Raw genomic sequence first — 72,089 nt, 5'->3', positions numbered from 1 at the left:
GTTATAAACCAATTGAGCATCCTTTTTGTCAATTCCACAATCCTTTAGCTTTGCTCTTAGCTCAGTTGCTTTTGTGACATAATCTTGGATTATATCAAAATCCTTGGGATCCAAAGTTGTGAGTTCACTATCAAGCTTATAGCCTTTAATCTCATCAACTTGACCATACAATTTCTTAAAAATATCCCAAGCCTCTTTAATTGTTGTACACTTATCAATGTGAAAAATGAGGTCATCTGATACATACTTTCTAAGAGTTCCAAGTTCCATAGCATTCTCAGTAAGCCATTCAATTTAAGCATTAGGATCAGCCTTAGGATCGGGTGGTGCTTTAATAGTTTCATTTACATAATGAATGAGTCCTTTTTCCATTAGTTTACTCCATGCCTTAATTTTCCATGATGCATAATTATGAGGAGTTAAAAGTGGAAATTTAGAAAAACCCATAGCACCAAAATGAAAAAACACAAGATAGAGAGAGACACAATCACACAAGACACCCCCCCAAAATACTCAATCAAGAAACCCCCCAAAATGGTGATTTTGGCACTTTATACTTAGTGCGTATACAATGCGACACTTACAAAACAAGGCAAAGTGGACTTCTAATTTCAATTTACAACTTCTCAAAATGAGATCTAAGAGACTTCAACAAATAATGCTATTGATCTAAACTGAGATCCAAGCAAAATGCAAGTACCAAATATGCCAAAAAAGGCCAAATACTGAAAGTACAATTTCTACTTAAAATCACTACAAACAGATGGTAGATTATGAAAGTAGATGAAAAAATATGCACTTTCAAAAAAAATGGCACCTGAAAATGAGTCCATATGAGCCCAAACAAAGCCTCCAAAGTTGTAAAAATTGGGATTTCACATTTTCCAAAAAACCTGATTCCAAAAATTAGAAAACTCCTAGACCATTGTATAGATCATGAAATTATACCCCAAAACAAAAAAAATTTCTCAAAAAAATGAGTCTAGATGAGTGAGATATCGCTATTTGAAAAATGTCTGCAAAATTATAATTTCTGGAAAATTTCCGCTGCATCATCAAACTTCAAATGCCTCTAGATTTGGCCTCCGAAGTCCGATTTGGATGAAACAAAAGGCAAAACTGACTTTCTTGGTCCTCCTCAATCCAACGGTAACCTTAGATTGTACCTAACAAGCTCCAATAAAAACCTACAATAGAAAGCTCCAAAATGCAAACCCCAAATAGCATCAAATTTCTCTTAATTAGCAAACCAATGACACTCCAATGGCTCTGATACCATGTGAGATTTTGCCAAGATCAAGAGGCAATGGAAAGCACAAATAAGAGAGAACAAAATAGATGATAGAAATAAACTGTATTATATGAAGATGAAAATACTGATCAACTGGATCATTAATCGATCCATACAATGAATATGAGCCTGCTTATATAGGCAAGGCTATATGGATATGTGAGCACACAAACATGACATGTGGCTCAATAAGAAACAAGGGTAGGTAGGAAATAGGTGTGGGTAGGTAAGAGAAACAATATAATAGTCCACATGAGGTGGATCACCCACTGAATGTGGAGTGTAACAACAAGATCACACCATAAAAGGTGGAAATTCTCCTACACACACTATCCCAATGTGGCATAAACACCCAAGTGTCTCATACCCAAAATACTATGAAATGCATTTCCTAAGTAAACTTAAGTAAGGTGTAATAATATCCAAGATGAATAATTATTTACACCAACAATTGGAAAAGTCAGTCTAAAGATTCACTAGAGTAGATTTGATGGATCATGGATTCGGTATGATATGTCGGCGAGTATTAATGTCAATGAGGAATTAGGGTTTTGTAGGTTAAAAGGAAAAAGTGATTCATTTTTCACCACCAAGTATTCAAAGCGATACATAGTGAGTTGAAGGCAATTCAGAGTGATCCTGAGCATTTATAGGTGAATTCCAATACATTCAAAGCGAATTTTCAAAGGCTTTTTACTGGCAAAGATTCTAAGGTATTTCTCAGTTTTCAAGTTATCTTTTTTGAAATTGCAATGGCTTCTGGATCTGCTCCTACTTTGATAGATGTTGTTGTTCCTATTGTGGTTGATTTCAAGGATCATCTATGCCCGATATTTAAGAAACACCCTCATATTGCGATGGTTGATGATTCAGGCCATGCATTTTCTAGGGTTCCACACGACGTTCTTTAAATTTATGAGCATTAGGTTGCCTTATCAGAAGCTTTCTTGAGTTATTCTTTTGTTGTGCTGATTTGGAGCTTTCACCTTTCTTAAATCCAAGACCTCGTGTCATTGGGATTCTTTTGGCTTGCAAGCATTTCATCAAGCTTGGCTGAAATGACCCAAAACTTTTCCTTATACTCATTTGCAACAAAAAGATCATATCTAATAAGAATGATTCATCTTTTAATATCTTCCTCATGCTATCTAGAATCTTGCAAGTTAAGCATCAGTTTTCCATTCTCACTCTCAAGTCAGCAACATTCTTCAGATTTGTCTTTCGGGGACTGAGAAAGCTTCTCCTCATTCTTCTTTCTTTCCTCAATCTATTTTGTTAATCTCATCATAATGGCTTACATCTCATTCTTCTAGATTGTATTAGCTCTAGAAAGTCTTCCACACTCTTCAGTCTTTTCCTTCAAGGCCTCTTCATCAATGCTTTGAATTTCTTTCTACTTAAACTAATCAACAAGCTCCTTTCTCTTCACTCTTGACTTGTTCAACTGATCCTTTAATGATTCAATGAAGTTCTTGACATCCTTAAGGTTTAATTTCACATATCGGACCTTAGCTTGGGCTTGATCAAGATCCTCAAGTGCTACAACAAGTTGATGCTTTAGACTACCGAAATCCATTGATTCACTTTCTTGGATCCTCCTCATGTTGTTAGGATTCTTCAAAGGAACTAGGCTTTGATACCAATTGTTGGAATCAAGGAACATTGAGAGGGGGGGTGATCAATGTTCTACACTTTTTAAATTTATTAGCCAATTCTTTAAACCACTAAATGCAAATGAAGAAAAGTAAAGTGTTGAAACACAAAGCAAAGATCAACAACACCATAACACCAAGATTTTTTTTACATGGAAACCTAGTTAAGGGAAAAAATATAGTGGGATTGAGACGCACAATATTAATATACCTTGTTAGAAGTATACTAATAATACATGAGAAGAATCCACATGCATTTAGGCACACTACCTAGAGCTCACTGCTCAAATTACAAAAAGGGCTCCAACTCCTAAAGGCTCATTGCCTTACAAAAGATTACATATAATAATTGGAATGTCTTAACTGATAAGAAATATCTACAAATACCAAAAAGAGTTATAGTTAAGCACAATATACTCTGTTCTATAATAATACTCTTTTTTGATATTCCATTGTATTCTGAAGCATAAATCCTTCAATCACGCATGTGAAACTGTGCACAATCACTCATACACACATCACATATAACCATGAATACCAAAGTTGATGAAATCAATCAGCCTAGTATATCCACAACCTCAACTTAGGTTTATTTCATGTCAACCCAAAATCGCATAACTTGCAAATGAAATATGTTACCCAAGTTGGCTCAATCCAATCCAAAACTGTTGGAATCCAAGATCACTGAGAGGGGGAGGCATGAATCAGTGCTCTACCAGTAATTAAGAATTTAATTCCTTGAGATACTTTTCCAATTAACAACTAGTAAGCATATAAACAAGATATAATAAAGAACAAAGAAATCACAAAGATCAACATCATAACACCACATCTTTATACGTGGAAAACCTCAAAGAGGAAAAACCACAGTGGGATTTGTCACCCACAATATCTATCCACTGGCTAGCTGAATAAATATTACATAAAAAGGGGGCATGCACATACAAAAAGGCACACTCCCTAGAGTGCACTTCTCATCACAAAGGAGCCTTATTGACTATAGATAAAATATTGAATTACAAACAAAATTCTAAACTCTGAGTGTGCATCTGATATGCTGGATGAGTTCTTCTTTAAGTACTAATTGTATCGGTTAACACTGTCTCCTTCCTTATCGGTAACCTGATTCGCTTTCCAATCCTTTTCACAAATAACCAAGACCGACTATAGATCATTACATTTGCATTCTGTTGATGACTATCTCGCTCACATAATTCCATAAATCATATCGCATCTATATCCCAAAATGACTTAACTGAGCTGACTTATATACCCTTACATACATGAACATAAATACTTTATGTCATCTTAAAGTCATATTACAAAAGACAAATACATGTCGGCCTAGACAAAAATATAAACATTAATCTTTATGACCGTTGCCACTTTAACCTTTTCCGGATCAATCTCCTATGTCAGCCTCCAAATATTGGTTCCTAGTTTGTCATTTTTCTTTGCTTTTCATATTATCAATTTCCTTAAATGTTAGATGTCAGTCCTAGAATATCGGTGAGTACCAGATAAGTATCCAACCCAAAACGATGCGTGTTGCCATCAATGACAACACAATGAGCTCGGATGAGTGTCAATTGCCAACAATCTCCCCCTTTGGCATTGATGGCAACACTCATGTGAAGAATAGATTATTGAAGTTTTGTTCTGGTCCCTATCCAAAAACTTCCCTAAAACTGATCTTAGAAAGCTAGTCCCCCCGAGCTATACATTACTTCTTATGTCCCTTAGCATTTTTCACATCCAACCTATCCCCCTTTGACAGTAATGCCAAAGTAGGGGAAAATGATAAGAAATGAAATCAAAATTGTGTTTACCAGATCTAGATGTACTTGAATATGTCAGGGAAAGCACTCTTCAAAAATCCCAAGTAAGTATCCCAGTCGGTTTTCAATGTACTCAAAATTGATACAAACGCATTAAGAATGTAGGCATTCAATTCTTCTTCTGTTAATGAGTCTAGTGTGGGTTTACTCATTTGTTCTATACATTCCCTTTTGTGAATCAATAAAGTGTTTAGCTGGGGACTGACCAAACCTCTCAATTCTTTGGCCCGCCGGATTAACTTGTCCATATCCTTCTCCAAAGAAGAAATATGTGATTCAAAAATAAAAATTTAACCATCAACAGAGCTAGTCAATGAATGAGTACCATCAAAATTATGTGCAATATTCTCTAACAAGACCTTAGCCACCTTTATTTTAACATCTAGGTATGCTATTAATTTAGTTGTGTTAGTGCAAGACTAGTAAATACTGCTACATTGATGAAGGTCTTCATCAATCCTTGTCAATTCTTCTGTCACCTTTTCCTTATTAGATGTGATCATGTTATCCCAAGTGACCTTTCTAGTTGCATTATACCTCTCCACCACTTGGCAGTTTGACACTTGTTGTAGAGTTTTGTACACCTTGGCAATGTGTTCTGTTAAACCCTTAAGCTTGCCAAAAGGGCTAGCTACCTGACTAATCTTATATTTTGGGGCAAGCTGTTGTAGGATTAGAATGGCTTGTTCTATAACTTGCTTGTCCTCTGATCCTTCCTTCATAAGCTTCTGTGTTGCAACAAACATTAACTCAGAACTGCTCAGTTGCTCAATGTTCTTGTCAAAATGACTAAAATCTACTTGAATAGATGAGTCAAGTGCCAACAATGAGGGAGCAACAACTGGTGATAGTGCTGGTACCCTGACTTCAATTTGTTCTTTTTATTTCTCCTCTACCTTCTATCCTTTTGGTTCCTATTCCTTCTCCTGGGCACTGGTGGCTTCACCACTTGGTGTAGTTATTTCTTCTCCCACTACATCATGAATCTTAATTGTATCTACATCAATAACTGGAGGTAAATTCTCCTCAATGTTATCTGCCAATTTATTTTCCTCTATATCCTTAGTTAATTTCTTATCCAAAACCGATGGGTCTTCACCTAATGTAGCTTCCCCCCTAGCATCAATTGGGATGTCTGGAATGTCAGACATAGGAGGAACTTTCGGTGATGTGAAAAATCCTAGATTATCAACAAAGAATTTTGCCCATGTCTCAATAACTATTTCATTCACTCTTCCCACCATTAAGCTAATATTCCTGTGCTTACTTCGGAAAATTGTTTTATTTTCAAATTCAATGCACTCCTACATCTCCTCTTCAGTTATTGCACCACAAATAGTTAACAGTTTCCTGAATCTTTATATGCTTATCTTCCTCAAGTGCAGATAGTCTTCTACAATCTAATTTATTATACAACTTTGCTAGTATTTGCTTTTCTATCTCAAGTAAGGCTTTCTTATGTATATCTAAGTATTAAAAAACTTCTTACTCAGTTTCCTTTTCCTCAACATCATCCATATGCATATAATAATATTGTATATTACTCAAAATTCTATCCTTAGTGATTTGATCAATCAATTCGTCTACAGATAAAGGAGGGATAACTTTTATACTTTTACCGAATTCAAGAGCCTTATCCAATTTATATTTCTTCTCTTTCCTAGATGAGGGAGTTGTATCTCGGACTGGTTTCCTCTTCTCTGTAGTCTTCGTTTCCTTCAAAGGTTGCTTATAGACTGCTAGAGGGGTGACCTTGGTTTTTTGTTGCTTTCCTTCCTTAGGCTTCTTCCTCTGAATTCTCATGTAAATTTTTGGAATCTTAGAGGGTTCTTCTTCAGTTTCAGATCAAGAAGCAACTAGGGAAATAAAGGTTTTTGGTTTCTTCCTTTTCATCACACCTTTGCAGGCTGCTGCTACCGGTGAGGCCTAAACTGCTGTCGGAGAAGATGACTTTGGTAGTCCACTAATCTACTTGATTTCAGTGGCATTTTCTCGACAAGCTGTCCTACCTTCTTTATTTTACCTTCCCTCTTCTTCTTATTGAAGCCTATTTGAACTTATCATTCCTTTTTCTTAGTAGTGTCAAAAGTCTTTTCTTTTTCATCTACATGGGCATCTATAAGCATCTTAGCATATAAGTGTTGGTACATTTGGCATAACTGATGAGGATGAGATGATGATGGATGATTGTACAGGAAGAAGAAGGATGACATGATTAGTTATTTGTGTTGTCATTGATGGAAACCAGGGTCAACTAATGTTTAATGATGTTTACAGTTGGTTTTCGGTGATTCACATGTTGGCTAAGTGATTTTCTCTATCAGAGTAAGAGTTTGACAATTTGACAGAATTTACTGACAAGACTGTGAATTAGGACCTTAACCAGTAAAGTAGATAAGTTTTGATGGAATCAAGTGATTGGCGATGTTTGGTGACTCGTGGTTTGATATATAAGATTTTATGATGGATTTAAGTATGTAACCGGAACTTCATCCTATGATGGCTACTAGAAGGCATGTTTTGAATTTGTGATAAAGTTTTTCCAGGGTTTAAGAAGGGTTTAAGGATCAGTAAAGAATTCTCTTAATCAATAATGATTTTTTGTTTGGCAGTGATGTACATCAAGTTCACGTGCTGATGATAATGTGACACAAACCACATGATGTATTTGAAAGATGTTTTGGCACGTTTGGAGAGTGAATTTCTTGGGAATGTGCAAAGTGCTTAGCGAAATGTGCTAAGGGTTTGACTTTGTACCAGATTGACGTGTTGTGACAATTTATGATCATTCAATGATTTATAGTGATTTGAAATTTATTGTAATGATCCCTATAATGATTTGTAATGAGTTCTAAAGATTTGTGATGATCTACATAGTAAGTATTAGGGTTTTGATACCCACCTAGTTGTAAAAGTTATTTATGTTACTAAGGTTGATGTTTTGAAGTGTCAGTGATTTTGAGAAGTGTGAGAAGTTGAACCAGTGTGTGTGTGTGTGTGAAGATCTTCCAATGAGATGTAGACTTAGAACTTAATTGGATTTGATCAAGCAAGCAATTGAGTGCTATACACAGATCATTCATTGTTGTTCTCTAACAATTACAGTAGCTAAAATCCCTTAACTAGGTATGTCCTAATAGGCCTCATATTGTGAAATCCCCTAACAGGGTTCCTCAATATCTGAGTTCTAAATCCTCTTGCGAGGTTCATCCTAATAGATCAAAGCTTCTAACATGGCTGAGTTAAATCCCTTAACTGCGTGACTCCTAAAAGGGTTTGCTCCTAACAAGGCATCATTATAAGTTTCTAACTGGGGTTGGTTCCTGATAGGGTGCATTCCAAAAGAGTGCAAAATATTACGGGTACCAATTCCTACTGTGGTTTTCCCTATTTGGGTTTCCACATGAAAATCATGGTGTTCATGTGTGGAATGCTTTTCTTGTGATGTTCATGTTTTATTTCTAATAACCGGTTAAGACAGTTTATGTTTGTTTATCAAAGATCTTAATTTGGTTATTGGTATTGATGATTATATGATTGATGAAGCATTCTAATTAGTTAATAAGATGGTAGTAGTGTGTGTTGATCTGATATTGAATTGATGGCTAATCTGATTCATAAGTTTGCATGATTTGAAAAAGAAATCTATTATGAAGAATTGGTTTAAGTGTTGAATGTTTTTAGATTTGAGATAAGTTTGTTTTGGTGTTTAAAGTTTTAGTTTTTGTTAATACTGATTCACGCCCCTTTGAGTATTAACCAGATCCTCTAGTATTAACAATTGGTATTAGAGCGTTGGTCCTCTATGTGCATAAATCCTAATAGCTTGAGGGAAAGATTCTATGAAAGATGATGAAGGAGGGTCCCAAGTTTACCAAGGACAACTACCAGATATGGATTGATCGGATGAAGATATACATTAAAGGAATGGGTTCACAATACTAGAATCATGTGATAACCAAGTATGTTGCTCCTACTATTAGTCCCTTGATATCGGATGAGCTCAAAGAATAGCAGGAAAACATTTAGGTGCTTGAAGCAATTGTAAGTACTTTGTCTAACTCTAAGTATATTGATGTTCATGGATTAGAAACTGGTAATGAGGTATAGGAGAAATTAAATTTAATCTATGGAGGAGATGAACATGTACAAAGGGCAAAAGAAGAGAGTTTGAGAGGAAAATTTGATGATATGAAAAATGGTTGATGGTGAGAATATAGCTCAATATGGACAAAGGATTAAGGAAGTTGTAGGTGGAATAAAGAGCACCTGAGGTAAGATTGAAGATGATACAGTTGTTAGCAAAATCCTTAGAACTCTTTTACCATAGTATTCTATCAAAGTGTCTACTATTCAAGAACTAAGATCCATTTCAAAAGATAAACTTAATGTTGATTCTTTAATTGGAAGTTAATTGCATTTGAACTTAACAGTTTTGATAATAGTGTTTCCAAACCTTCTAAATCTATGTTTAAGGCTTCTATAACCAATACATCAGCAAGGAAAGGAAAAGATGTTTGTCATAATCATGAGTGCAGGTCTAGTCATGGCGGTAGCAGAGGTGATGGTAAGGATGAAGATCATCTGATGAAACTTGAGGCATTATTGGATAGAATATTCCCTAGAGGAATAGGTAAATAGAAAGGTAAATTACCCTTGAAGTGTTTCTCTTGTAGTAAGATTGCACACATAGCTTCTAGCTTCCCTAACACTAATAAGAAATATAAGTTTAGGACATTCAAAGAAAAAATTAAGAAACATTGATATGTCAAGTGGATGAAGGTGTGACTGATGATGAATTAGAAGAAGATGACAATGAGGAGATAGTACTTGTTGCTATGAAGGAGCATCTAACTGATGAGAAGTATTTAGTGTCTCATATGGATAGCAATGATGAATGAATAATAGATAGTGGTTGCTCACACCACATGACCGGTGAAAAAAGTAAGTTCTTATCCCTTGAAGAGTTTCATGGAGGTGTTGTAAGATTTGGTAATAACTCTCCCTGCATGGTTAAACGTAAAGGATCAATTTCATTGAATGGGAAGAGTAATGCATATGATGTCTTTTGGGTTGAATTACTAAAACATAACCTCTTGAGTGTTGGACAACTTAATGATAAGGGATATCTACTTGACTTCAAAAATGGAGTATGCAGGATTCTTGGAAATAATAGAGAATTGATTGCTACTGAGAAGAAGACTATAGGTAATTTATTTCATCTGAATACTAATGCAAATGATTGTTTGGTGGTGAATATTGAAGACAGTTGGTTGTGGCACAAGAGATTTTATCATGTCAATTTTGACAATTTGATTAAAGCTAGTAAGTCAAGTATTGTTAAAGGTTTTCCCCAGCTTGTGAAACCGGACAATGTGTTATGCAAGGATTGTCAAATGGGTAAGATGACCTTTGCATCTTTTAAGAGTAAGTCTTTCTCTTCAGAGAATACTCTTGATTTGGTTCATACTGATCTTTATGGTCCCATGAGGACTAAGAGCTATTTTGGTGATAAGTATTTTATGATCTTTACTGATGATTATTCCAAAATGATGTGGGTAACTTTTCTGAGAGAAAAGTATGAGGATTTTAGTAAGTTTAAATAATTTAAAGCTCTTGTTGAGAAAGATATTGGGAAGAATCTAAAATGCTTAAGATCTGACCAGGGAGGTGAATTTACTTCTGATGAGTTTGTGAAGTTCTATGATGAATAGGGAATTAAGAGGTAGATGTCAACTCCTAGAACTCCACAATAGAATGGGATAGTAGAGAGAATGAATAGAATAGTTGTTGAAGCTACTAGAACCATGTTGATTCAAGGTGAAGTACCAAAGATGTTTTGGAGAGAAGCAGTCAACACTGCTATCTATACTTTGAACCGACTACTTGTCAAAAAAGGTAATAATAAAACACCTTATGAATTATGGCATGGAAAGACTCCTAGTGTAAGATATTTCAAAAATTTTGGGAGTAAATGTTATATGAAGAGAGATGATTACACTGAAAAGTTTGATGCTAAGTGTGATGAAGATATTTTTCTTGGTTACTCTACAAAGACTAAAGCATTTAAATGTTATAACAAGAGAACTAAGAAGATCATTGAGAGTACTAACATGAAGATAGATGAACTCCTTGAGAAATCTAGCGAGTCCAATGGATATAAGCCTAAGAAAGATGAAGAAAGACTTGTGTTTATTGAACTGGAAGTGCAGAAGACTAATGAGCAAAATGTTGCAGAAATAGGTGCTCAAGTAGTTAATGCAGAAAGCAATGAAGAAGATGAAGAAGGAAGTACAATATTGGACCTAAAACTATTCCAAGGTATGCCAAGTTAAATCATTTAGAAGAATAAATAATTGGAGATAAACATGTTGGAGTAAAAACAAGGAGGAAAATCAAAGAAAATTCCTCTCTAATTTCCACTATTGAGCCGAAAATAGTAAGTGAGGCATTAAAGGATGATGACTAGATTAGTGCAATGAATAAGGAGTTGGATCAAATAGAGAAGAACAAGACATGGACACTTGTTACCAGACTGGAAGACAAGAGTGTGATTGGAACCAAATGGGTTTTTAGAAACAAGTTAAACGAAGAAGGCAAGGTTGTGAGAAATAAAGAAAGATTAGTTTGCAAAGGCTATGCACAAGAAGAAGGAGAAGATTATGGTGAAACCTTTGCACTTGTGGTGAGATTGGAAGGAGTAAGAATGCTACTTTCTTATGTTACATTTTAGAGGATTTAAAGTCTATCAGATGGATGTTAAATCTGATTTTCTCAATGGCATCCTTGAAGAAGAGGTATACATAGAATAAACAGATGGATTTTCTTTGTCTAAAGAAAAAGATATCATTTGTAAACTACAGAAGGCACTATATGGATTGAAGCAATAACTGAGAGAATGGCTTGAAAGGTTACATGCACACTTGATCAAGATAGGATTCCAGCATACCAGTGAGGACAGTAACATATATCTAAAGATTGATGGAGAGAAAGATTTGATAGCTGAAGTATTTGTGGATTACATTATCTTTGGTGGTAATGATGACTTATGCATGATTTTTTCTAAGGAGATGAAAAAGGAATTTGAGATGTCACTTATTGGTGAAATTAAATTATTCATTGGGTTATATGTCCAACAATTGGATGTTGGAATTTGTATCTGTTAGAGTAAGTATGTCAAAGAGGTGTTGAAAACATTTGGCATGGAGGATTGTAAACTAGTTGGTACTCTGATGGTGATAGGCTGCAAGTTGTCTATGTTGGCAATTGACACTCAATTGGTTGGTTTCACTATGTTTTTCAATGATGGCAACATGGTATCTTGTTCTGGCTTCATGTTTTTGTTCAGCTATGTACCAATAGACACTTCACAGACACTACACCGAAACTGACACCGACAAGATATAAGGATTTCTTTGTTTACCAGCAATATAGGATGACATGGTTAAGAATAAGGTTATCAGTATTGGAGGCCAACATCTCTTGGATCTGGCATTGGCAATTGTTTTTCATATTCATGTATTTTTTTTATCTACCCGACATGTAATTTGCTATTGTAATGATCCTTATAAGCCGACATAAGGCATGATATGTTGTATAGGGTATATAGGTCAGTTGGATTAGATCATTTTTGATATAGGAGGTGATGGATGTGTGGATGTGATATAATGTGAAATATATCAGAGAGATCATGTATGTGAGGATATTTATGTAAGGGTTATTCCTATAAAGGGTTTAGGGTTTCAGACTAGAACATATAGAGCTTAACCGAAACTGTATTCTAGCATAGAAGATGCTATCTTTTGCAGTTCAACACTTCTCCAGATTATAGTCTGGATTTATATTTAGTGAGTGAGGCTCCTTTTGTGATTGAGCAGTGTTCTCTAGGCTGTAAGCCTTCCTGCAAGTACAGGCCCCTTATATTTTATAATATCTCTTCATATGGCCAGTGGATTGATATTGTGGGTCACAAATCCCACCATGGTTTTTCCTCTTTGAGGTTTTCCATGTATAATTCTATGTGTTATTATTCTCATTTATGTGATTAGCTTATTGGTTGCTTTACTTATTTTAATTTTGTATGTACCAGTATACTGGTTGGTGTATGCATGTTTTAATAAGGCTAAAATTGATCAATCTGACATAACACTGATTCACCCCCCCCCTCTCAAACTTTAGTGTTATTGGATTCTAAAAATTGGTATCAGAGCTTTGTACCTCAGAGGAACTTTAACAACTTGAGGAGGATCTTGAATCCGGAATCCATGGACATGGGTTTGGAGAAGCAACTTAAGATGGAACTTGAAGATTATGATGTTGAAAGGTTGAAGAGCTTAGCACTACAAGATGAATTAAATTCTGCTAAGGAATTCATTCTTGTCTTATAGGAGAGGCTATCATTTGTTCAAGATAGGAGGAAGGAACTTTTACAAAATCAGGATGATGAAGAGAAAAATGCACTTAAGGAACAATGTCATAAATTGAGTCAGGAGAACATGGTTATGAGAAATGAAATGCAAGCTATAACTATGAGGATGTCTAAGGAGATTGAGGACCAGAAGAAAAAGGAAGAAAATCTTGTTGTATCCTTAAAGAACAAATTTGAAGAATGTGGTAGGTTGGTTCATGAGAATGATATGTTGAGAACTGGTTTAGTACAATCCCAGAGTAATGAACAAGAGATTGAGAGATAAATGATAATTTTGAGAGAAGATCTAACTACTGCAAGTGAGTATAAAGAAAAATTCAATATTAGTTCAGCATAGCTAGATAAGTTGGTGAAGAGACAAAGGTAGATTGGAGATTATAGTGGACTTGGATTTGAGCAAGGACAGAGCTCCGGTACTACTAATGAAGATCAAAACCATAAGGCACCGGTAAGGAAATTTAATGATTATAAATTTAATAGTAGATTTTTTGTTAATTTGCAATAGATTTGGTCACATGGCTAGGCAATGTAAAAACAAAGCAAATCAGAACCCTGATTTTGCTCCTGGTAAATGTTCTAAATATAATAAGTATGGTCATAAGATAGAAGATTGCAAAATGAATGTTAAATTCTATGCATGCGGAAAATTTGTACATATGGCTAATTAGTGCAGGTCAAGCAATTATACGGGTTTTAGCAAAGTGATTCAAAATAACAATATTACATGTTATGCATGTAATGAGGTTGGACATATTGCTAAATTTTGTAGAAGCAAAAATCCATCAGTTGGTAATGAAGGATCTAATGAGAAAGGGAAAGAAAAGGTTAGTGAAATCGGGCAAGATCATACTCAGAGATGGGTTAGGAAGACTAGAGAACAATAAACAAATGGGAATGCATTGATTACTTATCTGACAGAGGAGGTTGCTCATGCATTGATAGGTAGCTCATCCGATGACTGAGGAAGATGTCTTAGGGGTAGGAAAAATTCATGAAGATACTGCATATACCCTATGAAGAGGTTCTGGAAGATGTTCCAGACATTGGAGATTCTTATCCTACATGGATATGTTTTGTTCGAGATTTGTTATCTTTCACCGGCAGTCATTGATGTCAATGGAAGATTAGGGTTTTTCTTGGAGGATAAAAGGTTGAATTCACTTAATTATTGATCACCTTGCATTCAGAGCATTTTCAGTGTGATTAAGAGTGATTCAGAGCGATCAAAGGCATTTCAAAGCAATTAGATTTCTTCTTGAGCGATTTCAATGGCGACTGGAAGAATTTTTTAAAGGTTTCACCGAAAATGATTAACAGGTATTATCTTTAAACATGGAAGTGGGATCATCATCTGTTTCTATCTTTGTTACCAATCCGACTGTAGTAGAGGTCAAGGACCATCCCAGGCCAATTTTCAAGCAGTATCTGCATGTGGCTACCTTGGAAGATTTGGTTGGAACATTTTCGCATGTTCTCATGGGAGTTGTTTATGTTGAAGATGTTAGGGAATACATACATTGTCACATTGAGGACTTGGGGACATCTGAAATAAAGGGAATGTACATGAGTGAGCTGATGGGAGAATCTGGAAAGATCAAACCAACATACAAGCACATTGAAGATAGGGTTTACCAACATTTTGGACATTTTGAAATTCGAAGATGAAATAATTAGGTATGTTTTGAGTAGAGTACATGGAGAATTTATCTACTTAGATAGATTTTACAAGATCACCAAGGAAGCCATCAGGGAAATCACTAGTTTACTATAGGTTGGGCAACATCCAGATAAGAAGGTTTCGAATGATTATGTCAATAAAATCATTGGTGTGACATCTAACAGGGGATCTATGAGAATAAGCACTATTACCAACACAGACATCAAATTCGGTAGCATGATCATCGGGTATAAGGTAAATCAGTCAAACCAACTGAATTCTGTTTCTAGTTCTTACATTTTTGCAGCTTATAAAATGATGAGAGAAAATGAGAAATTGGATCTATGTGGTTGGATGTTAGATGAGTTATTAATAAACCTAGGAAAGATTAAAGGTGAAAAGAAAGTAACTTTCTAGTATGGCAACTTAATTGTCTGCTTAATGTTATTTTTCATGAATGACACTCCCAGTTTTGGGAAGAGGCAATGGGCATTTGATATCCTGGTAGGGAGACAATTGAAATAGTCAATTTCTACTTTAGGCAGTCAGAGACAAGATAAAGAATGGGAATATTTTAAGGGATTCCACAAATCTATGAAGTCTAGGGAAAGGGTTCCTAAGCATATTGTTGAAAATATTCAACTAACATAAGCTTCATGGTGAAGAAAGATGAAACACTTATGGAAGTGATTAAGCCCCAGAAGATTTGGATTGAGGAAATGGGCTATGAAGTTGATGCACAAATCCTTGATGCTTATGCAAAAATGTTGATTGCAAAGAAACCATGTGGTATTGCAAAACAAAAGAGAAAAGAGGTTGAAATAGAGTTCAAATGGAAGAAAAGAGAGAAGCAGGAAAGAAAAGAAAGAAAATTTGTTGACAAGGTCTCACAGGACATTAAATAATTAATTGATGTTGTCCTGGAGAAAGGTAGGAAGAGGAAGAATCCAGAAGTACACATTCAACCTATTACAGCTGAGTCTGAATCTAAAGATGACACAGCCTTGGCTTTCAAGAGGGTTGTAAGGAAAAAAATAGAGGAAACAAAGGTAGAAGATAAAAAGAAACCGGTTAGGAAGGTTACATTGAAAATACTGGCACAGAAGCAAGAACCAAATGTAACACCTTTAGCTCCATCTATTATTGCAAGAAGGAAGAAGAAGAATGACATCGATCTCGCAATTCAATTTGGTAATCTAACTATCATTCTACCAAAAACTTGTGCAGAATTAGTTGATGAAATAACTAAGGATGGGATGTTAAAGAATGTTCAGTTTTATTATGAACATTTAGAGGATGATGAACAAAGAGAGGTAGAGGAAGCAGTATTATTATATTTGGATATTTATAAGAAAGCCTTAATAGAAATTGAAAACCAATTACTCGCAGAATAATATAATATATTAGATGCTAGAAGACTATCAGCAATGCAAGAAGATAAGCATATTATAATTCAAGAGTTGTTATTTGTTTATGTTACTATTGCTCCAGAGGAAATGGAAAGGACACTTGAGGTGGCAGATAGAAAATTCATTAATAGAAAACATAGAATAACCAGTCTGATGCTAGGAAGGGTAAATGAGATAATAAAGAAGACTCAAAAGGAATGGATTAAGTTCTTTGAAGAGAACAAAGGTTTGTTTACTTCACCAAAATCAAAGAAGGATATTACAAACATCCCGATTGAAAGAAAAGGAAAGGGTGTTATAGGTACTTCACCCTCAATTTTGAAGAACATTAAGATAGTGGAAATCAAGCCCTCGGTAGATACAAATGTACAAATAGATGTTGAGACATCGGAAAATACATAGAGTGAAAAGGTTGATGATGTATAGGATACTAACATTGAAAATAACAGTCCTCCGGATACAAATGTATAGGTTGAGGTTACAGTTCCTATAGAGGAACCGACAGTTATAGAGACTGCACCAAGTGGCGAAGCCACTGGTGCAAGTGAGGAAGCTATAAAGGATAAATCATCATAGGAGAAGAAAGGGGAATTCGACAGGGAACCGATAGTAGGTCCATCATTGTTGTCAATTGACACCTCGCAAGTTGTAAAGAAAAATATAACCAAGATGAGTTCTATGAAACTCATGATGATGGTTGCATGTAAATTAATGAAGGAGGGATCTACAGATAAAGGGATTATTGATCAGTCAATCAATGTTTTACATATACTAGTCCTAGATTTCAAGATTGATGGGGAAGCAAGCCCATCCAACAAGCTTAAGACAATTATTGAGCACATTTCAAAGGATTTTCAATCCTTGTAGCAAATTTCAAACAAGAAAGCACTGGAGAGATTCACACAAGCTAAAAGAGATGCATTTGATTAGGTGATTGAATTTGAGAAGAAGAATATTGATGAAAAGTTCAAACTGATAGACAATTCTTTGAAATAGTGTACAAATATTTATAGGGTATGTTGTAACATGGATGTACTTATAGTTAATGTGAATAAGAAGATAAAGAAATTTCAAGATAAAATTGCAAATATAGCTAATTCTTTTGGTGGATTGACTTCATTGACTACATCCATTGATGGTCAAATTTTGATTTTGGAAGTCAAAATTTCTATTCTTGAGAAGGAAAAAGAAAAAATCATAAGAAGAGCTAGAAGTCTGAGAGGCTTGGTGAGTCCCCGATTGGATTCACTCATTGTACATAAGATGGAGTGCATGGATATGGTTGGAAAGCCCACACCGAAAAAGTTAAGTGAGAAAGAGTCATTTGCACATATATTAAATGGACTTGTATCTATTTTTAGCACTTTCAAAACTGGTTGGGATACTTATCTTGAGCTATTGGAGAAGGCTTATCTAGAAATTTTGAAATTTGTTAAGCTCTGGTAAGATATTTTTGAGATACTTATTGTACAGTTTTGGATCTTTGACATTTTTTAAAATTTTTTTATGGCATTCATGTCAAAGGGGGAGTGATATAGATTTGAAAAAGGAAAAGTAGTTGTATATATTAGGGGGAGTATGGAGTATTTTTCATTGATGAATATTCAACTCAAGGGGAGTAGGTACGATGAAACCGACAGATGAAACCTTGACCATTTTTCACTTGAGTGTTGCCATCAATACCAAAGGGGGAGATTGTTGGCAATTGCCACTCAATTGGTTGGTTTCATTATGTTGTCATTGATGGCAACATGATATCTTGTTTTGGCTTCATGTTTTAGTTTAGATGTGTACCGATAGGCACTTCACAGACACTACACCGACACCGGAACCGACAAGATAGAAGGATTTCTCTAGTTACCGGCAATATAGGCCGACATGGTTAAGAATAAGGTTATCGGTATTGGAGGCTGACATATCTTGGATCTGACATCAACAATTGTTTTTTATATTCATGTATTTTTGTTATCTAGCTGACATGTAATTTAATATTGTAATAATCCTTTTAAGCTGACATAAGGCATGATAAGTTGTATAGGGTATATAGGTCAGTTGGATTAGATCATTTTTGACATAGGAGATGATGGATATGTGGATGTGATATGATGTGAAATATATTAGAGAGATAATGTATGTGAGGATATTTATGTAAGGGTTATTCCAGTAAAGGGTTTAAGGTTTCCAACCGGAATCGACAGAGCTTAACTAAAACTATATTCTAGCATAGAAGATGCTATCTTTTACAGTTCAACACTTCTCTGGATTGTAGTCTTGATTTATGTGTAGTTAGTGAGGCCGCTTTTATGATTGAGTAGTGTGCTCTAGAATGCAAGCCTTCCTGCAAGTGTAGGCCCTTTATATTTTTTAAGATCTCTTCATATGACTAGTGGATTGATATTGTGTGTCACAAATCCCACCATGATTTTTCCTCTTTGAGGTTTTCCACATATAATTTTGAGTGTTATGATTCTCATTTATGTGATTGGCTTATTGGTTTCTTTATTTCTTCTTGGAGGTAGATTAGTTGCTTGGACAAGTAAGAAGCAAACTTGTGTTTCTCAATCAACAGTAGAGGTAGAGTATGTTGTAACATCAATGACTTGCACACAAGCAATCTGGATGAGACATGTGCTTGAAGGATTCAGAATTGATATGTCTGAACTAGTAACTATTCACTGTGATAATACTAGTGCAATTAATATTTTGAAAAATCCTGTGCTACATGCAAGAACTAAGAACACAAAATAAAATATCATTTTCTAAGGGAAAGAGTATAGGAAAAACAAGTCTGAATTGAGTATGTGACAAGCAAAGAGTAGCTAGTAGACATTTTCACAAAACCATTGTCAAAGACAACCTTTGAGTATCTCAGAGGTAAATTAGGGGTCAGACCCCTACTCAGACAAAACTAGAATGCAAGATGCATCAATTCAGTGGGCTTCATGACTATTTTTCACTTTGGATTGATGAGATGCATGATACTCCGTAGGGGGGAGCAACTTAGATGAGTTTGCAGACATGTTGGAGAAAGTAGTTGCAATAGAATTGATGATTTGTGATGCTTATGAACCTTTGGCATTGTTGTCAAAGGGGGAGAAGAAATATGATTAAGAGAAGACATATGATCAAGAGGAGAAGATAAAGTGTAACCGATAGATGAGGTGCAACAAAAAAGAGAAGAGTTGCAGAGAAGGTCCAGAACAGAGAAAAATAATATGAGTTGAGTATATTTATATTTAGTGTTTCCATCAATGCAAAAGGGCAATATTGTTGGCATGTTTGGCATAACTGATGATGATGGGATGATCATGGATGACTGTACCGGTAGAGGAAAGATGACATGATTAGTTATTTGTGTTTTCATTGGTGGTAACCAAGATCAACTAATGTTTAATGATGGTTATAGTTGGTTTTTGATGATTGACTTGTTGGCTAAGTGATTTGGTCTACTAGAGTAAGAGTTTGATAGTTTGACAGAGTTTACTAGCAAGACTATGAATTAGGACCTTAACCGGTAAACTGGATAAGTTTTGATGGAGTCAGGTGATTGACGATGTTTGGTGACTTGTGGTTTGATACATAAGCTTTTATGATGGATTTAAGTATGTAACTAGAGTCGCATCCTATCATGGCTACTGGAAGGCATGTTTTGAATTTGTGATGAAGTTTTGCCAAGGTTTAAGAAGGGTTTAAGGACTAGTAAATAATTATCTTAACGGGTAATGATTTTTGGTTTGGCAGTGATTGACATCAAGTTCACATGTTGATGGTAACACAACACAAGCCATGTGATGTGTTTGAAAGATTTTTTGGCGTGTTTGGAGAGCAAATTTCTTGGGAATGTGCGAAGTGCTTAGTAGAATGTGCTAAGGGTTTGACTTTGTACTAGATCAACTTTTTGTGACAATTTATGATCATTCAACAGCCAATATTGATTTGTAATTGATTGTAATGATCCCTATAATTATTTGTAATGAGTTTAAAAGACTTGTGATGATCTATGTAGTAAGTATTAGGGTTTTGATGTTGACCTAGCTATAAAATTTATTTATGTCGGTAAGGTTGATGTTTTGAAGTTTTGGTGATTTTGAGAAGTGTGAGAAGCCAACATAGTGTGTGTAAGAAAATCCACCAATGAGATGTAGATTTAGAACTTAATTGGATTTGATCAAGAAAGCAGTTGAGTTCTATGCACAGATCATTCATTGTTTTTCTCTAACAATTATAACAGCTAAAATCCCTTAACCTAGTATGTCCTAATATGCCTCATATTGGAAAATCCCCTAATAGGGTGACTCAATATTTGAGTTATAAATCCTCTTGTGAGGTTGATCCTAATAGATCAAAGCTTCTAATAAGGCTGAGGCAAATCCCTTAACTGGGTGACTCCTAATAGGGTTTGCTCCTAACAGGGCATCATTGTAAGCTTCTAATTGGGCTTGGCTCCTAATAGGGTGCATTCCAAAAGAGTACAAAATATTTTTGGGTACCAATTCCCATCGTGATTTTTCCCTATTTGGGTTTCTATATGAAAATCATGGTGTTCATTTGTGGAATGCTTTTCTTGTGATGTTCATGTTTTATTTCTGATAACCGGTTAAGAGTGTTTATGTTTGTTTATTAGAGATCTTAAAGTAGTTACTGGTATTGATGATTATATGATTGATGAAGCATTATGATCTATTAATAAGCTAGTAATAGTGTATGTTGATTTGATATTGAATTGATGGCTAATTTCATTCATAAGTTTGCATGATCTGATAAATAAATATGTTATGAAGAATTGGTTTAAGTGTTGAATGTTTTTAGATCTGAGATAAGTCTATTTTGGTGTTGAAAGTTTCCATTTTTGTTAATATTGATTCACCCCCCTCTGAGTATTAACTAGATCCTCTAGGATTAACAATAAGTCCAATACCTGTGCATCAACTTCATAACCCATCTTAGTTACCCATACTATTCTAAGTTGAACAACTTCCATGAGAGTTTCATCCTTATTAACCATAAAATAAATTCAGTAGAATACTTATCTATAATGTGTTTAGGTACCCTTTCCCTTTGTTTCATTTCCTTCTGAAAATCCTTGAAATATCCCCATAAGGTGGATTCTCTGTGCTATCCTAGGTTTCTTAAGGCACCCTTGATTGGTTTCCCTACTGGAATGTCAAAGGCCCATTGCCTTTTTCTAGATCTCAGGGTCTCATTGAGAAAGAATAGAATCAGACAAACAACAAGATTTCCATATCAGAATACACCCTTCTTCTCACCCTTGATTTTCCCAAGATTCAAAATTAATTCATCACACATCCATTGACAAAGATCATATTTTTCATTTTCCTTGATCTTCTTATGTGCATAGTATATACAGTCCAACTAGAAACAAAATTCAACTGATTAGATTGAATTACCTTATACCTAATAACAATGTTGGCAAATTGCACATCCTTATCTCTGATTGTGCTAATCCTCATAGACCAGTTGTCTAATGTAGTACCAGTTAGCTTGGTGACTTCATTGTTAGAGATTTTCTTCTTATCTGGTCTCTGACCAACCTGGAGTAGACCGATAATTGCCCAAATGGCATCCTTAGGGATTTTATGAGGTTGTTCTAGAATCATAAACTCACCATGAACATGGTTCAACACGTACCAAATGATTTCATCATCAAATTCATGCATCTCCAAAATGTTTGTAACCCTTGATCCTTCAAGTGTTTGAATTCTAGTTTGATTACACCATTCTTCTCCAACAATGTTGCAATATACATATGAAAAGGAAAGGAAAGCAATATTTGGAGGCCGACATAGGAGATTGATCTGGTGAAGGTTAAAGCGGTAAAGGTCATAAAGATTAATGTTTATATTTTTGTCTAGGCCAACATGTATTTATCCTTTTTAATATGATTGTAAGTTGACATAAGGCATTTGTGTTCATATATGTAAGGGTATATAAGTCAGTTTGGTCAAGTCATTTGGGGATATAGATAGGATTTATTCAATTGTGTGAGTGATATATTGATCAATAGAATGCGAATGTAATGATCGATAGTCAGTCTTGGTTATTTGTGAAAAGGATTGGAAAGCGAATCAGGTTACCATTAAAGAAGGAGACAATGTTAATCGGTATAGTTAGTACTTAAACCAAACTCATCCAACATATCAGATGCAAACTCAAAGTTCAAAATTTTGTTTGTAATTTAGTATTTTATCTGTAGTTAGTGAGGGTCCTTTGTGATGAGCAGTGTGCTCTAGGCAGTGTGCCTTCCTGCATGTGCAAGCCCCCTTTTTATGTAATATTTATTCATTCGGCTAGTCGATATATATTGTGGGTGACAAATCCCATCGTATTTTTTCCCCTTTAGGGTTTTCCACGTATACATTTGTGGTGTTATGGTGTTGATCTTTTTGGTTTCTTTGTTCTTTATTATATTTTCTTTATATAATTATCGATTATTAATTGGAAAAGTATCTAAAGGAATTAAATTCTTAATTACCGGTAGAATACTGATTTGCCCCCCCCCACCCCCCCCCCTCCACCCCGCTCTTAGTGTTCTTGGATTCCAATAGTTTTGGATTGGATTGAGCCAACTTGGGTAACACATTTCATTTGTAAGTTATGCAATTTTGGACCAACATGAAATAAACCTAAGTTGAGGTTGTGGATATATTAGACTGATTAATTTGATCAATTTTGGTATTGATGGTTATATATGATGTGTGTATGAGAGATTGTGCACAGTTTCATGTGCGCGGTTGAAGGATTGGTGATTCGGAATACAATAGAATATCAGAAAAGAGTATTATTGTAGAATAGGGTACCTTGTGCTTAACTAGAACTATTTTTGGCATTTGTAGATATTTCTTATCAATTCTGACATTCCAATTATTATATGTAATCTTTTGTAAGGCAATGAGCCTTTCGGGGTTGTAGCCCTTTTTGTAATTTGAGGAGTGAGCTCTAGGTAGTGTGCCTAAATTCATGTGCATTCTTCTCATGTATTATTATTATACTTCCAACAAGGTATATTAATATTGTGGGTCTCAAACCTGCCATGGTTTTTCCCTTAACTAGGTTTCTGTGTAAAAAAAAATTTGGTGTTATGGTGTTGCTGATCTTTGCTTTGTGTTTATATACTTTACTTTTCTTCATTTGAATTAAGTGGTTGAAAGAATAGGCTAATCAAGTTGAAAATTATAGAATATTGATTTACCCCACCTCTCAATGTTCCTTGATTCTAGCAATTGGTATCAGAGCGTACTTCCTTGGAAGAATCCTAACAACTTGAGGAGGATCTAGGAAAGTGAATCAATGGATTTCGGTAGTCTAAAGCATCAGCTTGTTGTAGCACTTGAGGATCTTGATCAAGCCCAAGCTAAGGTCCAACATGTGAAAGTAAACCTTAAGGATGCCCAAAACTTCATTGAATCATTAAAGGATCAGTTGAACAAGTCAAGGGAGAAGAGAAAGGAGTTTGTTGATCAGTTTAAGTAGAAAGAAAGTCAGAACATTGATGTAGAGGCCTTGAAAGAAAAGATTAAGAGTGAGATAGAATTTGTAGAGATAATACAGTCTAGAAGAATGAGATGGAAGCCATTATGATGAGATTGACAAAATAGATTGAGGAAAGAAAGAAGAATGACAAGAAGCTTTCTCATTCCCTGAAAGAGAAATTTGAGGAATGTTGTTGACTTGAGAGTTGGTATGGACAATTGATGCTTGACTTGCAAGATTCCAAATAGCATGAGGAAGATGTTGAAAGGCATATCATTCTTATTAGATATGATCTTGATGTTACAAATGAGTATAAGGAGAAGTTTCAGGTTAGCTCAGCCAAGCTTGATGAATTGCCTGCAACCCAAAAGATTCCCAATGACATGAGGTCTTGGATTTGAGAAAGGTGAAATTTCCAAATTAGTACAACAGAAGAACAACTCAAGAAAAATTTTGGTAAGGTAGCCTAATGCTCATAAATTCAATGGTAACTGTTTTGTTTGTAATAAATTTGGTCATATGGCTAGTCAATGCAAAAATAGGATGATCAATAATGGTCCATCTTTACTGGTCAATCTTTCAAATGCAATAAGTATGGTCATAAGGAAAATGTGTGTAGGAATGTCATGAATAACTCTCAAAATAGAAGAAATGTCAGATGTTATGCATGTGGTAGGTTTGGACATGTTGCCAATCAATGCAGATCAAGAGGAAATCACTTGAACTTCATACCTATGCAAGGAAACGTTGTTTGCTATGCTTGCAACAAATCTAGTCACATTGCTAAGTATTGCAAAAACAGAAATGTGAATAGGACAGGTCTGGAAGACAACAACAACAAGAATGTAAAGCCATATGAGAAGGGAAAAGAAAAAGTTGAAGAGATTAGAGAACAAATGAAGAAGACTTGGGTGAAGAAGAGTGATGATAATACAGTGAATGGGTCTGCACTTGATTCAAGTGTTGAAAACTCACCTAGTAACTAAGCTAAAGACATTCAGCCTTGGGGGAGGTTTTCATGATAAACTTACAAACCCCTTGTTTGAGATCTGTGCTTGATTATGGTAGGTTACATAGGTGTATGTGATGATCATAGATGTTTATGATGGATTTATGGAAGAGTTCAAGTAGACTTGAAGATCCAGAGAATAATTCGTGTGAGACACAAAGTATCTAGAAGTATTAGGTTTAAAAGCATTTATTGCAAAGAAAAGTTAGGTTTGTGGTGAATAGAAGGTGACTTAATGACCTCATTTGTCACTTTGCATTCGAAGTGAGAGAGAAAAAGAGCACAATAATTTGGTACTGCAAATCCTTTGGTTGTTGAAATCATTGAGCGTGCATGTCCGAGCTTGAAGAATCATCCCTTCATTTTGATGGAAGAGTGCATTTCCATTGGTGCCCTATGGAGTAATTCATATTGGATACATTAAGGTTTATATGAATTGTCCAATTGAGGAATTGGGAAGTTCACAAATATTGAATCTGTAGAATAATTAGTTGTCTAATAAGATTTTGGTGTTGAAACCGGAATTTCAAGAATTGGAAAACAAGGGTTTTATGTAGTCCATTAGGTTTCTAATTTTCTATGAACATGAATGGATCTAGTTCATACTGAGATAAGTACATGATGAATTTATATTGTTAGACAAGCCCCACAAGCTCACCAAGTCAATTATTCAAGACATAACTGGATTATGTGCATCTGGAGAACTGCCATCCTTGAAGGATATAAAGAATGACATTGTGACTAATGCAATAGGGTCAAAATTTGATAAATGGGTAATGACATCAATGAGATCTGAGAGCATGATATCAAGTTTGCATCAATGGTTATTGGCTATAAGATCTATTATTCTAGTAGAGAAAATTTTGTTTCTGGTACTGCTATATATGCTACTTATGAGATGATGAGAGAAAATAAGAAGTATGATCTTTGTGAGTTGCTCCAGAGTGAGATGATAAAGAATATAAAGAAGATCAAGGAAAATAAAAAACATCCTTTTAAGTCCGAAACGTTGCTTCTATGTTTGTTCTTCTTCTTTATGAATGAGATTCTAGGTGTTGGCGAAGTGTAATGGGTATTTGATAGACCTGTAGGAGTTAAGATCTAGGAATATCTATACAATTCTGGTGACTCTAAGGTCTGGAATAAAAATCTATGGGGATACTTCAAAAAATTCCAAAAGGAAATGCATGAGAGGGATAGAATCCCTATGACCATTGTAGAGAAGTATCAGGACACCATTTTTTTTATGGTAGATTAGTGTTTGATGGAATTTGTAGAGCCCTAGATGGTATGGATTATGCCAATGGGCTATGAAGTAGATAAACAAATTTTGGAACTGTATGTAGAGCATATGTTGAGTAAACTGGTGGATACCAATGAGGAAAGGTTCTGAACATACAAGGAGAAGATTTTAAAAATTTCATCAGTAGTTCAAGAAATCGGTGATTCAAAAGAAGGTCTTGAAAGAGGTTGAGGCTCTTGCAGAGAGCATGAGGATAACTAAGGAGGCAGTCCAGAAAGCTGGAGAGGAAAATATTCTCGTAGAGGAGCAAACTATGAAGAAGCAATCCAAACCGAAAGCATCTAAGCCTAATCCAAGTCAAGATAGATGTATATCTCCCTCCTTGGGTACTAAAAATCTAGAAAGACAACCCAAACCATTAGTCAAACCAGCTGGTGGAAGTGAATAGAAAAGAAAATCAGTTAGATTTGTGACTATTGATGAAGATGACACTGAATCTAATGAGGTTGTAAGGGAGGTGAAGGCCAAAGCTCCAAAAGTCTCCAAGATCATAAAGGAGAAGGCTTCCATTGGAAGAAGATATAGTAAGAAATCAAAGACATCTGAGTTTGATGAGGCACTGAAATAAGGTAAATTCTCTATTGTATCTCCTGTAACATTAGAATAGATTGTGAATGAATTTGTTAAGAATGGTAACCTGAAGCCATTAGTAGAATGGTATGAAAATGTATAGAGTAAACCTCTAATTGAATTGATGGCAGTCATACCCAAGTGATGTTATGATATTTTAGATGCTAGGAGGCAAACAACAAATAAGGAAGATGAGAGGTTGAAGGAATATATATTAGTCAACTTATGTTCAATTATTTCTGAGGAGATAGATAGATTACTCCATTTCACAAATAATAAAATAGGTTTATTGATGGGTTTATACCTTAGGTCAAACCCTCTTTAAGAAATTAAGTTTCCTTGAAATTGAAATAGAATTGAAGTATAATTAAAATGGAATGCTTTTCTTTTGATAGAAAGGCTAGATCTAATAAAAAAATCCTTAAAATTGAAAATGATACATGTTGGTTCATAAATCAACATATCTTTAGACCCTAAAGACTTATCCACATTCCTATCAATAGGTATAAGGCTAGATTTGGCCAATGAATGAGATTCAACTACAAGGCTATAATCTCCTACACTTTTGGCTCTGCGAGACCAAGGCGGGTAGACCTTAAAAATTCCCTAAGACACTAAAATCATACTTGGGCTGACATTGTTATATTAGGAAGATGTCTCAATGAAAATATATGAAGGAAAGAAGAATAAACTCTTAGCTTTCGGTACAACCTTAGTTTATATCTTATATGCTTGCATTGAGACTGGTTCTCTAAAATAACAACTACTCCTATTGCAGAAATATAAAAGGTGAAATAAGAAGGCAGAAGATAGACAAGGAATATAAAAGGTGAAATAAGAATGATCTTGAAAATATAAAACCGATCTATTCCTACTTAGGGTAAATAGAGTCCAACTTATAGAATGTCAATATTTGCTATACAACCATTCAATTAGCACTCTAAACATTTCATGACTTGTACAATTTATTTTGAAAATTACAACAGAATCACCTATATTTTAAATCAAACACATATTGCAGTTATCTTAAAATTAGACTTTGAGTCTTTCATTAAAAGAGACCCACATTCAAATCACACATTCCTACTTGAGGATGACAAATTCATATGCCATTAACATAAAAATTCATACAATATGCAGACACAAAATATAAGGCAATATGAAAATGATAATCTTTCATTAATCTTCAAAAAATATCAATATACATTACAAAAAGACATCTATAGTAAGGAAATGTTCACTCTATTTCTATGTTTCTTTGCCTATTACATACTACTACTTAAAAAAATTCAGAATCCTCTCACTATGGCCCTGAATTCCCTTTTATAAACTCAAGGGAGAGAAACAAGCTTCAAGATGTAAGTGACATGTGTCAAAATATCATTTGTTACATTTTTTACAAAAACTGCTACCAAAATAACTTCAGATCTGCATCACGTGCAAGTCTTCATGGTTTGTTAATTGTGGTAGATGCATGGATTGAATCTGGAAATAGGAGCTCCATCCTTGGTTTTTTCTATTAGGTGGTCCTTTTTGTACTTGAATTGACTACCATGGGGGTTTAGATTTGGAAGCTGGGGTAGATGCACATGCACAAGTTCGAAGTAGTTGAGCCTTCCAATCAACAAGCTAGAATTAATAACCTGTATGGAAAAAGTCTAAACTGATGCAACATTAATTACACATCTTCCTTGGGCTGATCTTCTTCCAATGTGTAGTATTTTTTGTGCAAAAATTCAACCTCATTGGTTGGCCAGACAAAATACCTCAAACCTTCCAATTTTCTCATTGCCTCTTTCGTCCTAGGAGCGGGTAAAGTGACAATGTCTAGTGTGAAATGATACAGAGCGTCTACATCAATGATTTTATCAATAATCAAATGATAAATGTTCTCATGATTAGGTGCATTAGTCAGTGTATATAGCACTATATTTATTATTGATTTGAAGTCCTCATTCCACCTAGCAAGATCTTTTACCTGCCCCTCATTTGTCAAAATTATGGGAATGTCCCACTTTTGTGGGCCCTTAAAAGATCCTATCTTCTCATGTAATACCTTTCTTTCATCCTCCATATGGGTAATTCTTTGATTAAAAAATTATAATTCTTCCATGTAGCCCCCACATTTTGGGGTGCCTTGGGGTCATTTTGATAGCCAAAAGAATTTCTTTCAATTGTTGTGCCATTCGAAACCAACTCAACCTAATAGGTTGAATGATTGCAATAATTTCATCCAATTGGCCACTCAATTGTGACACCAAATAATAGGAGGTATGGAACTCAGGAAGCTTATTAAGGACTCTACTTGAAATCTGCAAAATTGTAGACCTCCTAATCTCAAGATAATTTTTCTCAGCCTCATCTTTTGCCTTTTGTAGTTCCTCTTTCATATTTTTCAGCTCCTCAAGTCTAGGACCCAATAATGATGTTGATTTTCTCTCAGCCAAGTCATCTTTTAACTCGACATTTTCAATAAATAGCTACCTGTGATCAACATTAAGGGCCACATGTAAGGCCTTGATCTTTTCATGCTGCTTTTCCTTCTCTTCCACAACCAATTTGATGAATTGAGTAGCATGCATTGAGATGGCAGCACTCATTGATGCAGTTTTGTCTGCTAGAGTTCTAATGACTGCATCACCCTATTTATGTTCCACCCCCTACAATAACATGGGCTTATTTGTATTAGGAGCTTTAGACCACAAGGCAAAAGCTTTTATGCTTGGGCTAACCTCAGATCCATGTTCTCCAAATTTTTGTGCATACATGGGGTCTTCTTGCCTTATTATTTGATCTAAAATTAAAAAATTCTCAAGGTCCCATCATAGTACCAAGAGGATGCCACTCTTTTTTCCTAATTCTCTAGCTTCTTGAGGAGTTCATCTAATATTATTCTTATCAAAATTTTGCATTTCCTCCTCAGGCAGTTCCTTCAACTTCTCGTATAGCCAAAAAGATTTGAATTAATTAGTATGAATGAAATTGTCATCCGACTTGAATTGTCTTGAGGCAATTACACTCTCATTTGTAACTTCATCTTTGGGGATGATATTGGGGATGATTTCTCTATCGAAATCCACTAGCACCTTTGTAGCTTCATCTTCCTGAAAAGCATCATGAGGAGGGGAAGAGGGTGGCACACTAGAATCCATCTCCTCAGTAATAATGTCAACAAAATTAGAGATTCTAGCCCTCCCCTTTTCAATATTTCTTACTGCCCTAGCACTTGGTTGCTTTGTCCTTTGGGGGTCTTGTTGGGTAGCACCTTCTGAAGTCCCCTCTCTCACAACTTCCTTCCCTTTATATCTTACAAGGTGAGTGAAAGCAGGCCTCTCCTCAGGGACTATGTCAAGCTATTTAGCCTATCCTCAGACCAACTCTTTTGTGATCAATTCATCAAATGTTTTGACTTTTTATGACATCTTGGGAAAGTCATTATGAATGTTAATTAAAAATCCTTGAAATTTAGAGTCTTCCTCTCTCCTTTCTCTTTCCAATTTATTTAAATAGTCCCATTTTCTCCTTCTCTGCAATACCTCAGATGGGTAGGCATTCCTAATTTGATCCTCCCTTTCATGAAAACTATGAGTAAATCCCCTTACTTTTAGCTTATTAACCCTTACATTATTAATATATCCTTCTGGGTCAAAATGCCTTGTGTAGCTGACCTTTATCCTGTAATTATTTACAAGGAAGTCCTATACATTTTCAATTGTGTCACACCCCATAGATAATTTATTATACTTTGTCACTTGGGGGAGGTGTTGCCCCTTCTTCTCTATTCTTATTTGGTCCTTCTCCAACCACAATAGTTTCCATATGAATTTGACAATAAATGCCAACTTAGGAGATACTATGATGGGTAGCATATGAGGTGCTTGATTACACGCATATGCTCTAATCAATGTACAATTGGAGTAGAAGAAAAAGTCCCCAAAATTATGAGTGAATGCCCCTTCTAGGTATACAATGTTATGAGCTTTGGCACTCCTAACTCTTAAGATCTTTATTATGAATTTTGGAAGCCTTGGTAGTGTAACCCCCATCATCATGAGGATCCTCATAATAAAACAATAAAAAAAAGTCTTATAATCAGAGTATTTGGATCCTTTATCCAATACTTGGGTCCATCTTTGTACTGGACACACTGGCCACACTGCGTTAGTCCTGCAAAAAAAAAATGTTTACCTTCAAGGATTCCTCCCATCAGGTTCTATTTTAAAAAAGAATAAGATGACAAAGCAGAGAATAGTTTTTAAAATTCAATCCCTCTTTGGGATTCTTTTCCTTTATTAACCCCTCATGCATCTTCTCTTGAAGGATTGTGGTAAAATCATATAATACATTGGTATCTGAATGTTTGATCTTCATGGCCATCATCATGAAGTCCACAAGCATCACTGTTAATCCATAATCCTCCCCCCCAAATTGGCATAGAGAATAATACATCTTTGAAAATTAATCCTCAAAGAGGGTTAAACTAAGAGGCTCCTTCTTTGATTCTAAGAGGTAACCCTTTCCTCCTTGATACAATTTCTTCAAGAAAAGAGGTAACATCTTTTTTCTATAAAAATCCTTCTTGGCATTATACTCTCTTGTTAGCCTATCTTTGTTGATTCCTTTAAGAGCACTCCTACCCTAATCAAAACATTCAACTATAGACTCCTTGGATATATCCACCAAAACATGACCACTAGTTGTTTTAACAACCATGCTCTATGGATTATACCTCTTACCAAGCTCCCTAATCAATGTTGGTTCCAAAAATACATTTGGGACTACTGATTTTCCCAAATTGAGTCTACATGGGTTTGACACTAGGACTGCTTTGTCTATGTTTCCATAGAAGTAGTAAATATGTTCCATCCATGGTCATTAGTATACCCATCTCTACATCCTGACTCACTATCATTGAATGCAGTTGTGAGATTCTCCTGCATAGTTGACCCTTGAAATAATTCAAAGAGGTCCTGGTGGAGACTTCTCACTTTACTCTTCTTCCTCTGATCCATCTCTTCTAATTTCTCCTCTACCTCCTTGGCAATTTTCTCTGTTGTCTTTGATGGGGCAAGTGGAGTTGAGGATTCTATAGGTTGCTCAAATTATGTAGGAGCTTGCTCCTCTTATGCGGGAGTCTATTTGTTCTTCTTAGTAGCCCTAGGGCTCCCTCATGACATGGTTCCTTTTCTTTTCGTGCTATGAGGACTCCTCATGTGGGTGTGACCCCTCAACTTGTGGATGCTTTGTGGGGCAAGCCTCTGTAGATGCCTTTTTAGTAGAGGACCAAGCACTAGCCCCCTTCCTCTTTTGAGTTGGCTTCCTATCCTTTGGGGTAGGGCTAGGGTCCTCAGATGATTCATCATCTATCGATATGACATTTACTTTCTTGGATGACATCTTTCTTTTGGGCTAGGTAGGATTTTCCTTGGGTGGAGAACTTAGTTCAACGAGTGGCTAAGGGGGTGGACTCAACATCACGTGTGTTTTAAATTTCTGGCATGGGATGAACTAAGGTTAACACGATGACATTTGCAATCTCAGGCACAAAGGACCATGTTGTCCCTTCCGAGGTCTTTGTAGTAGATGATGTGGGAGTATTCTCAGTAGATGATGCCATTGTATTTATTTTAAATAAAGAAAAAGATACAATCTAGACAAACAAACCCTCCCACAACCAAGGCAAGAAACATAACCTTTCCTTCTAAAACTCTACCCAAACAGCTAAAAAATCCCTAAAAAACATAAATAAATGGCTAAGAAATGACTTCCTCACTTTTTGAGGTGCAATTGAATCGCTTTGGATGCACTAGTTAGCTCTTATTTCTCCCTTCAATTTCTTTGGTTTCTCTTTGAATTACAGGTGTGCGAGAATGCCCTTAAGTTTTCCCTTTATCACACATAAGTTGGTCACCATTAATTGCTACATGCATGGCATATTGGGTTGGTGACTTAAAAATTCAAATTTAGTCATTGATAAAAAAATTGAATGATTAAGATTGCCCTTTGATGGCCTCTGAATGCTCACATGGTGTCTAGTAAGCCACCCTTGATTGGTTTTGATTTTGATAACTTCATCATCCTTTAGATTTTATTTTCACAGAATAGCGGGGATACTTGCTCTTCTCACCTTTCATTTCCCTGCATCACCTTCCATTTTTCACTTATCATCATGCGGGGAAAGTCCCTTTATACATCTTAATACATCCCACTACCCCTTGGGGTATCATCTTTTCATGTTGGAGGGGGTGATCTCCCTTCTATTTCACTTTGGCTTCTGTCATCATGGGATAGTGGGGAATACTATCTCCCTTCCTTCCTTTTATCCCATGTCACCCTTCGCATGCTTATGTTAATCCTACAGGGTAAACATTTGTTTATCATCCAAAGCTTCTTGCTATCCCACATAAGTCTCTCTAGCTTCACACACTCTATCCATTCTTTCCTTTGTATCTGTCATCCATTACTAGATGTAGGATGGTGCAGAGTACTAAACTCCTTACCCGCTTTCTCCCTACACCACATCTCTTCTTAGCCTATGGGCCATGTGAGGTATGAGTCTCATTTGATTTCCATTGTTCCCGCTAGCTCGCGAGATGTCGTCAAGTCCTTCTTTTTATCCAGGCATAACAATTCTTCTACAATCATGCGGGATGGTGTGGACCTCTTATTTCCTCATGGCCGCATATCCCACAGTGCCAATTAATGCAGCTTGTGACTCCTACAGGGTGAACTTCTAGATGCGATTTCTTAGTTCCTGTTATCTCGCAGGGAGTCAATGTCTTCCTTCATCTTTCACAATAACAAGTTCATATACTATCACATGGGGTAAGCATCTCTATTTTCACAAAGCAATTTCTTAGCCTGCACGAGCAACTTTTCAAGTGTGAAGGATCTGCAAGTTTAAATCTTCTCTTTAGAGACAACACTCCTCACTATCCTGGGTGGGTAGAAACTATGATATGTGATCCTCATGGGGTAGATCTCACCATCTCGCATGGCCAGACATCAAGACCCTCACTTAAGTGGAATTATTTTTCATGTGGAGACTTATAGAGAGTAAGGGGGGTCATGGTTGGGGCACACACTAGAGCATAAAGACTTAGGGATTTTTCTTTGACATTGTGAGCAAAAATAAAAGATCAAAGTTTTTAAACCAGAGCAACCAACCTAACCAGCTAGGTTCGACAAGAGGGGCCGATAATCACATGATATTAGACCCTTCATGCGAGAACTTAAGACCATCAAACCTGCCACAACCGGTCAACTAAAAAAATATAATGAAGCCAAGGGTTTTGGAAAAATATAGCCAAAGGCATAAACCCTGCTAAAACCCTACCTACCAAAGCCATTTAAGAAGCAAAAAACATAGACAAGGGCAAAATTTTAAACACTCCCAACAATACCTTGATGAGACTTCCTTGAATCCTCACACAAGGGTTTATAATGAAATGTAGAATGCTTTCATAGAAGGTTGATCATGAATGCTTTAACTTGACTTGATTTATCCTTCAATTCTTGATGAATGCCTAATTGCTTGCTCACTTAGACTTAATTGATTTTGTAATTAAGATCTCACTTATGATTTCCTAGTTCTCCAAAAGTTAACATATGAGAGGGGCTAGGCTTCCTTTTATACCTAACTATGCATAAAATGTTTGAAATTTTAGAGTAGGCCAACACAAAGCCAAATTTTGGGTCTTGATTGGGAGGTCCAGGGTGCCTAGGGCATCCTAGTACTGTCAATGAGGACTAAAAATTGGATAGAGGCTAGATAAGGAGTCAAAAATACAAAATTCAAGAGGGTGTGAGCATAATCAAAGCAGACACTGAACACTAATGACAGGAATTCTAAGGTGAGGGTTAGGTGAGGGTGAAATTGCATTAGGATACAATTTACAATGATACATATATATCTATGTATACATACATATATATGTCTATATATATCCATATACATATATGTACATATATATATACATAGACATATGCAAACATTTCCCATATATATATGTGTGTGTGTGTAAGTATATGTATATGTATATACACACATACATATATACATATATACCTAATACATTAAGATATTGTACAAATTAAATTTATATATAGATGTCTAGTTTTTAGTCTATAGACTAAATTTGCACCCTTTTTACATAGAATTTATATGATTTTAACAAATGTTTTTTAATAAATACTTAAAATATTAAAATATTGTAAAGAATACATTTATATATAGATGTGTATTTTTAAATCCATAGATTGAATTTGCTGCATAATTTTTTAGCTAATGTCTTTTGATAAACGCCAAAAATCCTAAGATATTGTACATAATACATTTATATATATATATATGAATTTTTAATCTAAAATAATAATCTACGTTTTGACTTATATATAAAACTGTATTTCAAAATTGGATGTAAATTAGTAATTGTGATTCAATAATTTCATTAAAATAATAATTAATACAGAAAAAACAGCAAAATACTAAACAATCGGATTTTCCTCACAATGTTACTTTTTGAAATAATTGTTTGTATAGTCAACATCCATGGGCAATTTAAAATAGCGTATTCAATATTCTAGCCTTCTTATTCCCTCTAGAAAGTGAACACCGCAATTATTTTTGATACTTACACCCCACAATTATTGTTGATACTTACACCCCACAATTGTAATTTGTTGTTTATTCTACTCATTTTCCATTTCTGTGCAGAGCGAGGAAAATGATGGGTGCTTTTTTAAAAGATGCTAAAATTACTAGATATGTAGGATGGATTACAATTGTAAGTTGCTGGGTATTCTACTACTTTTTCATTTCCATGCCAAGATGAGGTAATCCGTGATGTGGCTCCTTTAGATGTTTGTGATGTTCTGTTGGGACAACCATATATGTACCAATGACATGGTGTTTATTGTTAGGACCTGGAGGCAACTGAGACCGGGGGGGGGGGTGGTGAATCAGTTGACTATTAATTTCAACAATAATATAACTTAATCAAACTTGATACATAATACTGGTAAACCAAACTTTATGTCAGTTGACAGTTTACCAATTAATTGCAATACCGGTGAAGTTTAATGCATGAAACTGAAAGACAAATAACATCCATAACACGTGACACGGATATTTGTATGTGGAAACCCTGTAAGGGGAAAAACCATGGTGGGAAACCTTATGCACAATTAGATGATACTATTGCAGATAGTATGTGTGTACAATATGGGGTCTGCACATGCAGGAAGACCAACTGCCTAGAGCTCATTGCTCAATCACAAAATAGGAGTCACACTGACTACAATTGGATGGTTAAATCCAATGATAATGTACTACTCAAAATAGAATCTTCATATGCTGGATTCAGTACCTATTAAGATTTGATTGTCTCCTTCATACCTTCCTTTAATCTTCAAATGATGTATGCATGTATAGCACTGCTTATATTCACATATACCTTATTACAATCCCCTTTTTCCACAATCATGTTAATCTCACAAATGAGATCTTACATATATACCAAAACCTAAGACCAATTGTGTAGGTCGGCTCACTAAGAATATTACAATTAAATCAATTACAAATGAATCAATATACAATACATCATGTTGGCTTAATGCATTTACAATAACATCTAATCAATAAAACATCTTCATAACGTGTCATGCTGATCTGGAATAGATAATGCATGTCGGTCCATAACCTAGACCAATTTACTGGTAATAATAAATATGCAAACTCAATTAAACCAATAACCAAATCACCAAAAATAAGTGTCCAAACCATGTCTTCAACATAACCAAGTAATCTCCATATGATAACAGATCATCGTTAGTGTCGGTGAAGAATATAACCTGCCGGTGAACTAGATACTGGTGACTGTGCATAAGTCACTGAACATGCCGGTGAACATAACAAAAGATCTATAGTGCTAATAAGTGTTGACAAGTGTTGACATCAATAACAAAACCAATTCAACACATCCATAATACCAACATTTATGAGTCCAGGCCTCGCAGCATGACAATTAGATTAGGTGAGCAGAAATATTGAATACCAGAGGTAAGCCCTCCATACACTACCTCTTTGATTAGTGCCAAGCAATGTAAGAGGTTGGTTTCCAAAAAGGGAAGATTCATATTATTGATGATTCATTCTAAAGAAGAAAGGAAATCAGTTTATAATTCCCATGCCATCACAAACACCACAACACTACAACAAAGATCAATGGATCAAATTTTGAGGAAATATGAAAATATGTTTAAGTTGCCAAACTTGGGTACCTACACACTGCCAAGTGAGATACACTATTGATTTGATAATGGGAACTCCATTACCTAATGAACTAGTCTATCATAGGTCAGTATTAGAGAATAATGAGATTAAGAGGCAAAAACAAGAATTGATTGAGAAAAGGGACATATTCATCCAAGTGCATCACCTTGTGGCAGCCCCATTGTTCTAGCAAAGAAAAAGGATGGAACCTGGAGACTTTGAATTGACTATAGGGCCTTGAATAAAATTTTAGTCAAAAATAGATATCCACTTCCCTGGATAGGTGACCTCTTGGACCAGCTTAGAGGGGCCCGATTCTTCACAAAAAATGATTTGAAATCAGGATGCCATGAAGTACCAATAGAATCAACCAATGTGTGGAAGACAACCTTCAAATCTAAAGAGAGCTTGTTTGAATGGCTAGTGATGCCTTTCAATCTAACAAATTCTCCATAGACATTCATGAGAATAATGAATGATATACTTAGACCATTCACTGATTCCTTCGTGGTGGTATATCTTGATGACATACTTATCTTCAGCAAAACTTGGGAGGAACATTTGCAACATATGGAAAAAATTCTCTCAACCTTACAAGATCATGGGCTCTATGCAAACAAAGAAAAGTGCTCCTTCAGTATGTAGAGTATCAGATACTTAGGATATGTTATTAACAGTGAGGGTGTCCATGTTGATCTAGAGAAGATGCAAGTGATTAAGGACTGGTCGTCTCCTAGAAATCTCACAGAGTTATGAAGTTTCCTCGGGTTGGAAAACTTTTATCGCAGATTTGTCTTGGGATTCTCCCATTTGTCTTGGCCTCTAAATCAGTCCTTGCCAGGGGGGACACAAGCCAAGTTTAAATGGACAAGTGTTCAACAAGAAACATTCGAGGGGCTAAAATGAAGGTTATGTTCTACACCAGTTTTATCTCTTCCTGACTTGCAACAGTCATTTGAAATACAAACAGATGCATCAGAATATGCTCTAGGGGCAGTCCTCATGTAGCATGGTCATCTAGTTGCATATCATAGTTAGAATTTTTTTGGTACAGTGTGTTGGTACACCACTTACAAAAAGGAAATATATGCTATTGTTCAAGCCTATAAGTAGTGGAAACATTACATTTTGGGTAAGGAGACCATCATCCACACAGATCACAAACCTCTTCAATTTTTGTAAACACAAGGGAAGTTGCAGAATGATCAACATCAATGATGGTCAGCTTATCTTCAACAATTTCACCTCAATATTCACCACAAGAAGGGAAGCACTAACAGAGTAGCAGACTGCTTGAGCAGACCCCCAATTGTAGCCATAAGTATGGTTTTGAACTCATGTGGTCATCAAAATGAAGCTTGGGCTTGCTTGTATGAGAACGATGTTGAATTTTTAGATGTTTATAATCAACTGGTGAAGGGACATCAAGTGAATGACTTCTATTTGTAGGATGGAATGTGATGTCATGGAAATGGGGACAAGGCAACAACAAAGTTCAATGTTAATAAGTTAGTTTCAACCATAAAAACAAAACAAAGAACTAAAAACCATTCCAAACATATCAAGAGAGATTTCAAAAAGCATGAAAGAAGTTTAACAAAATAAAAGAAAGGAGAAGAGCCTCCCTAAGATGCTTCCATGATGCCTTTTGATGCTTCTCCCTTGTTTCTCTCCTCTCCAAGTCCCAAATGAGTGTAGCTCTCAGCTTTTAGCACTAGCCATGGATGCCATATGGAGATTCAAGATGGTTGAATATGATAAGCAAATACTATGCAAGAGTAGATAGTGATGCTATGAAAAAGCTCTATGCTAATGCCAGTACAACAACAATACTCTAAAATGCTTCCTTTTGCTTGAGGAGAAGGGTTCTATTTATAGAAGAAATGGGGAAATGAAGGGTTAAGATTGAATGGTTTAATCAAGGGCCAAGTTTGAAAGTTGGGGATCCATGTGCACAATTGGCACCAATAAAATGGTGACAAGTGTCAACATAGGATTGGGTTGAGAGAAGAGGTTGGAGGCATTAAAGGCCTGAGAAGACCTCATGGTTATCTAGAAGGTAAGGGTCAAGTCTAAATTAGGATTACCCACTAGATTAGGAGTTAATGCAAGGATAAACCTTTGTGCAAATGTTTAAGAGATAATCATGGTCAAAGCATTAATGGCCTGATGAGACCTTTGGGTTGGGTAGAGGTTGAGTCAAAACAAATGTTTTAACCATGTGGGAGGGTTGAATTAACCATTAATGGTTATTGGAGACTTTGGGGATTAAGTGGTTGAAGGTTGAAAGCTTTCAAAGGTTATCAAAGACTTTGAGCCATTTAGTGGTTGAAGGTTGGAAGCTTTCAAAGGTTATCCAAGACTTTGAGACATTTAGTGGTTGAAGGTTGAAAGCCTTTAATGGTTATCAAAGACTTTTAGGCTTTGAGAAGTGACTCCATTTTGCTTAGGAATGTGACAATAATTAGGGGATGGATTAAGTTAATTAGGAAGGGGTTAGAAGAATCTAGAAGGGGATTAGATTTTGCAAGTGGATTTGGTGGGTGAGGGAAAATAGGATTTTATTAAAATAAAAATTCATTTATTTCAATAAATGTGTGCAAGTTGTATTTGGATAAATATTCAAATAAATATTAATTTATTTAAATGAGAAAAAGGAAGATAAAGCATTAAAATGCTTGAAGACTTTGAGGGGAACCATTAAAGGCTTGAAGACTTTAAGGAAAACCATTAAAGTCTTAAGAAGACTATAGAAGGAAGCCATCAAGTTTGAAGACTTTAAAGCCATCAAGTTTGAATACTTTAAGGGAAACCATTAAAGGTTTCAAGTGGGTGAGGATAAATAGGATTTTAAATAAATAATTTATTTAAAATAGTTGTGCAACTTGCTTTTGTAGGAAAATACAAGTGGGTGGAGGATAAAGGTGATTTAAATAAATTATTTATTTAAAATAATTGTGCAACTTGTATTTGTAGGAAAATGCAAGTGGGTGGAGGATAAAGGTGATTTAAATAAATGTTAATTTATTTAAATGTGAGAGGTGGGATTTTGGGGGATTTAAATAAATATTAATTTATTTAAATGTGAGAGAAGATTTAATTAAATAAATATGATTTATTTATTTAATTAATGGTCTGAATTTGGTTAAGTGAATTAAATCAAATAAATTGAATAATTTATTTAATTAATAGGAGAAGAGGGTTAAGATTAATTAATTAAATATTAATTTAATTAATTATTAATTGATGGTTAAATAATCAAATAAATACTAAGTATTCATTTAATTAAGTGGACAGATTTATGTGACTACATTTGCCCCTCTTTGAGACGGTGCGGTTTATCACGTCGTTTCAAAGAAAGAAAAATAGGTGTGAAGAAATGCCCCATAAAATGTAAATTTAATGGGTGGTATGCCCCCTCGAGAGATGGGCCAAATTTTTTTGAAAAATCGGGCGATCTCTCGAAAAAGAATGAAAAGCGGAGGGGAGGTAGAATAGAAGAAATTAGAACTAATGATGAAAGAATGGGAGAAAATGGAGTGAATATGAAGAAACAACAAGCCAACGAGTACCCTGAGGTCATGCAAGAGATACATAGCAGATGTAGTATGGAGTTTGGATTGATGCTATACAATTGATCAAAATTGTTTGGACAATTTGGTGCAATCGGTTTAATTGCCCCGGTCAAGTCAAAGCGTGACAGTTGATGTCAGTTGGTCGCTTGGACATGATAAAGTCTGAGTAAGTGAATCAAAGTGACCTGATGTGACTTAGACAATTGATGTAATTGCCCGATGAAGTCAAGGTATATGAAGCAAAATACTCATTGAGACGTAGACAATTGAGGTAATTGTCTGGTGGATTGTGTTTGATTGGTTGATCAATTGATAGTGTGTGCGTGTGATGGATGGTTGTGGGGAATCATGGCAACCCCGTTGAGACTAGGTCATTGTGATAAATGCCTGATGTAGTCTAGGATTACCATAATCGATTACCTGTTGAGACCCGAAGATACTTGATCAGAGTATCTGTTGATAGTCTAGGTCTGTGGGAGTCGATGTATCTGTGTAGATAGAGTAACTGGCTTAATTTTGTGGATGAGTGAGGATGGGAAGCGATGAAGGGATTAGGATGATGTTGATGATCAAGATAGGGAGGGTGAGGGGGGATTTGATGTTAGATAGAAGATATGGAAAACCTATGACTCATTCCTATGGAAGAAGAGGAAAATAGAGTATGCATTATTATGACTATGTATGCATGATATGCAGCTATTATGAATGTATGGATGGGTGGAATGCAACAAAATGCAATATATACAGATGAGATGGAATGACGATCCATGGTGCTTTATTTTTCATCATTGAGCTTTAAAATGTTGTAAGAAAATACAAGCAACTTGACATAAAGATTCAAGATGACCAGAGTATTTCTTACATGGATTTTTATATAGCAAGTTAATACAAGCAACTTGATATAATGGATCAAGTTGACCTGAGTATTGCTTGCAGAACAGATAAGGATTATCTCCTTTCATGCATGACTTGGAACGTCCTCCTTGATCTTAGGCTGATCATATCCTGAGACAAGTGCATACCGTAATAAGAGATAAAACCTTTATCCAGTTTGGATGAGGTAGGAGGAACCAAAGAAAGAGAATTGTACCTGCAAACAAACAATATATACATAAAGAATAAAGAATATGGATCCTTGGTAATGGTTCATGCTCATATGGTTGAGGTATACGCTGTAGTCAGCAAGCCGTAATGATCTATGACTGCATTTTGCATAAGATCATGGAGCTTGGTGAACTTCCCACGTAGACACCATTAGTACATGCCCCAGTACTTCATCGGAAATAATGCGCAAACAAAACAAAACAATGCTGAAAAGATCCCGATACAGATAAATGAACGATTGTACTCACAAATCAACCAAGTATTTGATAGCCGAACAGAATTTTCTCGTCAAAGAAAATGTCATCTTGTCTTTGTTTTGGTAAGGAAGGATGCATCCTTGTTTTAAAGAGTTTGGATTTGTTGATGTCGATTGTTTTGGTTTGATTGGTAAATGGTCATTGTGTGAGTAGTTTGTCAATGTTTATTTGGTATCTGATTGGATGACTATGTACAAGGTGTTACCATGTTTTTTGGGTGATTTTCGATGGGTTTTTCGATGTTTTTTGATTTTGTGTAATAGTTTTAAAATGTTTTTTGGATTTTGTGAGTCATTTTTGAATGTTTTTGCCAATGAATCACCAGTAATGTAGAATCCACTTCCATCATCTAGATTGTAAGGGCATTGCCCCCAAGTTGGACATGATTTATGAAAAAGCGGGATGCCAGACGCATGAAGTACTTTCTTGGATAACAGATCAAATAACAAGCCATGGTTAGATGGATGGATGTGTGTATGTATGAATGTGATCGCAATGAGCCTGAAAGATACTGGAGCCATTGCCTTTACGAGTGGCGCCTGTTTGCCAGGTTTTCGCCATCGTACTTACCCAAGGTGCCACTGGAGTGGTTGTTCACCATTTGGATGCATGATTTTTCTTTACTTTTTTGAATGTTTTTGTATTTTCTTTAGGACATTTTTCTGAATGTTTTTGGTATTTTCTGATATGCAGGGGAGCCTGATGCCTTGTACACCTTAGGTATAAAACCGTTTGAGGTGCATGCTATTGATTGGATCTGCGAGCGGTTCTCCGTCTGATGTAGCCAACTGATATGCCCCGGACCCGAATACAGCAGTGACAACATATGGGCCGAGCCAATTTGATTCAAACTTGCCTTGATGTTCTTTGTTTGGTTGGTTGCGAGGATTCTCTCGAAGAACAAGATCACCTACCTCAAATGTACGAGATCTAACTCGGTGATTGTAGCTTCTACTCATGTGCTGCTGATAGGCTTTGAGGTGATTGTATGCAGCTTGTTGCTTCTCATCAAGTAACTCTAAGTCTTGAAGACGTGAGACTCTGTATGCTTCATCATCGATGAGATTATGCAAGGAAACTCGTAATGATGGTATCTCAACCTCAATAGGTAAGATAGCTTCTGCACCATAGACCAATGAATAAGGAGTTGCACCTGTATGGGTTCGAATGCTAGTTCGATATGCCCATAGCACTGGATTCAATTGAACATGCCAATCACGGCCGACATCATTGACTGTCTTCTTTAGGATCCTCAATATGTTTTTATTGGATGCTTCGGCCTGACCATTGCCTTGTGGGTAATAGGGAGTGGAAAAGCGGTGTTGGATATGAAATTTCTCACAAAGCTCACGAACATCCTGATTTTTGAAAGGAAGACCGTTATCTGTGACAATGGACATGGGCACACCGTACCGGCAGATGATGTAGTTGAGGATGAATGAGGCGATCTGCTTGCCGGTGACTTGGGTAAGTGGAACAGCTTCGATCCACTTTGTGAAATATTCGGTGGCGGTAATAATGAATTTATTGCCATTGGATGAAGATGGATGAATCTTACCCACAAGGTCAAGGCCCCATTGACAAAAAGGCTATGGTGTTGTGATTGGTTGCAGTTCCTGTGCTGGTGCATGTATTAGGTCGCCATGAACTTGACATTTTTTGCACTTCCTGACAAAGTAGTAGGAATCCTTTTCCATAGATGGCCAATAATATCTAGCTCGCAAGAGTTTCTTGGCGAGTGATGGACCACTTGAGTGAGTCCCACAAATTCCTTCATGTACCTCTTCCAAAGCCTTTGTTATCTCACCTTGTTCTAGACATCGAAGGAGAGTACCATCAAGACCGCGTCGGTATAGGGTTTTGGCAATAATGGTATATCGAGCAGTTTGGCGAATGAAGGTTTTACGTTGGTTATTTGATTGGTTGGGAGGAAGGGTGTGATCGCAGAGATAGGTGTAGAACTCACCGTACCATGGGGATTCAGAACCAACAAGGCAACATATCATTTCAGATTCGGGGATATCATAAGCGGGGATCCAAAGTTGTTCTACCAAGAACTCGTAGCGTGTTGAATTTTGTGGAAGATCTAGTAGAGATGCGATGGTAGCCATAGCGTCAGTAGCTCGATTCTGATCTCTTGGTATCTTCTCAAAAGTGATAGTAGTAAATGATGTCTTTAGATTGTCCACCATTTGCTTGTATGGCATGAGTTTATCATCTTTGGTCTGATACTCATCTGTTGTTTGTCGAATGACTAGTTGGGAATCACCATATACTTGCAGTTCTTGTAATTTCCATTGTATGGCTAGCCTGAGTCCTGTGATCAAAGCCTCATATTCTGCTATGTTGTTTGTGCATGGAAATGTGAGCCTGTAAGACTTCAGGATGCTATCACCTTGAGGTGTGATAAACAGAATGCCTGCCCCCGAGCCGTGCCTAGTGTATGAACCATCAAAATATAGTTTCCATGGTTGTACTTCTATGATCATGAATATCTCTTCATCTGGAAAATTGGAAATGAGAGGATGATCGCCTATGAGAGGTGCATCAGCCAACTGATCTGCAATAACTTGACCTTTGATAGCTTTACGGTCCACATACTCAATGTCAAATTCACTTAGAATCATTACCCATTTGGCCAAGCGACCTGTCAATGCTGCTTTGCTAAGTAAGTACTTGATTGGATCAATCTTTGCAATGAGTTGCACCTTGTGTGTCAACAGATAGTGCCTCAGTTTAGTGGCTGCTAAGATTACTGCTAGGCAAGCTTGCTCAATAGGCGTGTAATTGAGTTCATAGCCCACCAGTGTGCGAGAGATATAGTAAATAGCACACTCTTTTCCTTCTGCATTATGTTGTGCCAGTAGCACACCCAGTGCTGTACTTGTCGCTGAGATATAAAGTAGCAACGGTCTACTTGGATCTGGTGGCATCAACAATGGTGGATTCATGAGATAGTCTTTAAGCGCCTGAAATGCTTGCTAGCATCTATCATCCCACTGAAAGCGGATGTTCTTGTGTAGCAGATGTGTAAATGGGTGACACTTATCAGCCAATTGTGCAATGAATCTTCGGATGGATTGAAGTCATCCTTGTAGTGTCCTTAGCTGACTGATATTCTTTGGAGGTGGCATGTCCATGATTGCCTTAACCTTTGCTGGATCGACCTCAATACCTTTGCTTGAGACAATGTATCCTAGAAGCTTCCCAGAGGTCACTCCAAAGACACATTTCTTTGGGTTGAGTCGAACATGGTATTGTTCCAGTCTATCAAAGATTTGATCTAAGATGTGAAGATGTCCTTCTCTAGTAAGTGATTTTGCTAGTAAATCATCCACATAATCTTCCATCATAGTATGCATCATGTCAGGGAAGATGGTGGTCATTGCTCTTTGATAGGTTGCTCCTGCATTCTTTAGACCGAAAGGCATTACATTCCAGCAGTATGTGCCCCATGGACATGTGAAGGCTGTCTTATGTTGGTCCTCTGGTGTGATCTTTATTTGATTGTATCCTGAAAAGCCATCCATGAGTGAAAGCATGGCATGTCCTGCTATCAAATCCACTATGATGTCGATATTTGGTAGAGGGAAGTCATCCTTAGGACATGCCTTATTCAGATCTCTGAAGTCTGTACAAATGCGGATGCCCCCTTTTGGTTTGCCAACTGGTACAATGTTGGAGATCCATTCTGCATAATCAATTGGTCTAATGAAACCAACATCCAGGAGTTTCTTGAGTTCTGTTTTGACTAGCACGGCAATCTGAGGATGCATCTTATGAAGCTTCTGCTTGATAGGTTTGGCTCCTTTTGCTACTGTGAGATGATGCATGACTAAATCTGGATCAAGCCCAGGCATGTCTGCATATGACCATGCAAAGTTGATCTGGCGCTGCTGGAAGAACTCGATAAATTGAGGCTGTTCCTCTGGAGTGAGAAGAGATGCCACATGTATGATATGAGGGTTTTCAGGAGTCCCCACATTGTATTCTTTAGTCTCCTCAATGAGAATCGTCGATCATTCCTGTTGTGTACTAGCAGGGAGAATGTCAAACCCTTCATCCTCAAGTGCCTCAGAGAGGTTTTCACCATTGGATACGCTCTTTCTTTTTACTTTTGTTGGATCAAACAGTGCCACAGTGTGGTTTTCACTGGAAGATCCATGTTTTAATGTTATATTTTTACAGCTGAAGGGTTTGGCATCCGCCTCGAAGTATGCTGCGCTATTAAGTTCAATGGTGAATCTAGCTTTGTGATCCCCGCTTGGTAGATTATCCCTTAATTCCAAAAAGTCAATGATAGCCTCATCGTTTTGGAAGAGGTCAAGACATGGGGGATTTGGTTGGTTCCATTCAATGAGTTCAGGGTGGATAATGGGCATTGCTTCATCGATTAAGTTAAGTGCAGGAGATGTATCAGTGAGGGTTAAGACAGTGTGGTGAAGGTCGTTGATGGTACTCTCCCTATCAGAATCCGGCATAGGATGAGACGTAGGGTCTGTGGAAGATGTTTCCAGCTCAGGAACCCAAGTGGTCTTTATCTGTGCTTCTCCGTAAACAGGAATGTCTTTGCGTGGCGGAGGTGGTGACGTGTCTTCCTCATCTGAAGTGTTAAGTTGTACAGAATCAAATTCCCACTCATGTGAGTCGGTCTCTAAATCACTTTCCAGCATCCAATTGCTATACCATATTGGGATGTCGCTGGAGTTGAATACTGCAGGTGTGATTGGTTTATGTACCTTTGAGGTGATCGGTGCTGCAGGAACTGTGATGGGGTTTAAAGGTTTTGTCACTGGAAGTATCGACAGTGTTGATTTAGTGGCTTCTATTGGAACGGCTAGTGCCATAGATGCTGCTACGGGTTCCAATATAGTTGCTACTATGAATGGTTTTATTGATGTGATGACTGCTGTGGATGGGATTACTAGTTCGATTGGTGGGATTTTTGGCACTGATGATGGTTGCGGTGGGTTTGTGAGCCTCGATGGGGCAGTGACAATATTGCTTGATGGTGCTTTGATTATGAAAGGTGTCCTCTTTACAGTAGGTGGGCAAAATGGTTTGCTAGGTTTTCCTTTAAATCTGAGTTTAGGAAGGATCTCTTTTTCAAAGCCTAGGCCTGTATTACCTTTGGGCTTGAACTCTGGCAGCAGCGGTTCATGTCGTCCTTGTTTGCAGTATCCCAAAGCACTCTGACCATCATATCCCATTCTTTGCATAATGAGGAGGCCTTTGCCATACTGTTCTGTAGGAAGTGTAACTCGCGGTTTGTCAGTGGTGATGGGATCTTTATAGATCCATTGCGCTAGGTCCTTATCTTGTGTCTCTTCCTCTTGACTCTTTCCAAGGATGAAAGGCGTTAAGGCACATGCAGGCGTGTTTAGTGGTTGCTGGAGTAACTGCTGTGGTTTACCATGTGTTCTAGGAGAAGTAGGCATTTGTCCCACACAAAAGAGCTGACTCAAGTTGTATTCTCCAGGACCTTCCTCTGCGACTTTCATCTTAAGCTTTTCTTGCTTGGGTATAGGAGTGTTTGAACTGGCAAGAGAGGTGGGATTTACATATGATGTGGAGGAAATGGCTTCCCTATTATTAGGAACAGTAATCTCTGGTTGATGGCTGATATTATGGCAAAATGCAAAGGGATTTGCATCACCTAGGATTGTGATCTCTGTACTGTTATGTGGGAACTTGATACATTGATGGTAGGTAGATGGAACAACTTGCATGGCATGTATCCAAGGTCTCCCTAATAATAGATTATATGGCAGAGGAAGGTCCATAACCTGACAGATGATGTGCTTTACCACAGGGCCAACTCGGATTGGTAGTACCACAGCTCCTTTGGATGAACGCTCTGCATCATCATAGGCCTTGATGGTGATCTTCTTGCGAGGATCCACTGATTCTATTGCATATCCCAATGCTGTGACCAACTATAGTGTACAAATGTTTAGGCCTGCTCCATTATCTATCAAGACTTGCTTGATCCTGTGTTGGTTGATAAAGCCTTCAATGTGTAGCGAAGCATTATGAGGTTGTTGGAAGGAAGAGTTGTCACTTTCAGAAAAAGTGAGACAAGGTGATGACTTTAGATTTCCAACCATGGCTTGAAATTGGTCTGTGTTCAGGTTTACAGGGACTGACGCCTCTTGGAGTGCTTGATCCAAGATTGTTTTATGAGATGGCGATAGGCACAATAGTTCTAAAATGGATATGAGCGCAGGCGTTTTATCTAATTGTTCCACAAGATTATATTGCTTTGGGATGGCGGTGGTGCCCTGTGGAGCTGCCTTGATGGTGACCTTGCCATGACGTGTAACAACATTGCAATTTGAGGTGGGATTTTTGAAGGTTATAGTTGCAATTTGTTCACTGGCATCATACAGGTGATTTACAGTGTAGTTATACGCAGCCTGCGTATAATCAGTGGTATCAGTTCCTCGCCGGGAAGTGGAAGAACCCCTTTGATCTTGTGATGGAAGTGGATCCTTGAACATGAGATGATCATTATTGGTCATTTTTGGGTCATGTCCTTCAATTTCAATTTCTCCTCGACCAATAAGATCCTGAATGAGATCCTTCAATCGGTGACAATTACTTGTCTTGTGTCCTCGTCCTTGATGGAACTCATAGTGTTCAGTATCTCTCCACCATGCTGGTTTGACCTGAGGCTCATAGTTGGATAGTTTAGGTAGAGTGACCAAATTCTAAGAAAGGAGTTGTCGCAACACTGTTTCAATGGGTTCCCCTAAGGGAGTGTATGTGCGTTTTTGTTTTTGTGGATGAGGTCTTGGTTCATCATGAGATGTGATGCGACCTTGATTAGGAGGAACATTTGTGTTATTCTGAGGTGGAGGATTTTGTCCTGCAAACCGAACCATAGGTTGTGCATTTTGGATAGTTCGAGCATCCACAACCCCATCGTTGACGATATTTTTATTCTTGTTCCAGAAGTTTGGTTTATCACTATTGAAGCGCGAGCGAGGACCATCTTTTGGTTCATTAAAGATTTTGATGAGTCCTTTCTTGATGAGTGCCCTTTCACATTTTATACCCTTGGTGATCATATCGTTAAAGGAGTCTGTGTCTTTGACATCCAGGTGAAATTCCATTTCTTCGTTTAAGTTGGAAATGAAAATTTCCACTAGTTCTTGTTCAGGTAACTGAAGAGAACGTCTGCTAGACATTTGGCGCCATCGTTGCAGGAATACTAAGAATAATTCACCTGGTTTTTGTTTGGTGTTGCATAGATCAGCCATGGTGATGTCGCGTTCAATATTATAAGAGTAATGAGATAGGAACTTCTGGATGAGTTCCTCAAATGTTCTAATGCCACCTGGAAGTCGGGAAAACCATGATGTAGTTGTTCCTCCCAAGCTTTGGGGAAAGAGGCGCATTAGGTATGTGTCCTCATAAGAGACTTCGAGACAAGCGGAATGAAATTCTCGGACATGATCATGGGGATCCCCCTTTCCTCTATATTTTTTGAATTTTGGTGTTTCGAACCCGCGTGGAAAGGGTGGCATATAAAGATTCCTATCAAACGGATAGGGACAGATGTCGTTAAGTGAGAATTGATTGGTCTTAACACCACTATGAAGTTGTTGGGCGAGATTCTCGACTTGTTGCCGCAACATCTCCATTTCATTTGGAGGAGGAGGTGGTGGGTTACCTCGAGGGATGTTATATCTGATGTGATTTCTACCTCTTTCCTCCTCATGGCGACTTTGTCTTTCTGATGCTTGTCTTAATTGGGCAAGATCAAAGTCCGAGGGGAGTTTGGCTCCTTCTTGAGCGAGTCTTAAAAAGTGAGCATCCGCATTGCTCCTTAATATTTCATCAAATAATCTGTTAAAATGAGGGTTATGCTGAACCCTTTCGATTGTTGAAGGAGTGGGAGTACTTGGGTTTTCATCATTTACATTTCCTCCAAGTGCTTCTTGAAATTCATTGAGGTTGTCCTCTTCTTCCTCAATTTCTATTTCTCGCTGCCTTGATCGTGATCGGGTTTGAGCCATTTTGTTTGCAAGTTTGTTTTGAAGTTGATTGAAGATGATGATGAGTTGGTGATGAAATGAAAGATTGATGGTTGGTGGATTGTAGATCTCTAGCACTCTAAAGGTAAATGTAACCAGAATTCTTTCTTTGAATTGCTTGTTTGTTTTGATGATTTTGGATGTGATAAGGTGTAGAGAAATCTGAGATGTGTTACAGATTTTGACTACCTAGTAATGAGAGGATTCACTCATGAACTAGTTTTAACCTGTGTAGATGTGTCTCTTAGGATGAGCTTATCCTAGATGTAGAAACAATCTAAAAAGTGATGTGATGTGTTTGATTTCAAGCAATATCTAAAAAAGGAATCTTGGGACAAGAACCTCTTAATGTTTTGAGAGTTTTGGGATGGATTGATGATGAAGTGATGATGTATGAGTGAGATGATGGATGTTTTGTTTTTCAACTTTCAATAAAAACTTTGTGTCACAAATGGAACAAACTCTTCTTCTTCCCTTTCAGACGTTGGTGGCACTTCTCGAGCTGTGTTGTAGGTGATACAGATGTTTGGGAAGAAGTTGATGCTCTGCAAAAAAGATTAGAAAATTTGTTTGATGGCAACACACACAAGAGCACAAGAAACAAACGTTAGTGTTAGCAACAAAAGATTATCCTAAACAGGCATATCAAGAGAGATATTAAGCATGAAATAGAAAGCATATAAACATAGAATGAAATAGCTAATCAAGATGCTCATAGTTGCTCCTCCCTTGTTCCTCTCCTCTCCAAGTCCCAAATGAGTGTAGCTCTCAGCTTTTAGCACTAGCCATGGATGCCATATGGAGATTCAAGATGGTTGAATATGATAAGCAAATACTATGCAAGAGTAGATAGTGATGCTATGAAAAAGCTCTATGCTAATGCCAGTATAACAACAATACTCTAAATGCTTCCCTTTCAGGTGTTGGTGGCACTTCTCGAGCTGTGTTGTAGGTGATACAAATGTTTGGGAAGAAATTGGGATTAATCTTTCCTCCTTGATTTTTGTGATAACTCAGAGCTCTATATTGCATAAAAGCTCTGCGGTTTAATGATTCAGAATCAAACTCGTTTGTTTTACCTTGAAGATAGAGACGCATGCGATGTAGAAAGACTCTATGTGAGACAAAGATTTGTCTATTGAGATAGAAGAATTTCCTCCTTTTGATCAAAGCCTTTGAGCTTAATGGTCTTCTTTTCAAGGTAATATTCTGATGACACTTCTTCTTTCGCAAGATGTGAAGAATGGTCATAAAAGTTGTGACTCTGTGTTGTTTGCACTTTGTTTTTGGTATTTTTGGTTGTGTTGACAGATGTTGGATGAATACTTTGTTTTTGGGATTGATTTTCTGATTTTTCTTTGACAAGAAAACAAAGCAAGCACACAAACACAAAATTGTAGCCTCAAAGGCACAAATGAGTATGGGTCTAGATCAACCCAATCCTTGGACTTGTTTTTGACCCTTTAGATTTATTTTAAGGTGTATTTCCAAAGCCTGAAGTCGGCTCAATTCGCACTAGGTCTGTAAAACAAACACACTTCAAACACTTTTTATCCCTAAGGTCAAATGGCCAGTTGTGATAAATTTAGCCCACATCTTGATATTTCTTCGACTTTGGTACTACATACCTTATGAATCCCGCCTTGGCAGGTAAGGATGTGATATACTAAGTCTTGCACAAGCATAACAAATAGATGATCCCTATGATGGGGGAGTCACCACTTTTATCAAGACACAAGTGACCTTTCAAAAAGCTATGTTTCTACTCAAGGAAATATGTATGGTGAGTATCTTGGGAGCAAAACCATCTATGCTCTTGCACTAAATTATACCTCAAATATCCTCAATCAATAGAACAGGTGGGCTACTACTTAAAGGTGTTTAGTCATGTTCGATGTTTTTGGACATAAGTTCATTCTGCAGTGACTCACTTAAGAGCCTTGTAACTGGTGGTGGGGCCCATTTGTCCTTTCGGCCAGTTACACTGTAGGAACAGCTATACCCAAGGCTACAGCTTTCGCTCTCACCTGATTTCTATAGCGGCTCGAAGGATTTACTGCTCGAGGTCGTTCCCAAGAGTATCGATCCCTTGGCAGGCCTCTCTTAAAAAGATAAAATTTTGAGTGTTACTAACACTTTTCTCTTGCACCTAGGACCACGAAAGCCAAGGGAGAGGATAGTGTGTGTTAGAGGTAGGACCACTCGACTGACTTTTTGCACAAGTGTGCCAAGTACGAAAGACACTTGTTCCTTTTAATTTGTCATCGCAATGATTTAACTATTTGGAGATGTTGCTCCAACAATCATGGTGTTCTTTTTAATTTTCAAAGGCAATTGTTTGAGTAAACTAGAATTTGAAAATCCTGGTCAACTTAATGAAAAACACGTTTGCATGAAGTAAAATTGCTTTGAAAATGAGACAAGTTGATTGTGAATTTTATTTGCACCAAAAATGGAAGTGTGGATTGTGAGTTTTATCTTGATGCAAGAAATAAAATTTGCCTTGTTTATTTTAAGCACCAAAACGAAGTTTGTTTCCTAACTTGCAAAAAAAAAATAAAGTTGTTTTTGTATAAGTTTGTGGTTCTTTTTACCTTGGAACAATGAAATTCTTTTTAAGAGCCCCAAACAAATGTGTGATTCTTTTTTTAAAAGCCCAAATTTGAAATGTGAAGTTAATTTTAAACCAAAATAAAAAGTGAATTCATTTTTAAAACCAACTTCAAAAGCAAGTTAGTTAAAAATATAAATCTACTTTTTAATCTAATTTAAATCTGCACAAAAGAGAAAAATAGTTAGTAAAATCCGCCTATTTGGTGGGCTTCTACAAGCCTAATTTTTTTCTTTTTTTTTGGTTACAAGGTGATTTGTACAACGTTTTGTTACAATAGCGCTAGTCTGCGTTTGAACAGAGGCACTATTTAACACAAACGCACTAAAAGAAAGGGAAAGACAGAGAAGGAAAAAGCACTGAAACAGGGTGAATAGCGCCAAAATAATGTCAAATGCACCAAAACAGTGTCAAAAGTGCAACCTGTGTGACATTTTCAACATTCAAACATGTTATTGGTTAAAAAAAAAAAAAAAAAAAAGTTGATCTTTTTGGTGTTTGGATTCACGTCGGGTTCACCAAATGATGTCATGGAAATGGGGACAAGGCAACAACAAAGTTCAATGTTAATAAGTTAGTTTCAACCATAAAAACAAAACAAAGAACTAAAAACCATTCCAAACATATCAAGAGAGATTTCAAAAAGCATGAAATAAGTTTAACAAAATAAAAGAAAGGAGAAGAGCCTCCCTAAGATGCTTCCATGATGCCTTTTGATGCTTCTCCCTTGTTTCTCTCCTCTCCAAGTCCCAAATGAGTGTGGCTCTCAGCTTTTAGCACTAGCCATGGATGCCATATGGAGATTCAAGATGGTTGAATATGATAAGCAAATACTATGCAAGAGTAGATAGTGATGCTATGAAAAAGCTCTATGCTAATGCCAGTATAACAACAATACTCTAAAATGCTTCCTTTTGCTTGAGGAGAAGGGTTCTATTTATAGAAGAAATGGGGAAATGAAGGGTTAAGATTGAATGGTTTAATCAAGGGCCAAGTTTGAAAGTTGGGGATCCATGTGCACAATTGGCACCAATAAAATGGTGACAAGTGTCAACATAGGATTGGGTTGAGAGAAGAGGTTGGAGGCATTAAACGCCTGAGAAGACCTCATGGTTATCTAGAAGGTAAGGGTCAAGTCTAAATTAGGATTACCCACTGGATTAGGAGTTAATGCAAGGATAAACCTTTGTGCAAATGTTTAAGAGATAATCATGGTCAAAGCATTAATGGCCTGATGAGACCTTTGGGTTGGGTAGAGGTTGAGTCAAAACAAATGTTTTAACCATGTGGGAGGGTTGAATTAACCATTAATGGTTATTGGAGACTTTGGGGATTAAGTGGTTGAAGGTTGAAAGCTTTCAAAGGTTATCAAAGACTTTGAGCCATTTAGTGGTTGAAGGTTGGAAGCTTTCAAAGGTTATCCAAGACTTTGAGACATTTAGTGGTTGAAGGTTGAAAGCCTTTAATGGTTATCAAAGACTTTTAGGCTTTGAGAAGTGACTCCATTTTGCTTAGGAATGTGACAATAATTAGGGGATGGATTAAGTTAATTAGGAAGGGGTTAGAAGAATCTAGAAGGGGATTAGATTTTGCAAGTGGATTTGGTGGGTGAGGGAAAATAGGATTTTATTAAAATAAAAATTCATTTATTTCAATAAATGTGTGCAAGTTGTATTTGGATAAATATTCAAATAAATATTAATTTATTTAAATGAGAAAAAGGAAGATAAAGCATTAAAATGCTTGAAGACTTTGAGGGGAACCATTAAAGGCTTGAAGACTTTAAGGAAAACCATTAAAGTCTTAAGAAGACTATAGAAGGAAGCCATCAAGTTTGAAGACTTTAAAGCCATCAAGTTTGAATACTTTAAGGGAAACCATTAAAGGTTTCAAGTGGGTGAGGATAAATAGGATTTTAAATAAATAATTTATTTAAAATAGTTGTGCAACTTGCTTTTGTAGGAAAATACAAGTGGGTGGAGGATAAAGGTGATTTAAATAAATTATTTATTTAAAATAATTGTGCAACTTGTATTTGTAGGAAAATGCAAGTGGGTGGAGGATAAAGGTGATTTAAATAAATGTTAATTTATTTAAATGTGAGAGGTGGGATTTTGGGGGATTTAAATAAATATTAATTTATTTAAATGTGAGAGAAGATTTAATTAAATAAATATGATTTATTTATTTAATTAATGGTCTGAATTTGGTTAAGTGAATTAAATCAAATAAATTGAATAATTTATTTAATTAATAGGAGAAGAGGGTTAAGATTAATTAATTAAATATTAATTTAATTAATTATTAATTGATGGTTAAATAATCAAATAAATACTAAGTATTCATTTAATTAAGTGGACAGATTTATGTGACTACAGAATGCTTTGTCACCTTGGCCAAATCTATGTGCCCAATGCAGAACGCAAAATGTTGATATGGGAAGCTCAATACAGTAAGGTTGTTGGTCATTTTGGTATAGGTAAGACTACTACTATACTTCAGAGGTATTTCTATTGGCCAAAGTTGCGGAATGATGTTATTTCATATATTCAAGCTTGTACCGCATGTGCTATTGCTAAGCCTGCCAATCATAAACTTGGGTTGTATTCAGCACTTCCTGTTCCTGAAAAACCTTCACATTCAGTTTCTATGGACTTTATGTCTAGTCTTCCCACCACAAAAAGAGGTCATGATTGTGTGTATGTTGTTGTAGATAGGTTCTCAAAAATGGTAGTAATAGTGGCATGTACAAAAATAATTTCTGCAGAGAACACTCCAAAGCTCTTCTTTGAATACATCTAGGTTCATTTTGGTCTATTGAATACCATTATCTCAGATAGGGACAACAAGTTTCTTAGTAAGTTCCGGTCTACACTATGGGAAAAGATGGACACAAAATTAACAAAGTCTATTACTTTCCACCCTCAAATAGATGGCCAAATAGAGGTAGTAAATCGGATGATCATACACATTGTACGAATGTACCACTCAAAACATCCCCGCACATGGGATGAAAGTCTTCCATATGTTCAACATAGCTACAACAGGGAAATTCACAGTTCAATTGGTCACAACCCATTTGAGGTTTGTCTTGGTTATCAACCACTTGCACCCATGGATGTTTTCATACCACTTATTCAGCCTGATCTAGTTCCACATGTTGGTAAGGAGGAAGATAAGGCAACCTGGTTCATTGATAGAATTCATCATCTGCAACAACAAGTTCATGAAATCTTGGAACATACCAATAAGAAATATAAGGACATACATGATGAGCATCATAGTTCTCATAATTTTCAAGTTGGGGACAAGGTATGGTTGTATATCCAGAAGGAATGATTGTAGGGTGCCAATAGGAAACTTCATCATTTGCATTATGGGCCATACACAATCATCAAGCAAGTTGGTGATAATGCTTTCGAGCTTAATTGACCTCCATTTCTAGGTCTTCATCTAGTCTTCAATGTGGAACTCTTGAAGCCATATTTTTCACCACTATTAGATGTTGCAGATGTGGTAGAAACAATCTCCACTACAGAATTGAATCCAAATGTAGCTACCCCATTCTAATGCGATCAGATTATGGACACCATGGTGAAAACACTCAAGCAATAGTAAATTTACTTGTACAAAGTGGTTCAAGCAGGGTAGATTGCTCAACAAGGAAAGTGTTTTACCAGGTTGTAGCTTCAAGAATGTTCTCCTCATCTCATTCAGAGTGTTGATGCAATGGGACCCATTTCTTTCCAAGGGGGAAGTAATGATCAGAAGAAAATTTGAAATAGTTGAAAAAAAAATTTCATATTTTTTTTTAGTTTTTGTAGACATTAGTAAATGCCATTTTTGAAGGCCTTTGGGGCATTTTTAGCCCTTGAAAGTTTTTTCACCTACAACTCTTGGAGACCTTTCCAACAAGTTAAATGGCTCCTAATTTCGAGTCCTATGCAGAAAGTTATGCCTAGTTCAAGTTAGGAAAAATTTTATATAGTTTTTTGAAAAATTACATAGTTTTAGATTTTATTATGTAAATAAACCTGATATGACTGTTGGTTTTTCAATTCTCAAGGAGTTGTTGGTGACCCTTGGAATCCCTTGGACTACTATATGTTGGATTTTGGAATTGAATACAATACTTTTTTTTGGCTTTCTTCAATTCTAAGTTCTCCTGTTCATGTAACAAAATTTACAATACCATAGGTTCTCACCTAGGTGTTGTCATCTGAATCTGTAATTCGGATTAGATATGCTAAAATTTAGTTGCTTCTACCAGTGATAAATTTGTATTGTAGGGTTATTTAACTTTTATTCATGTGGATGCTAATAAATCGCCTACCACAATGTTTTCCCATATTGACACTATGTCTTCCATGGCCATCGACATTGAGGACCGTAGCATTTCCATTATCCCCTTTGCTAGCTGGACAATGTAAAGGAATATTCTCCACCTCTATGGGAAGCATTGATTGTATAATTCATTTTCTAAATGACAACTTTTTCTCACTATTTTATTGATTGATACAATTTTTTTATAATCCATCTATCACACATCAAGAATCTATTGTCTTCTGATTGCCTTCATTTTTAAGAGATCTAGATTTCACTTAATTGATATTTTGGAAGGAAAAAATTTCAACATACACTACACTTCATTTAACTAAAACACTCATCACAGGTTTGTATATTGCAGAAATAAATCAAACAAAATTATATTCCCTGATTAACATTGTCTACATGTTTGCACATAAGTGTCCTTCAAACATCCATGATGTACTCGATGAATTTAAAGATTGAAGGAATAATCTTCAATCTAATTAAGTAAGAAGAATCTTCAATCTAATCAAGACAAGACTTTCATATATTTTTAATAATAATTATTTTTTTTATAATTTAATTATTTACTTTTCAATGTTTTTCACTATTAAAATAGGTTGACTATTTAGTAACTTTAAATATGTATGATATATGTGTAACAATAAATGAGTGTAAAAATTAGGATGAATATTATGGACTTGGAATTAAGTACAATACATTCAAACATAATATATATGATATTTTTGGCTCTTCTTAAAATATCTCATGTCATACATTGCAAATTACCCACTTTCTAATTATGTAAGAACAATATCCCACCACACAATAGTGTAATGTAAAAAGTCTTGAAACTCATGAATTAATATATCCAAATTTGTTTATACTTATTTATCAAAACTATTATATCTAGCCTATTTTCCTATATTGTAGTGTACAAACCTTATTTCCCCTTAGTTGTCATTGAAATTTGTCGATAAAAAATTTATGCACGTTAACCATATTAATTCTCCTTATTATATGTACCAAATAAGTAGGGAGCTGAATTGTATTATGTTCATTTTAAAATAAATTTAAAACTAATAGATAGGTAACTTAATCCCACCTAAGTCACCTAACTATCAAGTATATGCATTCATTTAATTAGTAAGTGAAATGATTAAATAATGATAATATAATGATGATGAATAATGATGAACAGTTAGTACCGAACCGGTACTGAGAGGGGGGGGGGTTAATCAGTACAGTCAAAAACACTTTCCTAAAATCGGTTAGACAACAAACACTACAAATGACTGGCAAACAGTAACACCAGTCTGAAACAGAGTACAACCGATAAAGCTAAGAATGACTATGACAAGCATTAACCGGTTAATCACTTAGCTTTCCGCTCAACCTAATACTACACTTCCATTTCACCCTTATGCATGAACAGGTAATCATCAGAAATATAATAACACCTAGTTCAACATGATTTACCTTCAGACACAAATCACTTAAACCATCACATGAAAAGCATCACACATGACACATTGATTTTTCACATGGAAACCCAACTAGGAAAAACCACGATGGGGATGAATACCCACAAGCTGTTTTTGAACTCTTTCAAATGTCCATTCTGTTAGGAGCCTAGTCCGGTTAGAGACTGTTACAATAGGTTCTGTTAGGAACCGATCCTATTAGGGATCACCCAGTTAAGGTATAGCTAAATACTTGGTTAAGGGTTAAACCCTGTTAGAGGTTACCTTGTTAGAGGATTTCAAGAACTCAATGAATTTGAGTCACCCTGTTAAAGGATTTATAGCAAGCTGGTTAAAGCTACCTTGTTAAGGGATTTTCCAATTGTTGAGGTGGTTAGAGATAAATAGGTATTACAATGATCTGGTAACAACACTCAATGCCAATGCATATCTGCTTTAGTTCCTCTTCTCCTTCTGCACTCACACGCTATAGGTATCAATCCTCTTATCCAGTCTGGAAAGAATCACGTATCTCTCCACTTAGATACACACACCACACTTGCCAACAACCTTAGAAAGAAACATAACATCGACCTTATAGGAAACAGATAGGTCTATAGCATAAACCCTAAACCCTAAACTTTTTAGATTAAGCAATTCAAATGGTTCAGTCCTGACCATTGAGCATACTGCATTAAATGCAACAATCTTGAACTGATCTCAAGACATTCTCCATCGATCATTCTCCATCGCATTCATTGTGGCTGATAACCCATCACATGTTTTCACCATTTATAGACTTCGCACATTCCTGAGGTAGATAGGTGTAATCTCCTTCATGCAAGATCCTTCATGCGCACAAGGTTGGCATGGCAACACGATCTATTCTTCATGACAATGCTAACTCATCACATAATGTCATCAGTTGAGTCACATAGGCTTGGAACACATCAATTGGAAACCATGAGATTCAGACTACCAAATGGTAGTCATACAAATCTTTCATGTACCAGTTCCCATACCAACATACCGGTTCACCTTGAACAAACATACCACTTCACTTTAGCACATATACCGGTTCACAATCATACTAGTTCTCTTGCTAATTGCAAACTTTAATATACCGATTCACTTTTTAGCATATTGACATCAATGACAACATACAATGTCATCATGTCTTTATACTACCAGTTCACATAATGCCAACAATCTCCCCCTTTGGCATTGATGGCAATATACAAAGATATCTCTCTGCTTCACACCTTCTCCCCCAATTTTTGTAGATATCTTCTCTGCTTCACATCTTCTCCCCCTTTGACAACAATTCCAAAGTGGAGGCACAAGCTTCCCTGGTCCATTATGTTGCACCCCCTGAGGAGTAGCATCCTTTAACACATCAATCCGGAAATGATTTGACAAAGCAATACTTAATTGATGTGGAGCACATACCTTAGTTCATCTCCTAAAGGGGCAACACCCCTAACTCACCTCTTAGTAGGTAAATGTAGCCTTTGGGAGAGGCTTGGTGAATATGTCTGCTAACTGCTCCTTGCTGGAAACATGTTCTAGTGCAATCTCTTTATTCTAAACCTTTTCCCTCAAGAAATGATACTTAAGCTCAAAGTGCTTTGTTCTAGAATGCAAAACCAGATTCTTGGAAATATTGATAGCACTTGTGTTATCACAAATATGATTACCGGTTCAGATACAGGAACTTTGAAGCCATTCAATACATGCTTCATCCAAATAGTCTGGGTGTAGTTCATAAAGGCTGCAACATACTCTGCTTCTGCTGTAGACTGAGTGGTACAACTCTACTTCTTACTCATCCATGAGACTAGTCTACCACCGAGAAAGAATGCACCACCGGTTGTGCTCTTAATGTCATCCACATTACTAGCCCAATCAGCATCTGTGAATACTTTCAAATTGAAATCATTGCTATAAGGATACCACAATCCATAGTCAATAGTTCCCTTCAGATATCTAAGAATTTGCTTGACTGCAACCAAGTGGAATTCTCTTGGGCTTTTTTGGAACCTTGCAATAATGCCAACTACATGTGCAATATCCAATCTGATGTGCACTACATAATGCAACTTACCAATCATTGATCAGTATTCCTTCTCATCAACCAAGGTTGAGTCATCCTCTTTGGATAATTTACAACTGGTCACCATCGATGTACCAACTAGTTTGCTATCTTCTATGCCAAAGGTCTTCAACACCTCTTTGACATACTTGGACTGAGTGATAACGATTCCATCTTTCATTTGTTGGATCTATAGTTCAATGAAGAACTTAATCTCCCCTATGAGTGACATCTCAAATTATTTCTTAATCTCATCTGCAAACTCATGCCTCATCTTGTCATCTCCACCAAAGATTTTGTCATCAACAGATACTTCACATATCAGAATCTGATCTCCTTTTGATTTCAAGTAGATATTGCTATCTTCACTTGTTCTCTCAAATCCAATCTTCACAAGATGGGAGTGCAGGCATTCATACCATGCTCTAGGTGCCTGCTTTAGACCATACAAGGCTTTATGTAGCCTACACACCATGTCACTATCTTCAGATAGAGCAATCCCATTTGGTTGCTCTATATACACCTCGTCTTCAAGTACTCCATTTAGGAATGCAGATTTTACATCCATTTGGTATACTTTGAATCCTTTAAAAGTTGCATATGCAAGAAACATACGAACTCCTTCCAATCTTGCTACTGGAGCAAAGGTTTCTCCATAGTCTTCTCCTTCTTCTTGGGCATATCCTTTACATACTAGTCTGGCTTTGTTCCTTACCACTGTGCCATCCTCATTCAACTTATTTTTGAAAACCCATTTGGTTCCAATGACATATTTATGCTCTGGTCTGGGTACCAAGGACCATGTACCATTCTTTTCTATCTGATCAAGTTCCTCTTCCATTGCCTTGATCCAGTCTTTATCTTTATGTGCCTCTTTGAATGATTTAGGCTCAAATTTAGAGATATCATAGATGAGTTTTCTTTGATCTTTCTTCTTGTAAGAATTCCTGCATCCTTGTCTCATATGATCTTCTTTAGATCATGATTGAGTTTGACATACCTAGGTATGTTGTTAACAGCTTCCTATTGCTTTTCTTCATCATCCTCATCTTAATTAGCATCAACATCCACCGGTCTAGGAGCACTATTACTAGTGCTGGGCTGATTTGCAACCAGTTCCTAGAAGGTTACTACTAGTTCATCTCCTACTCACTCACTGCCGGTTACCTCTAGTTTCTTAGAGTTTTCATCAACCCTAACATTGATGCTTTCAACAATTCTCTGATTCCTATTATTGAAACATTTGAGAGCTTTACTTTTGGTGGAATATCCTAGAAATATTCCTTCATCACACTTTGCATCGAACTTGCTCTGATGTTCACTCCTCTTGCTATAGCATTTCATACCAAATACTTTAAAGTAGGTTACCACTGGTGTCTTACCGGTCCAATACTCATAAGGAGTCTTATCCTTTCCTTTCTTGATGAGTACTTGGTTCATTGTGTAGACTACAGTGCTCACCGCTTCTCTCCAAAAGGTGTGAGCAACCTTTCCTTGGATTAACATGGTTCTAGATGCTTCAACCATAGTTCGGTTGTTCCTCTCTACTAAGCCATTCTACTAAGGAGTCTGAGGGGCAGACAGTTCCCTCTTAATGCCATTCTCTTCACAATATTTGTTGAATTCATTGGAAGTGAATTCCCCTCCTTGATCAATTCTAAGGCATTTTATTCTCCTTCCACTTTCCTTCTCTACTAGTGCTCTAAAAGCTTTGAAATTTCCAAAGGCTTCAGATTTGTCCTTCAAGAATGTGACCCACATCATTCTTGAGAAATCATCTGTAAGAATCATAAAATACTTATCTCCCTACACACTCCTAGTTTTCATAGGACCACACAAATCAGTATGCACAAGATCAAGTAAATTGTCTGTAGTGAAAGATTTACCTTTGAAGGTTGAGGAAGACATTTTCCTCAGTTGACATTCTCTGCACAAATAAATTTATGGTTTTCTCAACACTAGCAATCCTCTAACTGCCTTGATCTTACTGGCCTTCACAATGTTATCAAAGTTTACATGGCAGAGTCTCCTATGCCATATCCAGCTATCATCAAACTTAGCCATAAGACAGGTACTGATATTTGCATTGAGCTGAAATAGGTTACCTTTGGTCTGCATACCGGAGGCCACCAATTCACCATTCTTTCCTTTGATTCTGCACACTCCATTCTTGAATTCTAGAGTGATTCAACTATCATTTAGTAGGGCAGCACTCAAAAGGTTGTGTCTAAGACCATCTACCCAATACACATTGTCAGCACTACTCTTCCCATTCAGAGAGATGGACCCTCTGCCTTTGACCATACATGGTGCATCATTACCAAAATGAACCACACCACCATCATACTCTTCCAAAGATAGAAACTTTCTCTGATCACTAATCATATGGTGAGAACAGCCACTGTCAATAATCCACTCATTATCAAAGCGAGAGACAAGAGCCTTCTTGTTTGACACATCTTCCTTGATAGCAACAAACACAATATCTTCATTTTCTTCATCTTTTGATTCCTCATCAGTGACACCTTCATCAACTGCCACAAAATAGTTTCTCTGGTTTCCTCCTTTGAACTTCTTGAATTGTTCCGATTTGTCCTTGCTATCACCATTTGGACCGTTTATAGAAATGTGTCCTATCCAGTTACAAGAAAATCATTTCAAAGGAAGTTTACCTCTGTATTTACTAGTTCCCTCAGGAAGTCTCTTGGCAAGAAGAGCTTCAAATTCTTTCAAAATCTCCTCATCATCCATTTCTCTGCTTTGTCTTGGTTCACCACTAGTGCTTGCTTCTTTGCCTTTTCTAGATGGTGTAGCAGATGCTCTAAAAGTTGATTCAGTCTTCTGAATATTGCCATCAAAACTATTTAGCTCATAGGCTGTCAATTTTGCAATAATGGAGTCTAGGGATACATTAGTCTTATCTATTGATCTCAACTCCTAAATAGCAGCAACCCTTATTACATAGACTTGTAATAAGGATCTCAAGACTTTGCTTACAACAATGGAGTCTTCTATTTTTCCACCTCCACTCTTGATGTCTCCAAAAATGGTTTTGATTCTTATTCCATATTTTTGAATGGTTTTGTCCTTCAACCATCCACATGTCTTCAACCTTACCCCTAAGGCTTTCTTCTTTAGCCTGTTTTACATGCTCATCTCCTCCATAGATATTTTCAAGATTATCCCATACTTCTTTGGGATTTACTTTATCTTGGACATCAATAAACTCAATGTCAAATAAACTACTAATTAGGGCTTCCATGACTTGTCCATTCTCCTGCATCTCTCTCTTTTGGTCATCGGTGAGAGTACTGGTAGGGACAACATAAGCATTCTCAACATAGCTCCAGTGTTGAGCACCCATGCTTTTAATATATATCTTCATTCTATCATTCCATATTTTGAAATTATCTCCGTTCAACTTTGGACCTTCTCTCTTCATCATTTCAATAGGATCTTTCCTTCAAGCGGCTAAGATTACAACATAGAGGACCTAGAAGGTTGCTCTGATACCAATTGATGAATAATGATGAACAGTTAGTACCGGACCGATACTAAGAGGGGGGGCTGAATCAGTATAGTCAAAAACACTTTCCTAAAACTGGTTAGACAACAAACACTGCAAATGACTGGCAAACAGTAACATCGGTCTGAAACAAAGTACATCCAGTAAAGCTAAGAATGACTGTGACAAGCATTAACCAGTTAATCACTTAGCTTTCCACTCAACCTAATACTACACTTCCATTTCACCCTTATGCATGAACAGGTAATCATCAGACATATAATAACAGCTAGTTCAACATGATTTACCTTCAAACATAAATCACTTAAACCATCACATGAAAAACACCACACATGACAAACTGATTTTTCATGTGGAAACCCAACTAGGAAAAACCATAGTGGGGATGAATACCCACAAGCTATTTTTGAACTCTTTCAAATGTCTGCTCTGGTAGGAGCGTAGTCTAGTTAGAGACTATTACAACAGGTTTTGTTAGGAATCGATCCTGTTAGGGATCACTCGGTTAAGGGATGGCTAAATACCCGATTAAGGGTTAAACCCTGTTAGAGGTTACCTTGTTAGAGGATTTCAAGAACTCAATGAATTTGAGTCACCCTGTTAAAGGATTTACAACAAGCTAGTTAAAGCTACCCTATTAGGGGATTTTCCAACTGTTGAGGTGGTTAGAGATCAACAGGTATTACAATGATCTGGTAACAACACTCAATGCCAATGTAGGTCCACTTTAGTTCCTCTTCTCCTTCTGCACTCACACTCTGTAGGTATCAATCCTCTTATTCGGGTTGGCAAGAATCATGTATCTCTGCACTTAGATACATGCACCACATTTGCCAACAAACTTTTTAGATTAAGCAATTCAAACGGTTCAGTCCTAATCATTGAGCATATTGCATTAAATGCAATAGTCTTGAATTGATCTCAAGACATTCTCCATCATTCATTCTCCACTATATTCATTGTGGCTGATAACCCATCACACATTTTCACCATTTATAGACTTCGCACATTCCTGAGGTAGATAGATGCAATCTCCTTCACGTGCACAAGGTTAACATGGCAACATGATCTGTTCTTCATTACAATGCTAACTCATCACACAATATCATCGATTGAGTCACATAGGCTTGGAACACATCAACTAGAAACCCTAAGTTTGAGACTATCAACCGGTAGTCATACAAAGCTTTCATGTACCGATTCCCATACCAACATACCAGTTCACCTTGAACAAACATACCACTTCACTTTAGCACATATACCAGTTCACAATCATACCGGTTCTCTTTCCAATAGCAAACTTCATTATACTGGCTCACTTTTTAGCATATTGACATCAATGACAACATACAATGTCATCATGTCTTCATACTACTGGTTCACATAATGCCAACAAATGAATTAGCATTAGAACCCCATTATCTTGTATCCCTATAAATTTGGAGAAACAATTGTCACGACCAGGTCACTCCAAGCATGTAGTACACCTCCTTGACTTGTTCTTTTGAGAGGGTGTCATAAACACTTTCAGGTTTGTGCTTGTTCTATTATCTTTGTCCCATTCTTATACTAATAGTCTCTTTGACATTAGTGGATACATTATGATTTATGTGGATGAAATTATGTCTCGGACTAATATGATGATCAAACTTATGTGTAGTGATCTAGATGCACTCGTTATTCATGTGTCAATTATATTACTTATGAGGATATGATAACATGTAGTACCCCTACTCGTTTGAACTCATATTTTGTTTTTGTTATTCTTAGTGGATACATTATCATCATTTGTTATTCAGAATTATATAGCATTGTTCCATGTTTTATCTGATTATGAGATATATGATTTATTTCCAGTATTTATGTACTTATGTTTTATGGCATTATATGGTTCATTTCTATGTACTGACGCTTTACTTCATCTATGCATTGTGTGTTGTGTATCTATGAGTGTATGGGATGCAAGGGGACGATTTTCCTTCACTCATCTAGGTGAGACAAGGAACGTTGCAATTCTCCTTCATCGGTGTGTATGTTGAAATTTCTATATATATATATGCATGTGTGGTCAGTGATGAAGGATGTTCCAGGTGCAAGTACTGGGTAGGTACGAGGTATCATCTCCACCTGGCTACACAGGTATGAGCGTACCTTATATTTTCCGATGGAAGTGAAGGAGATAGTAGTTGACCTTATTTTTAGTTAGTTACACTCGGGTGAGTGCCTTCAGCTAGTAATTCTGTCAATTGGTTTGGTCTTCACATTTTATTGCTTGATCTTTATAAAAGTCGCATGATGCTTGCTCAGTTTGCATGTCTAGTGTTCCCAATTATTGTTTGTCATTGGTAATTGTTACGTTTATAACGTCTATAAGAGTAAATAATAGTTTTGGTATTTGGAGGAAAAAGAGTCAAGTGATCTAGTGACTTAATATTGTTTATAAAGGATGAGTTAATATCTTGGTATGAGTTGATATGAATTTTATCAGCTTGTTAGCTCGATAGTTGCAATTCGATCATTTGAATATATGTAAGGACATTATATACACGGAGGACAATAGTCACTTATAAGTAGTTATTGGAGTTAAGATAAGGTGATTGTATTATAAGTAGTTATATTGCCCATCGGATTATTGTGTTTTTGGATTATGCGTGTATATAGTTAGAATTATAAATATATTATATTTAATAAGCTTTTCAAATGGGTCATATATATATATATATATATATATATATATATATATATAATTCGATTGTTCGAATATAAATCTATATGAAAAAAGTCATTAGTTATAAGTATTTGAAATCAAAGTATATATTTATATATTTAAACGTAAAATTGCTATGAAGATTAATGTTTAAATATTATAATGAAAGTTATTAATTAATTATTAAAATATAATAATGAAATTATATTAAAACAAATAAAACAAATTTGATTTTATAGGAGGTGGCGGGGGTTATAGTTAGTAATAGGTAAATGGTGGTTGATGGTAATATCGACCACCCACCTTAATATAGGGAGGGGTCGGTATTACCACCGACTACCCTCCTCCTTATTAACCCACGTACTCCCTCTTCCTCCATTCACACTGCAATCAACGGGCAATGACACCTCTTGCCCCTCTCGTTGTTCAAAGCTATAAACAAACACTTCTCCATGTCAAAACTTTTCCACGAGCTGTAGTTCATTGCATTTAACTGTAGATTGGCCGATTGGGGAGGGGAATAGATTGGCATGCAAGGTGAAGACTGAAACATAAACCTTAGTTGACTCAAGACCTGGCAAATTAAACACACAATTTGCTGAATACAAACACATAATTGTTTGATGTAATGTACCGATCTCTCCTTTCAGCCGATAATTTCTATAACCATGATCAAGGAGCATAAAGAGCTATAGATAACTGGAGATGGACTCATTACATGGAAGAACAAGAAGAGATGGAAGTAAAAGACTTTTAGTCGATAACTATTACTAAGCCCCAAACTTAGGAGTAGTCATGGGTGATTTTTAGTATAAATAGGGGTGGGAGTAAAGAGGAAGAAGGGACAAGTCATTTTTGGCATCCAAGGAAGGGCGGCGGATTGTAGAAAGAAGAATAGAGTTAGAGAGGATATTGTTTGAAAGTATCAAGAGAGTTGTTTTTTTGATAGAGTTGGAAAGTATTGGTGAAAAGGATCGCAAGCAAGGCACATTTATCGGCGAAAGGGCATTGAGGTCTTGCATATTGATCAACATTTCAATAGGTCAGGAATTTCTTAGTTTACGATCATTAATATTTACAATCTCTGTTATATGTCATGTTTATTGTCTTTCTTATGAAATAGTTATGGTTATGTTTTATTTATCATTAGGGATTGTTAATTAAAATCATATAATAGAAGTTGCGATTACGTTATGACTATACAAGTGGAATAGTGTTTAAGTTCAAATTGCACACTTGTTATTATATGGAAGAAATGTATGGTTGTGTTCAAAACCTAGTTATTAAGATTTATTAGACGTAGCTCTAGGAGAGTCTGGGAAGTAATAGTTTACTGTTGATATGTTACAAAGATGGTACATGTCAAACAGACAACTTGCAAATCCGTAGCATGATATGCTCATTACTTGAAAGTCAAGAAAGATTCTCTGACACTTGTCAAGCCTGTTGTGGATGACAACCCTACTGAAGATAACCCAGCTCCTGAAGAGAGCAAAGAGATAGAAAAAGGTCCTATTCAAAGTCCAACTAAAGAAGTTAGTGTTGAGAAAGGAAAAGAACCCAAGCTATAGTGCTCGCCAAAAAAGCCGATAGTTATAATTTTTGACTCGTCGGAGGGGTATACCCCCTTAAGTGATAATGAGTCTGTGGGGTACTTTCCCCTGAGTGAAAGAAAATCTTAAGGATATACTCATTTAGATCATGTAGAGTCTGACGAGTGCACTTCTCAATTTTTTCCAGAAGAATGATGTAACACTCTAGTGTCAAAAAAAAAATAAAAAAAAATAAAGACATTATTCTATTGAGAAATGTATTATGTCTTCTTGTAAGACTTCTTTGATGAAATAAATATATCTATTTTAATCTTAGTCTATGGTATAAGTTGAAATTATTGAGGTTGCATACCTATAGTAGTTAACAAGAGTAATTGAACTCTTAAACATGTTAATAAGTTTTAAATTTTGTGTTATACCGACCAAATTGTTCTTCGTGTCTTGACAACGTATATTCATATTGCAAGTTAATTGTGTGATAGGTGTTGGTACATAAGATTAGCTTGTTTATATGGTGGTCGCAGCTAAGTACATTGAGTCATGTTGTCAGTATGTCTTGTATACTGTGTTTTGGCTAGTTATTTAGATGTATAACCTTAAGGAAATGAGCCACTGTGAGTTGTTCGTAATGGTCAACCTTAGGTTAGTAATTATGTATCTTTCATTTGAGGTAGGTCAGAATTGGGTATGGCTATCTGTGTCACCATAAAGTTCTGTAGATAGAACTATCCTGTAGTGTCCTAAGAGACAGAGTTGCTTTCGAGCGGGGGCCGTGCCCGAAGTGGTGACAGGATAACCTATTGGAAGTTGGTTAAGAAAGTGAAAATCTAATAAATGATTTAAGAAGGGTAGAATAAAAGTTAAATAAAATAATGTGCCTTGCACATAGGTGAGTGCTAGTACAGGGCTCATAATGTAGCAAGAAGGCCTGGAATGGCAAACTTACCACCTTGTCTTCACGAGAGGATTGGTAAGGACCACACTTAGTTGGAATTGGAGGCTCGGGAGAGGTTACTAGGATGGGGGCCGAGACCTATGGAGGCTATACCATGGTATCCACCGTAAGACATGTGATGACACTTTCTCCCTAGAGTCACTAGTGTTTTGTGAGTTGGGTCACATGATTGTGAATAGAGTCTTGTAGTCCTTTCACTCTTGTTTTATTTTGCTTGCTTGAGGGTTATCTACTATCTCCAACACGGTGGGGTGGTTCCTTTTCAGAATCACATGGTCGGGTGGTAGTGTCACTTCCCATTGGATGAATTGGAACGTATCTTCAGGTGAGGAAGGACTTCACTGATGTTCTTGGTTCGTGGTTCATGTACCAACTCTTGTTCCTAACCATTATTCAGTTGAAAACTAAAGGTCTTGAAAAGAAACTTCATGTAACTTCATTTTGTAACATTTTAGCTCATGATGTAATTTTTTTGGAAACATGTATTTTTGAATATTGTAAGCAAAGAAACATTGTAATGTATTCTATTTCAATTACTTAATTCTTTTGTATATATTATATGATTGCTTTGAAGTATTTTGAATTCTTTCATTGTGGAAATTTTATCTTAAATATTTAATTTACGAAGTAATATTCGTTGGTGACCCTTAGGAAATTCAGGTGTTAGACTTCCATTGTGTTATTAGATGTGCTAAGGTTTAATTCATGCACTTAATAAAAAAAAAAAAAATTATTTCACCGTTAGTTGCATAGATTATGATGTTTTCCTTTAGGGTTCCTGACGGGGCATTACATTTGGTATCAGAGCCCAAGTTTCAACACTGGGTACTCTGGGTTTGTAGTGTGCCTATTCAACTTGAGTTTTTTTTAATTTAGGTCTTAACATTTGTGTTTTCCTTGTTTATCCTTGTCATAAATCTGAATCTTTTCTCTTTTGTAGTACTCGGTCATGGCTAGGAGAGCTAGGGGAGGTGGCCATATGGGTGATCATAATAGAGGCAGAGGTAGAGGAAGAGGTGGAGGATGAGGTCGTGGTTCTGATCATCATAGTCCTTCACCACCACCTACTCGTGTTAGTGCTGAGCCAGAATAGTCTATTCATCAGGACTTACCTCGTGCAGAAGAACAGGTTCCCAAAAGGGAAGAGCAGAGACAAATGTTTCAGGAGGTTCTTGCTAGGTTAGGCCCTAGGCATGAGGTTGTTCAGCCAGTTCCAGAAGAGAGAGAGAGGGAAAGATCACTTAGAAGGAGAGGGATTGCAATCAATGAAGATCTACTTTCTTTGGGTCACATAAAGGACTTGATGAGGTCCAACCCTCCTTTCTTTAATGGTATGGGTACCGGTCTTGAGGTAGAGACTTGGCTTATCAGTCTGGATAGGTGTTTTGTTATGTTCCCATATAGTAGCAACACCAAGGCAAGATGTGCTATTATGCATCTTGAAAACTTTGTGTCAATCTAGTGGAGACTGGAGGAGGAAATGATCGGTGTGTGCATTAACACCATGACATGGGAGCTATTTTTGGAGAGATTCAGGGCATGGTTTCTCTCGCCCCAGTGGAGATAGACTCGGGCAGATGAGTTCCATGCACTATGACAGTATGGTATGATGGTAGACCAGTATGAGCATAGATTCTATGAGCTCAAGTAGTATGCTGGAATTGGTAATGATGAGGCTATGCTTGTACAACATTTCTTGAGGGGCTTGAATGATCGCATTAGTGGAGGTGTTAGGGTGTTTGAGCCAACTTCAGTAGAGACAGCTATGGCAAAGGCCCGATTGGTAGAGCTAAACCTTAGCCATGCTCTTGGTGGGCAAACAGGTGTGCAAATAGGGAGTGCTCCTTCCAATGGGAATAGAGCTCGTGGTAATTAGTTTCAGTCAGCTACACCATTTAGGACTCCTCAGGCACCTGCTAAGGGTGGACCATAGCAGCAACAACAATCAAAACCGAAATAGTTCCAAAGCTAGAAGGGTGGCAATGCTCAATTTAAGAAAAATAGAAATTGGCAGAGGGGCAGACAGGGCCCTACAGGGGAATCCTCGCAAAGTGCATCTCATGCTCCTAGCCAAGGAAATTTTCAGCAATCCAGTGGTCCAACAAGTAATAGAGGAGCTTGCTTCTCTTATGGGCAGTATGGTCATAGAGCTACGCAGTGTTCTCAGTGTTTCCACAACATAGGTAGTCAACGGCCGGCAGTGTCAGAGCCTATAGTGGGAGATGCAGGCAAATCTCATAGAGTGTTCGCAGTGGTGGATAACTGCCAAGCTGATCATCAGGGTACAGTTATAGAAGCAGCAGGTATGTTGTGTGGAATCCCTATCTCTATACTTTTTGATTTTGGTGCTTCAGATTCTTTTATTTCTTCATCTATTATGGAGCGGTGTTGACTCACGTCTGCTAAGGAGATGAATAGGTGGCAAGTAGAGTTGGCTATAGGTGTCCATGTTTCTGTAGATGCCTTTATTCCCAGTTGTAGTTGAATCTAGGAACCATAGTTACTTTAGTTGACCTTCGAGTCATTCCTTTGGGTTCTTATGGAGTTGTGTTGGGGATGGATTGGCTATCTTCTCATAATGCTCACATAGATTTTCGCAAGAAGATAGTGGAGTGTTTAGATGACCTTGGCAAGGAATTGAAAATTGTTGGAGTTTAGAGACCAATATCCTTACGTATGATCTCTGCTATGCAACTTAAGCACTGCATGCGTAGAGGGTGTGATCTTTTTGCAGTTACTCTTGAGGACATGGATGAGTTAAAGAGTTGAGAAATCACTCTTGATAGTCACCCTATTCTTCAAGAGTATGCTGATGTATTCCCATTGGATATTCCTGGTATGCCTCCAAAGAGAGACATAGACTTTCACATTGATTTGGTTCCTGGTGCAGAACCTATTTTGAGAGCTCCATATCGGATGACCACTCAGGAGTTGAGTGAATTGAAGTTACAACTAGAAGAATTGTTAGCCAAGGGATT

This window comes from Cryptomeria japonica, unplaced genomic scaffold (assembly GCF_030272615.1).
Source record: "Cryptomeria japonica unplaced genomic scaffold, Sugi_1.0 HiC_scaffold_18, whole genome shotgun sequence".
Lineage (NCBI taxonomy): Eukaryota > Viridiplantae > Streptophyta > Pinopsida > Cupressales > Cupressaceae > Cryptomeria > Cryptomeria japonica.
This window is presented reverse-complemented; position numbering follows the sequence as displayed.